Source organism: Phoca vitulina, unplaced genomic scaffold (genome assembly GCF_004348235.1).
Source record: "Phoca vitulina isolate PV1807 unplaced genomic scaffold, GSC_HSeal_1.0 scaffold2, whole genome shotgun sequence".
NCBI classification, from domain to species: domain Eukaryota; kingdom Metazoa; phylum Chordata; class Mammalia; order Carnivora; family Phocidae; genus Phoca; species Phoca vitulina.
In genome coordinates, this window is record NW_022589705.1 from 4,671,123 (window position 1) to 4,742,336 (window position 71,214).

The window sequence follows — 71,214 nt, forward strand, 5'->3', positions numbered from 1 at the left end:
CCAAACGTCCAGGAAAAGTGCTGGAAGAGCGGGAGGAACGAAAATAAGCCTGGTTTTTAAAACGCAAGCCACTTTGAAGGAAGAGCTTCGCAGAGCGGACGGGAGGCGGCGGAACGGCTCTGGGGACGTGCCGGCAGAGGAAGCAGCCGCGGCCAGGACACCATGAGGGGCGGGGCCGGGGGCGGGGCCGGGGCGGGGCCGGCCCCGGGGTCGGGAGAACCACGGGAAGCTGCTCGAGAACTTACTAGTACTCCCCTGCGCAGTCCGGCCCTAGAGGCCCGCCGGACGCGCCATGACCGCCGGGGTAGCCTGGGGCTGGGCCGCGGGGGTCCTCGGCGTGGTCTGCCTGGTGCTCCAGTTCGGTGAGTGGAGGCCTTCCCCGGGCCCTGGCGGGGACTGGGCAGCGCTGGGGGTGTCGGTGGCTTCAGGGCTCCGGGGCTGGGTGGACGGGCGGGGCTCGAGGTGGCCACAACTGGGTTGGGCAGAAGAAACGCAGCCAGCCGGACCTTGTCCGGCCGAGTTGTCACTTCAACAAGTCTCCCGTGGGTAGTCAGGAGGCAACCTTGACTTTAGGCACCGGAATCCGCGTTTGGAATGGGGACGGGACTCCGGCTCGCTCACTTCTCCAGTGGTTTCTTCTCTTAAGAATCCTTAACCCCGAACTCCCCCAAGGCCTTTCACCTCTCCACCACCCCACGCCTCCGGAAGGGTGTGCCTCTGCTGAGGTTCCAGTGACTGCTGAGCCACTTGTCGCCCCCACCACCCCCGCGGGGTACGGTCGCCGAGCGCTTGGACGGCCCTTTCACTGCTTCCGCAGCCGGTGAGCTCTCCCAGGACGGCTCCCGGCAGCGGGTTCCACCTACCCAAAGAACGCGGCTTATCCGCGGCGCCCCGCGTGGGGCGCAGGAGCCGCGACAGCCGATTGGTTCCCCCGCCCCCTCTTCCGACGCCGCGCCGCGTTTGAGTTGCGCTCCTGCCGGGAGGGTACCGGGCTTGGGACAGGGACCGGCCAAGAGAAATGTCTGAATCGCCCCAGGATTCCGAAGCAGGGCGGCTGGTGCTCCTTTCCCCTCCCTTGAAAATGTCAAAGAACTCTGTGCGTCTAGAACTGCTTTCATCCCTTTCCCACTTCTCAGCCAAATTAACAGCCCCACGAAATAAGTATGTCTCCATTTTTATCTCCCCACCTTTATAAACCCCTACACACACAGTCATAGCCAACCCCCTGGAGCGTAGTAACAAACGCTTAACAAGTTCTTCTTTCCTTGAGGGTTTCCCGTTGGGGGCCCCTTTGCACATACTACAGATCAATCTTCCAGTCCTCATTCTGCACTCAGCTTCCACGGAGTGCCTATGGGGTATGTGTCTGTGGAGGCCCGCCTAGCAGGGAGGGGTTGAGAGATCTCAAAGGTCCTACGGTCTAAGGCACAGAAGTAAATGTCGTTAAGACCGGCTGAGCATAAAGTGCTATGGCCGTGCACAGGGAAGGGAGCGAAGAACGTATTTTGTGAATCAAGTATCTCTTGTGACGCAAAAACGTCCTGGAAGGGGAGGGTTTTTGAACCTGGCCTCCAAGGCTAGACGGTATGTGGATGAGCCATGACGTGGGAGAAGATTCCAAGAGGTGAAAAAGACGGGAGCACAGTGTGCAGGGTGAACCTGGCAGTTGAGAGTCATTCAGTGTCCCTGGAGCGTAAGTGTGCTGGTGGGAGCTGGAGGCCCCACGGCAGAGAGCCCTGCACATCCCGGATGGGAGTTTGGAGAATTCTTTCTGGGCCTCACAGAATCAGAACCATGCGTTTAGGAGGAATAATCTGGCAGCAGTATGGAGGAGGGGTTGCAGCTGGGAGTCATCGGAGGTGGGAATGCCATCGCAGGGCGGATGCCATCACAGGACCCCCTGAGACTGTGGACAACGGGGAGATGCAGGTACGGGCGGAGCCTGACTCAATGAGAAGCAGCCCACCCGTGATAAAGAGCATCAGCTCTCCAGTCAGTGCTTGGCTTCCCACCCTGGCCCTGCTCCTTATATGGAATTGTAATTTCCGTTAGTTACCTAACTTCTGTGAGCCTCACTATCTTTGCCTTGGGAGAGAGAGAGAGAGCACCCCTCACTGGTGAGGGAGGGTAATGATAACATGTACTTCTGAGACTGTGAACATGAGTCACTGAATACAGTTTTACTGGGGGTCCACTATGTGTTGGGCACTGTACAAGGGACCGGGGTTACAACAAGAAACAGACTTCCCTGCCTCTTCGAAGCTTACATTATAGTCGGGGAGAGAGACAGAAAGTGAATAAATGAGTAAATATCTAGATGTTGGGTGGTGGTAAAGTAAACGCTTACTAATACAGAGATTAGTAATGCAGAGGAAAGGGGAGTGGGCATGGTTAATATTTCTTTTTATTTCTTTAAAACTTTGGGACATTGGAAATCTTTAGAATAGTTGCAAAAGATAGTATGCTGAACACGTACACACTTTTCTCCTGGAATCCCCAGTTATTAACATTTTGACACATTTGGTTTACTTCTATTTACACACACAATTTTTTTTTTGTCTAAACATTTGAGAGTTGTAGATCTTATGATACCTTACCCGTAAATATTTCATCATATGTCTTCTAAGAACAGTATGTCACCAGGAATCCATGAAACCATGATCAAAGTCAGGAAATACACCATCAATATAATACTGTTTTCTGATAGAGTCCAGAAGCTGATCCTGGATCACACACTGCATTTGGTAGTCCTGCCTCTTTAATCCCCTTTAATCTAAAACTTGCCAACTCTTTTTTTTTTTTTTTTTTTTTTTTGGTACTTTATGACATCACCATTTTTGAAAGGTCTGGACCAGTTTTATAGAATGTCCCTAGATTTGGATGGTCTGTTTCCTTATGATTAGATCCTGGTTAAAACTTTCAGGAATGTTCCATAGGTGTGTCGTGTCCTTCTTTGTGCATCTCATTAGAGAGCACATGCAGTCCATTTGTCCCATTATTGGAGACCTTAACTTTGGTTATTTGGTTAAGGTGATCCACCAGATTTCTCCATCACAGAGGCACCTGTTCCCCTTTGTATTAATACATGACTTATCAAGTGACACTTCGAGATTGTGTGACTCCCCTGTTCCGCAACAATCTTTCATCCAATGTTTTAGCTGTTTTAGCATCCAGTGGTGATTCTTTCCCAAGTCCACTAAAATATTTGTAGACGGCAGTTCTCTATCCCCATTTTTCTTTATACATCATTGACATTCTTCAGTAATGAAGAACTTTTGCACCTCCTTTTTAATTTTATTTTTTTAGTATAAGTATGGACCCATGGGTATTTCTTAAAATGGCATTTTTGTCATCTATTTTGATGCTCGGTAATCCAGATTTTGGCAAATGGGAACCCCTCTGTGCTTCCGTGTTCTTTGCCATGTTTCCATCAGTGTTTGAGAACTTCCTACTTTCTGGCACAGAAGGATGTCTTGGACTCCTTTGTACCTTTTCTGCCTCAGCCTGTAATCATTAGATTCTCTCATTCCTTTTAGTGGGAGATGGGACTTAGAAATCAATATCTGGGTGCTAGGTGTGCTCAAGGCTACTGGAGTCATGGTTTCTAGGCTGTCAGTTCTCAGAGCTGGGAAATAGAGTGTTCACAAAGTCATAAGTTTATCCTGTTACCGCTAAGCCTAATCTAACAATTTGGTTCATCTTTCTCTTCCTCCATTCCCTATTAGTATCTCCCTTTGCCACAGTGAGAGCTCTATTCCTCATAGAATCAGTATGTTTTCCTAATATACATTAAACACAAAATAGTTTCATAATTGCTATACCAAGAACACTACCAAGCACAAACTTTACTAAATACAGTTCAAAGTTTCTTCACAGTTTTTTTTATTCTTCCATATATCCTGTTGTATATGTACAGAATACTGTCTTTTAAAATTACTTGGATTAATTTTTTTTCTTCTGAGTGGTTATGCTATCAACTCAATATATACTTGCATTAATTTGTTTTGTTTCTATTCAGTTTTAGGGTTTCCCCCCTTGATTTAATTTTTAAATATGTAAAATATTAATATAGTGCCAGTCAAACCATATAGAGATATGCTCAGAGAAATCCTATTCCTACCCTCTCCCTCTGTCATAATAGGTACTGCTTGTTTCTGTTTTATCTTTGTTTCTTTTTGTAGATATAAATAGATAATGCAACAACAGTAACAATAGTAACATACTCTATGTACTCTTTTGTACCTCGTTTTTGTCTCTTAACCATATGTCTGGTTAATCATTCCATATCAGTTCATAGAGATCATCCTCATTCCTTTTTTATAGCGACATAGTCCTCCATGGGCTGAATGTATGACGTTGCATACAGGTTAGGGTTCTATACTCTTCAGGTTAGGGTTCTATACTGTGTAGTCAGGGGAGGGGTCTCTTTAAAAGGATGACAGTTGAGTGTAGACTTGAGTGGGCCAGGCAGCTATCTGGGGGAGTAGTATTCCGGGCAGGGGTCTAGCAGCAAAAACCCTAAGCCAAGCTTCTGGCATTTAAGGGATTTCAAGTAGACCATTGTACCAGAAAGTAGTAGGAAATGAAGTTGTAAACACAGTCAGGGCTAGGACTTAGAGAGAAAGTTTTGTGGGCCCCTTTAAAGACTGCGACTTTTTTACTCCCAGTGAAATGGGATGTTTTGGAGGATTTTGAACAGGAGTGAAATTACAATGACTGGAACGTGTAAATGAATTATTCCGGCGGCTTTGTGAACACTCTGTAGAGTGGGCAAAGGAGAAGCAGGGGGACCAGCTGGGGAGGCCATAGGAACAATGCAGATAAGAAATGACTGCAAGAGAGGGGCATTGAATGGGAGGTAGGGGGATGTGGTTGGAAGGTAGAGCCAGCAGGATTGGGTGCTGGGGTGCATCGTCAGGATACCCCATGGACAGGGCTGAGGTAGTGCCAGGCAGGTAGCAAAGCTCAATAAGAACTGTTGTATTAGCTCTTTTTAGCAGAGCCTGCCTTATTCTACTGCTGCTTTGTATAGTTCCTTTTTCTTGTCAGCTATCTCCACAGCTAGATTTTTCCTTCCTTGTATGCAGAAACAAAGCCATATACTACTTCTTAAAAAGTTCCTTTCACTGATGTGTTTTCATGGTGGTTTTTTTTTTAACAATACAGCGCGTTAAATCTGGACATTAGATGAGACAGTTTTTGTCTAGCATTTCTCCTTTTTAAGTTATTATCTCATATTATTGTGTGAGACCTGTTCATGTTTTTTTTGTTTGTTTTTTGTTTTTTGGGGTTTTTTTTTTTTTTTGCTGCAATCAAGATTCAGAGTCTGTGTGTTTTTATTTAGGAAAAAGATACTCTAAGTCAAAATAGTGTGGTGTATTCCTATGAGAAAACTAGACCCATTGTTATAATAATAATAGCTGTCATGAATTGAGTACATGCTCTGTGCCAGGTTCTATGCTTAGTATTTTGGATTTTTGTTTTCATTTAATTGTCACACCAGTTTTTTTAGATAGAGACTATTAAGGAGGAGAACAAAGGTTAGGTTAAGTACCTTGTCCAAGTTCACACAGGAAGGAAGTGAAAACGTGACAGAAGTCATCGGACTCAAAATCCATGCGTTCCCAACCCAAGATTAGATAAGCAAATTTTATGAAGATATGAAGAGCTATCGTGACCTCTCTCTCTTTTTTTAGGTTTATTTACTTTTTTAGTAATCTCTACACCCAACATGGGGCTCAAACTCACAATCCTAAGGTCAAGAGTCACACGCTCTTCTGGCTGAGCCAGCCAGGAGCCCCCATGGGTGATCTCTTATATGTGACATGTATGCATTGTCCAGTGTAATTTTGCTAAGACATGTGAAGTTATATAGGACAGGACAGTTACCAGTCACGTAAGATTGCTTTCAGTATCATCATCTGCAGAAGAGGGTTGGGGAAACCTGACTTGGGCTGTAGAATTCAGGATGGGGATTTATTTACGTATTTATGAACATTTTGTTATAGTTACACTCTCTCTATACATCCATACTTTACTCCCTAGTACTTTTGCATAATCCTGATAACATTATATTTATGAAAATTAACAGTAATCTCATCATATCACCTAACTTCTACCCCTATTCAGATTTTCCCAGTTGTCACAAGAATGCCTTTTTTAAAACACCAGGATCTAATCGAGTATCCCGCATTGCATTTGTGACTAGGTTTTTGGTTTAATTTCGATGGGTATCTTTAAAAAATTTTTAAAGAGACTTAAGAACCACCTTTTGAGAACTCAATCTAAGAATTTGTTTTATTGCCCTTTTGAGCACTGTAAGGTTTCTTGAATGAAAACAGGCTTTCAGGGTAGGTATTGGTTCCTCTGTTGAAAAGCAGAAAGTTTGCCTGCATACATGAGGCATGAGTGTTTGTTTGCAGAAGTTTTCTGTCTTTTGATTTCCTCTTAAATTTCTTCTCAAGCGCAGAAGGCTTTTTAAAGTAGTATATGGCTTTGTTTCTGCATACAAGGAAAGAAAATCTAGCTGTGGAGATAGCTGGCAAGAAAAAGGAACTATACAAAGCAGCAGTAGAATAAGGCAGGCTCTGCTAAAAAGAGCTAATACACAATCCTTATCGAGCTTTGCTACCACACAGCCCCTTAGACTCTGCAGTCGCAAATCAAACCTTCTGTCTCAGGATTGAAAGTGAAACCATGATACTACCTTTTCCATTTGTTCCCCCAAGTTGAGGTCTGAATAGGAAGTGTAAAATACTGAGACTGTGCCCAGGAAAGTGCTAGAAAACATCTTAGCATTTCTTTGGAGATAGCTTTCAGTGTCTGTCCACCAGCGTCAAAAGAAAATGTCTTCCATTTACTTTATAGACACAGGATCTTCTCCTTTGACCTTTTTTCCTTTTTTTCTTTTTCTTTTTAAAAATCTTCTTGCCCTTGTGCCCTTTGGTCTTTCTTTCCCTTCTCAGCTGCTGACGCCTATGCCAGCGACCTCTTAGCCCAAGGACTCTGGGGCTCCAGTGGAAACCAGTGGAAGTAAGGAGACCTCTTGCCCAGAATCCCTGCAGTAAGTTCATGTCTGCTCTGTGCCCCCAACCGGGAACCCCTAGTTCATAGGTCTACCCTTTGTGATTTTGACCAAGTATCTATCTGAGGGAAACCAATTATTTTGATAGGCTTGTTCTCAAGACCCGTTTCAGGTCCTAGTGGACTTCACTTCCTTTTCATAATATTCCCCAAAATGTCTGTTGTGATTAGTGTCTGAATTTCCACCAGGCTCACTGCTGTGTAGTTTCTTGAACATTTTTCCCCTGTAACAGTTAAAAACTAGAAAAAAAAATATGCCATTTTATATACACATTCAGAAAATAATAAACTCAGATTCATAGGAAACTAATAAGGCTGTTGTCATCATAAATTAGTTTCTCAACTATGAGCCGAATAACCTGAAAATAGGAGGGATTATAAAGAAATTCTTAATGGAATGATCAATAGTGTATAGAAATACCTTGAATCAGAATTTGGAGAATAGATTTTAAAAGACTCACAGAGTCTTAAATAGCTCTAGTAAAGACCCAATTCCCCAAAGCGTGCTGTAGATCTCAGATATATCCTCCAACAAGAACATGTGGCTTTTGAGCCTAATGAGCTCACAAACGGGGCTTTTGACCAAGATGGTATGTGGGTATCTTGAAAGGACAGGCTGCAGGAGTGCTGACAATTAGAAACAATATGAAACCAGCAAAAATGATTTTGATAATCTATTTTACTTAACCTAATAGAGCCACAATATTTTCATCTCAACATGTAGTTGATATAGAAAATATTAATGAGGGATTTTACATTCCCTTTTTCATATTCAGTCTTCAGTGTCCGAACATATCTCCATCCGGACAGACCACATTTCATGTCTCACGAGTCATGTGTGGGTAGTGGTTGCTGAGGCTCACTGCACAGATTGAGAGGGAAAGGAAAAGGACTTTTAAGTGTCAGCCCAAGGAGTAATGCTTTGGGGAAGCTTTTTAGCTTTGGGGAATGTTTTAGCCTGACAGAAGACAGAAAAGCTCAAAAGGAAATTGATTTAGTCAGTTCCAATATCTCCATTCCAGATGAGCTCATCCAGGAGGCAAGGAGTAGCTTGACAACTGAGAGCACTTGTGGGGCAAGTTCTGGGGGGTTTCTGGGACTGGGTGGCCAGGGGGCTTACAACTTGCTGAGATTCAGGTAGCTGCCATTCCAGGCTGAAGTCAAAGAGACAGGGAAGCAGTGGTGGCGTAGCTGAGAGCAGGAGATTCCTGTTTTTAGCAATCATGGCAGCACAAGTACTTGACTCGGTCTGGACAAGGATGGCATGGACAAGGGAAGACCAAGGCCTCTCACTTCCTAGCTAAGAGTGCAGACTCCGGAGCTGGCTGCCTGTGTCCAGACACCAGCTCTGTGTCTTCTGCGTGACCTCGGTCAGCTTCTGAACCTTTGTAACCTGGTGGCTCCCATTCTTTGGAATGTTCTTCCCCATATTCTCAGGCCCCACGCCCTTACTTTTGCTGGGCTGAGTTGGCCTAGGGCTCATTTGGAGTGGATTTATGAAGACTAGGTTAAAGAAACAAGCTGCATTGTACTTCCTTGAGTAAAAAGACTCCATTTCCTCCTTATTATCTACATACCTGGGGAGCAGATTTCCTACCCCAAAACTGGGTCATGGGGCCTGACTAATCTGAGAATATCTATGAACCTAATAGGACAGATTATCTGATAACAGACATTTTAGGAGAGTGGCCACTTCTCTGTGTTGTAAATGTGTGTATGTGTGTAGAGAGAGACTTTGTCTCCCAAAATGCCACCACTTTCACACTCCAGGTAGATGTCACCTGAGGGTATGCCATGATACAGAGGAGAAAGGTTGTGGTCACAACCCCGTCTGGAGAAGAGACTCATCTGCTCACTTGGGTTCAGAATGCCCCCACATCCTGCTGTCTTCATGCTTGAAGGAGTCTTTAACTGAAACACCGTTAGAATATTGAACATAGGGGGGAAATACCAAGATTTATATATTCAGGTACTGAAACTTTTAGGGGATTTTTTTTTCATCAAATGAACTTTGATCTTAACTGCTAAGATCTGCAGGCCATCCTTAAAAGATATTTTAGGGAGAGAAAAAGACTTCAAAATCACATTGTTCATTTCTAAGAAATGACATCTATAAACAAATTGCATCTCCTCAGACCTGACACGGGCTATTATAACCTTTGATTCAGAGCTGACATCCTGCATGGGTCCAGGCTTACCTGGTGCAGGTAGTAGGTGCAGCCTAGTTAAACCTGAAGGGGAAGCAGGAGACAAGGGGAGCGTCTTGAAAGGAACAGCAGTGGGGGAGACATGGGAGTGGGAATCCAGCAGCCCCTCCAGTCTGGCTGTGGCGCTGGTGGCCGGCGTTGGGGGAAGGGGACCGTTTCGCCTGCACACCGGCGGGCAGGGGGTCCCCAGGCCACTTATTCTTTGGTGCCAGTTGAACATTTCCACCTCCCCTCGCTGAGTGATGATGATTCATCACCCAATTTCCACAGCAGCTTAGGACCTTGCAAAGCTCAGGGTCTGGAGGAATTGCCAAATTCTGTGGTTCTGTAAGGAAGCCCTGCCTTTCAGACTATAGTCCAGCTGTATTAAGGTTACTTAATTCACTCAAATATTTATCGAGTGCCCTTCTGTGCCAGGCAGCGGGAATACAGCAGAGACCAAGCACCACCCTGTCTTTGCCCTCATGGGGTTAGCCTGGCCGGGCGGCGGGCGGGGCCTGAACTCAGATTGGAATCAGTTGCCGCCTTTTAAGAATGAGAAGTTTTCACAGAAAATTTGAACTTCCAGCATTTCCTGGAAAATCAGAAGTTCTGCAGATTGCATGCGCTCACGCGGGTGGGAGGGGAGGAGCGCGGCTCCGGAGGAGCGCATGCGCGCCAGTGCCCGCGCGCCTCGGCTCCCAGGCCCGCCCAGTACCTCTGCCGGCTGTGCGGCGGGTCTCTGTTCGCGCTTCGTCTCCCCGTTCTCTCGGGCTTCGCAGTGGCTCCTGTGGTTTGGTTTCCCTTGTCACTTCTTCATTTGTTCCTTGCTTTCTTTCCCTTTTCTTTCTTATTTTGGCTCCAGCTTTTCTTCGTCCCCGCATTCAAGCCTCTCTTGTCCCTTTTCCGCATCTCGCATGGTACCTGCCGTTACCCACGAGGAGTGCAGACTCTTAGGCCCTCCCTTCAACTTCGTTTCTCATGGCCTCTAATTATGAAGCCCTGCCCCAGGTCCTTTTGTCACATCAGAAGTCGTCTGCAAACTGCAACACTACCATCACAAAACTCAGGTTGTCACATCTTGGGGATCTGGGTTTATCACTTTCTTGCTCGATCAAACCTCAATTTCCTCATGTATGAAGTCGGGGACACGAGGGCCACAGACTCTTGCTCTCTTAGGACCTCTCAGGCCCTGACATTCAGTGATTTGGGGACCACTGAGCTTGGTACATCACCTGCAGGTTTCAGAGGCATGCTTGAGTCTCAACTAGAGTATTCCCAATACATTCTGGAAACCGCATTTGTAGAAATCTTGGATCATGTCACATCTTTAATAGCCATATGCCGCATAGCAGGCCAAATAAGAAATAGTGGTTATGAGCATTCTGGAGTCAGACCGTCTAGGTTCAAATCCAGTTTTACCACTTCACTAGCAAGTTGCTTAATCTTTGTGCGCCTCAGTTTCCTCATCTGCAAAAAATAGGGTCAAAAATAACGCCTGCCTGTGTGGCTTTTAAGAGGATTCACTGGGTGCATATTTGTAGAACTCCCGTTGGTGCCTCGCAGGTAGTAAGTACTATACAAGTGTTTCATTACTAAAAATAGCAGCCCATGTCAATCCCAGGATCCAGCTGAAAACACGCAGAGGAATTTGTGGCTGGGAGTGGGAATTCCTCCTCCTTAACTCAGTAGTTATGGTGACCATATTTTCTAAGTCAAAAAATCAGGACACTTCATCTGCAAAATATGTGAGTTCCAATTCTGACTTCAAACCATAGAAGAAGAATTATCAAAATTGGGTGTGATGAAAATGTTTTGCAAGGATACTGCAACAAAATATTTGGAGTTGGAGCTGTTTTTAGATATATGATTTCTCTATTGGTATTAGGCACCCTCCTATCTTCAAAAGATCATTCAGTATTCTTCAAAACAATTTTAAAAATGCTGGCTAGCATGGGATGTCTGTTTAGGCAATCACTAATTCATTTTTTCTTTCCCTCTCTCTGTTTGTAAATGATGCAAGCTCACACCACACTCAGTGGTCACAGAGCCAGGATCACATACAACCAAGGTGTTGATGTGGCCTGACTCACTGCAAGAAAAAGAGGGAAAGCCCTGTTGAAAGCCAACTTCATTTTAGCCATTGTGTAAAGACTCTCAGTCTTATTCAAACCTCAAAACAATCGTTTGTGGTGGGCGTTAATGATTTACATTTTACAGCTGAGGGAGCCTTGTGTGGGAGGCTTTTGAGAGTTCCACTGGGCCCATCTGCCTGAGAATCTGGGCACTTACCCTTCTGCCCCCTAGCATGGGAAGTTGGCATCCTCTCTGACCACTCCGATACCAGCAAAGCAACCAGCTCACTGCTGACTCCTTTCCTTTGCTGCTGTTTGTGTGCAAATTCATTCATTCATTCACTCATTCATTCATTCGTTCATGGTTTGTGACTTTTGAGAAACCAATCACTCCCCTTTCTCCTGTTCTTCTTTTTCATTGGCAATTATCCTATCAGCAGCTTACTTCAGGGTTAGTCTTGGAAGTGCAATGGAAAAGACTTTACTGTGGGAAGGGAATGCTAGACAGTAGCCACTACAAATGTGATGATCCCCAAGTCTGGATCCTCTCCTGTGAGCCCCGGACCTGTGTACCCAGCAGCCTACTGAATATCTCCACTTGGGAGTCTTACAGACCCCACACAGTGTCCAAAACTGAAAGTATGATCTTCCAGCCCCAGCCTGGCTCTCCTCCACGTCCCCTGTCTTAGGGAACGACACCAACCACCCACCTTGGAGAAAAATTATAATATAGATAACAAAAATTTCTATAACATACAAGGAACTCATATTTGATGAGAAAAAAACAAGCAACCCAATAGAAAAAAAGGCAAAGGATACAAAAGGACAGTTCTCAGAAAAGGAGATCCAAATTACCAACAAACAAAAGATTTTTAAATTTCTAGAGGTCAGGAAAATGCAAATTCAGATAACAATGAGATGTGCAAGGAAAAGATAACTCAGATGTTAACTGATGGAAATGTAAATTGCAAATGCAAGCAGCGTGGCAGCTTCTATTAAAAAATCTGGGGCGCCAGGGTGGCTCACTTGGTTAAGCATCTGCCTTCGCCTCAGGTCTTGATCCTGGGGTCCTGGGATCAAGTCCTGCATCAGGCTCCCTCTGCCTCTGCTGCTCCCCCTGCTTGTGCTCTCCGTCTCTCTGTGTCAAATAAATAAGTAGATAAAATCTTTAAAAAAAAAAAGGAATTTTAAAATAAAAGATCTGTTTGCCCTTTAATTCAGCCCCACTCCAGGAACACTGTCCCACAGACACGAAACTGTAAATACACAAGAACCTGGACACAGGTATAGTTATAACAGTTATTGCAGTAGAAGAAGCTAGGGACTAAAGGGGTGTTCAGCAGTGGTGGATGGCTAATTAATTATGGGTCATTCGTACCCTGGAATAATATGTAACTGTTAAAAAGAATGAAGTCTTGCCATACTGGTGGATTTGGTATGACTTTTATGAGGTATTCTTGATGGGAAAGGCAAGATGCAAAGAAATATGCATAAGACCATTTTTGTTAAATCATGACAAAGCATATAATTTTATATATATATATTTATGCATTATGTGTGATATATCTTTGTTTCTATTTGATGATCTGATCAGGGAGAAAAAAGCAAAGGGTATATTCTGAGTTGTTAATGGAGATTACCAGACTGAGGGTGGTTATAGGGCTTGGGGGCTGGGGTAAGGCATCCAAGCCACACACGCACACACACACACACACACACACACACACAGGCCAGAGAAGGAAACTGTGCTAAATGTCTATATCACCATTCTGCATCTATATAAAATTATATCTATGTGTCTATGTATATTTTGTTTTTAAACACATTTTTAAAAGTAAGAGTTCATATTATTTGTCACCATCCTGTCTGAAACTCTTTGGTAGCATTCTGATCTCAACATACAGGGCAGAATTTTGTCTGTGGCCTTGCACGGCCTGGCCCCTGCCTGTGTGTGTAGCCCCTGGGTACCTCCTGTCTTACGGCATTGCCCTCCTGCCTTCAGGAGCTGTGTTCCCTGAACATGGGCCTGCCTCCCCCTTCCGCTTGGTGGGGCTCACTGCTCCTCATTCTTCACAAGCCGTCTCTAACCCCTCGTCGGTTCCCCGAGTGGGTGCTCTGTAGTGATACCCTGTGGTTCTGCTTGCTGGCCCTGAGCATGGTTGCAGCGGGGTGTTGGTCCAATTATTTGTTTTAATTAATTAATTTGATAGCGCACATAAGCAGGGGGAGCAGGCAGAGGGAGAGGGAGAAGCAGGCTCCCCGCTGAGCAAGGAGCCCGATGTGGGGCTGGATCCCAGGACCCTGGGAATCATGACCTGAGCTGAGGGCAGATGCTTAACTAACTGAGCCACCCAGGCGCCCCTGGTCCAATTATTTGGATCAAGTCTGACTTCCCTAACAAAAAGTAAGCTCTGGGAGGCAGGGACTGTGTCGTGTTCTGGGGTTGGGGCAGTCCCCACATCGTAGACCTGCCCAGTGAGTATTTCCAGAGTGAGTACCAGGACCAGGCTGCTGTGAAGGGCGGGGGTGGGGCTGCACAGAGTCAGGAAATCTGCGTTCTGGTCCTGATGCTGCCGTAAGCCTGCCGAGGGACTCTGTGTGACGTGGTGGGCGCCACTACTGCAGTGTGTGTGACGCGCGCTAAAAAGGGGCACGAGGGTGCGTGAATACACTGCTGGCAGCGAGGAGGCATGCGCTGACCTTGCCCTTCAGTTTTCTTGGTGCCCTGTCACTTCACCTGTGAAATGGGGGGTTGTTCGACTAAATGGTTTTGAGAATTTCTTCCAGCTTGAAACGGAATTTTTTGGAACTGGTCTCCCCCTTCCCCTCCCGTGCTTCTTACCAGCACTAGCTCCATTCCCGACTTCTTTCGTCCTCCTGTTCTCAAGCCCAGGAAACATCACCTCTCCCTGGAAGATGGCAGCCATCCATCTTTATGCAGCCAAGGTTCACCTCCTACTGCTTCTCTTCCCCCACCACTCTACCCACTCCCATTCATGCATGCATTCACTCATTCATTCACTCGCAAGACATTTCGAGCCTCCACTAGTGGCTGTGGATAGACCCTCACTCCTCAAATCCTGCCCCCTCTCACGTGCTGTGGCCAAGTGTGAGAGAAGAGAGGGCGTGATCAGCACCACAAGGAGGGCTGCTGCTGTATTCCTGTGGGCAGTCTCCCTTAATTAAGGGAGATGGGTTCTAGAAATCCTCGCAATAGACAAATGGGACATATTTACTTCTTATTTGAAATTACTGAACACAGTTGCCTACAATTGGTCTATTTAATAGTCTTGATTTTTCCCATGCTCTTTCAATTACCCCGATTGCTACTAGGCAAAAACTTCCATCAAGTTTTAATTTATCTTTAATGTCTTTCCCTTAACAGCTGCTCTTCTCTCTTAACAAGAAAGTCAAGTCTGGAACCAGATGCATTTAAACCCATATTGGGGGTATCGAGACTATCCCAGTCTAGGGGTGGTAGTAAATATTTAACAACCGGATTGGTGCAGAGTAGGCAGGAGTCTCTGTCTGAAGCATTAGTTCCTTTGCTGTAAATACTCCCACCATGTGGGTTTCAGGTGATCAGCCAGGCTTGGCTGAATGGGGTCCAGGTGAGATGCTAACGGTTGACTCACGAGGGGGGACGATTGGAGCCAGCTCCCCTACGCTCCCCACGCCACTGAACCTAGTCCCGTGCCCTTAGTCTGTGTCTCACCCCACCTGGCTTGCTTCCCAGTCATTGTTTCTGATCTCAGCTAATAGCCTCTGTCAGTCAGCCAAGAAGGATGCCTGACCGACACCGTGAACTACCCCTCTCCCTCACCCGCCACCTGCAGTCACTAAACCCCGTTGCTTTCTCTCCCAGGCTGCTCTCCAAGTCTGCCCTTTTGTCTGTCCCCTCCACCCACACCCCGCTCTGGTCGGCCCAGTCTGCCACCCTCTCGTTGCTGGTTTCCCTGCCTGCATGCCTGTCCCCAGCCACCGCTGTCCACGCTTAAATGACGTCATGCCGGTCTTGTTTTGAAAGCCGTCCTGTGGCTTTGCCTTGCCATTAGGATCCATCCCAAACCCTTAGCATGTCTTACCTGACACCCCCAGGTACACTCACATACACTCACATATGCTATGATCTGGCCCCACCTGCCCCTCCAGCCTCACCCCCCACCTGTGACCTGCTTGCTCGCTTTCCTCTAGCCATGGGGAGCTGCTTTTATTATTTCCTCAAACACACCCAGCTCCTTCTCAACTCAGGGCTTCCTTTTTTTTTTGGGAGGCTCCGCTTCCTCTATCAATACAGTTACCTCTCCTCCCCCACTCCCCCAGCCCTTGGGTGATGGCTTCTGTGGCGTGTCAGCGTGACTTCCTGGGGAAGGCCCTCGAGGAGGTGGCTCCCCGGGCCTGCTTTGTCTTCCCTACACAGTGGGGCTTCTTGAGGGCCTGGAGTGACACCTGTCTGGTTGGCTGTCATGTTGGCAGCCGTGCCCACAGCCCCTAGCAGGGACTTGGTGCTCCATCGAAGTTGAATCCGCTTCTTGCATTTATGTGGGCCCTAGTGCCCCCATTAGAGAGTAAACTCCACATGGTCAAACATGTCCTGCTTGCTGTGTTTGCCGTCAGCAGTTTATCTGCTTAGTGCGAAAAGTAGCCAATGAATCATTTCTACTGCTAAATTTAACTTTTTTTCCCCCCCCAAAGAGCATCTTGGAGGATGGTTTTCTATTTTCAGTAAAGTCGTGTTGGTTTTCCTAACCAATTTCTTTTTCCCTCCTAGACTCCATCAGCTGTGATCCCCAGAGGATGTTTGGAATTGTGAACGAGAACATAACTTTCTATGTACCAAGGTCCGTATCCTTTACAGAGATCATGTGGACAAAAAATAAGGATAAAGTCATCGAATGGGAAACAGGCTCTCGCATCCACGTTTTCCCACCTTTTGTAGATAGAGTTCATTTAGACACCATGTCAGGAAGCCTTACCATCTTCAATCTGACATCATCGGATGAAGCTGAGTATAGAATCGAATCTCCGAGCTTTAGTGACATCTTGTTCACTCTGACTGTGATTGGTGAGTATCCCATAAATTGGTTTGTTTAAAATGGCAACTTTCCAACTATTTTAAGAGACGAACACAAATGAACGGTTTCTGAGAAATGAGAGAATTCGGTCTCGTAGGCTGTCAGGCACACAGGAGGAGCAAATGTCTGTCCCCTCATCATCCTCTGAGTGAGGAGAGGATGTGACCGAGGTGGAGGGAGCGACCCCAGCTGGGCGGAGCTGCTGCCAGCAGCATCACTTGTCTTGTTAGGAATATTCTGGAAAGGGATGTAGTGGAGCAGTGAACTCAGAACTCTTTGAGCTCCACTGAGAGATGATGCTCTAGAAATTAGAGTGCCTGCTTGCACCTGCACCGCACCCCAGGAGGTGGGTTTTTTTCTCTCCTGTATCACTTTACACGGGAACTGGAGATAGAGTCCAGGTTCCTCCACACTTCCCATCGATGCTTCCAGGTCATTCTCCTTGTCATCTATAGGCCCGTGGATACATCCCAACATTTCTGGATCACTGGAATGCCTGGCTAACTTTTGCTGTTTCTGATGTTCCTGCTGTCATAATTCTTAGTGGTTATAATATTTAAATATATAATTCTAATATCCTGGCTTCTGTGTCCCTGATCTCTCGTGATGGTCTTGTCTTCCATCCACCCCCCCCCCCCCTTTCCCCATGGATAGGACCTAGAAGTTGTCATTACCACTCATTCTGTTTATTTATTTATTTTTTAAATTTTATTTTATCATGTTATGTTAGTCACCATACATTACATGATTAGTTTTTGATGTAGTGTTCCATGATTCATTGTTTTTGTATAACACCCAGTGATCCATGCAGTATGTGCCCTCCTTAATACCCATCACCAGGCTAACCCATCCCCCCACCGCCCTCCCCTCTGGAACCCTCAGTTTGTTTTTCAGAGTCCATAGTCTCTCATGGTTCGTCTCCCACTCCGATTTCCCCCCCTTCATTTTTCCCTTCCTACTATCTTCTTTTTTTTTTTTAAACATATAATGTATTACTTGTTTCATAGGTACATGTCTATTACCACTCATTCTAAGCCCTCCCTATGTCATGCCAGATGTCCCCTGCTCTGCCAAATCTGCCACCCCTTCACCTTGCATCACTCCCTGTCCTCCTTAGGCAGCCCCGAATGTGCTCACTCACTGGGCTCACACATTGGAAGACTTGCTTAGTTTCCTTGCTCCTTTTAATTTTTTTAATTTAATTTTTTAAATTACTTTTTAACGATTTTATTTATTTATGTGAGAGAAAGAGCGAGAGAGAGAGAGCACAAGCAGGGGCAGAGGGAGAGGGAGAAGCAGGCTCCCTGCTCAGTGCTGAGCAGGGAGCCTGACATGGGGCTCGATCCCAGGGCCCCAGGATCATGACCTGAGCCACCCAGGTGCCCCATCCTTGCTCCTTTTTAAGTGGGCCATACTCCTCTGGCCTGTGCAACCAGGTCCAGCCGATGTGCTGCATGTTCCGTGCTCACACACTGTGGCTGCCGAGAAACTCATCGCCCCCTCCACCCTTCCAGCTACCACCCACTTTGCCATCTTGAGTCTGTAGAAAATCTCCCTGAAGGGTTGTCCATGTTTGCTTTCTAACTCCTTTTCTCTGTTTACTTTTAACCCACCCCAAACAGGCTTTCATCCCATCACTGTACCAGAACTCTTGATCTCCTCATTAATGAAGCCAGTGATCCATTCATGTTCTCTCCACCACATCTTTCTTGGCCACTCAGCAGCATCTGACATAGTTGATCACTCTCTCCTCTGAAACACAACCTTCTCTTGGCATCCAGGACACCACCGTATTCCGGTTTTCTTTTAGCTCACTAACTGTTCCTTCTCAGCTTCCTTGGCTGGTTCCCTCATCTTGCCAACCTGCAAGCATTGGAGACATGAAGGCTTGAGCCACCCTCCTCTGCCTGCATTCACAGCCAGCTGGGTGAGCTCGTTCTGGGTTCAGGGGTTTTAAATGTTATTTTGAGGCTGATAATGCACAGATTGAGAGCTCTCACCTGGAGCCCCACTGAGCTCCTTATGTGTGTTTCTGACCACTTCTTTGTATTTCACTCGGATATCTATCTGATGGGCCTCTCAAATCACAGGTCCCAAAGTGAGCTCATCAACTCTCCCTTAAATCCTGTTCCTCCCCAAATCTTTCCCCCAGCTTGGTTAACAGCAGTGCCTTCTTTTTGGTTGCTCAGGCTAAAACCTTGATGTCATCCTGACACCATGTTTCTCTTCCTCTTTCTCTTGAACACTGTGTTTATCCCACCAGGAAATTTTGCTGGTTTTACAGCATCTGACCACTTCTCACCACTTCCTCTGGGGCTGATCCAAGGCTCCTTCATCCTCATCTGGAGGACTACAGCAGCCGCCTGATTGGGCACCCAGCTTCTACCATTGCCCCTTACAGGAGACATTTTGTGTTATTTACAAATTTAATTACATTTCATTTTTTTCCAGTTTTATTGAGGCATAATTGACCTGTATCACTGTATAAGTTTGAGGTGTACAGCGTAATGGTTTGACTTACATATATTATGACCACAGTTTATTTTTAAACAGAAGCAGCCAGAGTGATCTTAAAACAGAGGTTGGAGCATGTCATCAGCTTAGAACCTTCTAGTGGCCCCGTCTCACTCTGAGTTAAAGCTAAGATCGATAGTGTAAGGCTGTATGAGAGCTGGCATCCATGATCACCTCTTTCTGTTCTCAGGCATCCTAGTGTTGCCCTTGACTTTGTCTGCCTTTTCTGTGCTACCCAGCAGCATTCCCAGCTGAACCTGGACCCATGTCACACCTCTGTGGGGTCCCAGGTTCACTTGTTTTCTCCTACAAGAGGGTGTCATTCTAGCCCTCCCTACTCTATGCCAGAGGTGTTCTAGAAAGATCCACCTGGTAGCAAAGTGTGTACGATAGTTTGCAGGGAATGGAGAAGAGGCAGGAAGCCCAGTGTAGAAGTTCAAATCTGAGCTCTAAGTCCCATTTGAGGCAGTCTCAGTGGAACAAGATGGAGTGAGGAGCTGGATGAATAGCTGTTATTCACCAGTTCACCTGCCTGGTCTGCTGGAGACATTGGAAGGAAGAGGGAATTTCTCTCTTGTTCATCATTGTAGCCCCAGAGCCCAGCAAGGGACTTCAGTAGGTACTAGGCATTCAATAAATATTTATTATAGCAATGAAAGGAATCAAACCAGGTGACTGGGAGGTCAGAGGTGCAGTTGACAGAAATGGGGGCTCTCAGACTGGGTGGCTGGTTTGTCCAGAAGATGATCAGCTCCATTTAGAAGAGTGAGGCTTGTTAAGGTGTGCAGGCATCCCATTAGAAGAACCAGTGGATGCCTTTGGAGAAGCAGAATTTTTAAAACGCGCAGGTTGGGGATCTGGCTGTTTATAGAGCCAGCAACTAAAAAGATTGATTTCAAATTTAGATAACAATGGAATGCATTTTAAGAGCCCTTTTATAGAGTTTGTAAAACTGAATTCAAACTTTTGAATACGTTTATCTTTTTAAACTTGATGAAATGTTTAAGAATAATTTGATTTTTAAAATTTCATGGTCACTCAACTAAGGTGCTTGATTTCAGGAGTCAGACCAACTGAATAGCCTAGTTAGCAAAGACCCGCCAAGCAGCAGAGTCCAGAGGAGGTGAGTTTTGATCAGGAGGCACTGATCTGGGCAGCATTGAATGTGGGACCTCAAGTCCTGGCTTGAGAGTCTGGATTTTAGTCTGTGACAGTGGGGAGCCACTGGATCTGATACTGGAGCAAAGAAGTGACTTGATGAACTCTATTTTCAGATGATTAATCAGATGGTAGGTAGTGATGGTGGATTAGACAGAGGGGACACTAGGTTGGAAGCTACTGTGATCTTCTAGGGAGACAGGTGTTGCTAGTAGATGTTGGGAAAGGAAAGAGAGAAGATACTTCTAAGAAAGAGTCAAGCGATTTAGATTTTGGTTATAAAAAGACATAAGATGACTCAGGATTTCACACTTGAATGACAAAATGATTGGTCATACTTTTTTTTTTTTTTTTTTTTTGAAATGAGGAAGGCCTACTTCCTTCAGGGTATGTTAATACCTAAGTGACTTGGTGATCTTCCGGAGACCCCAGGCCTAATGGGAGATTTTCAGAAAAGTATTTTAGGCAGGGGGATTTCCTGGCACCCCCTCAATTTACGCCATCTACTTCCTTCTGTGTGTAAATTGGTATTTGGTTTCCTTCTTCCCTCAAAATCCCCTTCAAATTTCCACCATCAATGTTTTTTAGTTCTTTCTCTTGTTAGTTGCATTGAAGATGGTGATGTTCATATAAGTAGAATTAACTATTCTATCCTTAAATGATCTGAAGTGGTATGACTTTTTATTAAAGTTAAGAGAAATACACAAATATCGTCAGATCTGTATTAGCAGTTCTCAATCTTACAGAGTAGTGCTGCTGAATTCATTCATTGTAAATTGACTAAGTTGTCTTAAGGATAAAGTAAATACATTTCCTGCCAGTTTCATGCTGCTTAAGGTAGAGATGTAACTAATATTTGTTACATCGCTGTGGGAAGTCCCATGGGCAGTGAGAGAATATGAGGATTCTAGACACAAAGATCTGAGTTGTAGAAGCTCTGAGCCAGATGCTGCAGGAAGGTTTGCATACTTTCCTGTGAGCGGGATAGGCTCTTCCAGATTGGCTATCTGGCAACTGTGCTGTAGTGAGACCCCCAGAAAGAGCTTCTGGATAGTTAAATGAGCTCTAAAAACACGGAAAATCATACTAGCTCTTCCACGTAGGCCCTTTCAAATTATGTTCATACTCCACTAGACCTTTCCAATCTTGTAGAGTATTACATTCCATTTGACAGATGAAAACGAGACAGATTTAGCAATGGGTCTCTCCATCTGTAGAACAAGAGGCCTGGGCTGGATGATTTCTTAATCTACCACAAGAGCTGTGGGCCAAGGTTACATAGAGCGGAAGCCCACTCTGGTTGTGTAACGCACACTTGTGGGGGCCTTGCCTTCTCGCCATGTGCTCTATTACAGCTGACGTGACCATGCCAGGCAGTGCGTGTTAATCCCTGTGTCCGTTAGTACCTGCATCACCTCATTTCAGCCTCACCTGCACCGTGGAGGGGAGGCACTGTTGGTTTCCCTGTTGTACCGGAGAGGACCCCTAGCCACAGGGGGATTCAGTAGCTTGGCCGAGGGCAAGTGGCTCTTCCTGGTAAGGCTGCGGTGTGAACCCAGGCAGTCAGGCTCCTGAGTCCAGGCTCTTGGCCGCCTCACCCTTCCTTTTCAGAGGGGAGCCGATTGAAGAGTTTACCTTTTATACAGTGGAGAGAGTAATTTGAAACCGTCTCCCTGAATTTATCCGTCTGTCCACCCATCCCTCCCTCTGTCCCACATACATTCTCCTTACTCAGGAACCACCTGTGCACCTTGTGCTGGGTCAGGCACCGTGGGGAAGAGGTGAGGAGTACCTAGTCTTTACCCTCCAAAGGTGTGCAGTCTGAGGGGTCTTATGAGGCACCTCTGTTGAGTTCAGAAAGTGTTGAACGAAATGCTAGACGTTGGCCAAACTAGATCACTAAACTAGAATCTGTGACAGAACACATGGCGCATCCATATCAGAATCATCTGGGGTGGTGGGGCCCAGGAATCTGTATTTTTAACACACACCCCTGGTGATTTCTCGTGCCCATTGATATTTGAGAAATGCTTCTGTGGAACATCTCCAAGGAACTAGAAAGCTCGGTTTCAGGCCCCTGAGAAATGCCCAGCTTAGTTGCAGAGGCAGGCATAGGTACAAGCAGAATCTAGAACCATCCATTCCATTTCTCAAGTGCACGGAGAAACTCGGGGCTGCTGGGAGGTGCTTCCTGGGGCTGCTGTGGGTGTGTGGTAGGCAGGATGGACCCGAGGAGGCTTAGAGAGGAGGGTTCCGGGCTTGCCAGCTTTGAGTCAACGAGAGCAACTCTTCACTCTTTTGAAAGCTATTGGTCTGTTGCTTACAATTTAATTTGGAGAAAGGTTTCCATTGCTCGCTTTCAGGCAACACGTAACAAGTTATGTGAATTTGATTAAACCTAACAGCTGAAGAAGTCCCAAGCAGAAAGGGAAGTCATGGGTGACTCAGGTCTCTAACCAGGTGTGTTACTTAACTGAGTGCGAAGGAAGTCTAGAGAAGATGGGGGGAAAGAGTTGAATATTTTCAGTTTTTAGATTATTTTAGATTAATGATTAGATTATAAACATTCCTTTGCCTTAGAAAATATTGTTTTAAATAGCAGCATAGTATTATAGCATCTCGATGAGCGTTACTTTCCTTTAATTTGCTTTTTTGTAGATGTTCATAAAGCATTGAAATTTTATTATCCAAATGCTACCATGTCCATTTTCTGGAGAGTCCATATATTTGTACATGTTTTCTCGAATTTCTTATGGTTAGTTGTTGAGGCAAAGTAGAGATGCAAGAAGGCATATGAATGAACAAATGCACGAATGTCTAACGGGATAAACTAGCATTGTGGTTCTTAACCCATCCTTGCAGGTTCAGGCTGCTGTAGCCAATAGGGGGCACTTGCTAGAGAAAGATTGGGCCTGAGGCCTCTAGACTGACAGGTCTGTGACAGGTGCCATCCCCTACTCTGCCTATTAGCAGAACCCGCTCTCAGCACGGCTCTACCGCATGCTTTGCAAATATTGTAAGTCAGATATCTTTTGGAATTAAACATTTTTAGATTTTAGAAAGGTAGTATAAACTATTTCCTCTACATATGTTAAGAAGCAGCCCACTTAGTTTTGAGGACCACCTTATACTCAAACACAAGAATATTTTCAGTACAACAGGATAATGAATATTTGAAGTAAGTGAGAAAAGTACGGAGCACCTGGCTGGCTCAGTCAGTAGAGCATGCAACTCTTGATCATGAGTTCAAGCCCCACGTTGGGTGTAGAGCTTACTTAAAAAATAAAGAAATAAAAATGAAGTGAGAAAAATAAAAACTTTTAAATCCTCATGTCAACTCAGATGAGGATTTGGAGCTAAGTGACTTTGCTGCTATCCTGTGGAAACTCTTGGCTTTCTGAATTGAGGATAAGGGATTTGGTGCCTGCGTATATTCTGAATTTGAGCAGGTAGATCTGACCCAGAAGAAGAGAGTTCTCTCCCCTGGGTACTCAAGGAGGTGGTTGTCTTTTCCAGCTCATAAGGAAGTTGGGAGCTCTTCATACCTTTGTAGACGATGAGCCTAAATGTTACTCTTTCCTGTACTAAATACTACCTTTCTTTTATCCAGATCCTCTTCCATCTCCAACACTAAATTGCACCTCGACTGCTGAAGACATTACAGTCCGTTGCAGGATCCCGGAATCTTACAACCACGCAGAATTTTTAAACTACTCATGGAATTGCTTTTCAGCACTGTGTGAAAATAGCTCCAATCCATCTGAAGTGTTGATTAAGAAGAAAAATGATCTCTCACAGGAAATACAGTGTACTGTTAGCAACCCATTGTCCAAACAGACATCATCGCTTGCTTTAGCAACCTGTGTCCCAAACGGTGAGTAAACGACCCAGTGTGTCATGGCGGGGATACTCTCTACAGGTGGGGTCCAGGGACCGTGGGTGGTTCCGGAGTTTCAAACCAGAGATGCTGACTTGCATTTCACAAGTCTGAAATGTAAAATGAGGTATGGTTTTCACAGACACTGCATTACAGATACACAGATGCCATTTCTTAGCCTTTTCTGTGTCAAGCACCGTTCTCATACATTTGTTAAGTAATTCAGTCTTCCCCCAACTGTATGAGTTGGGTACTAGTCACTATGATCCTTATTTTATGGGCAGAAACCCGGACACAGGGAGTTTAGTGTGATTGATTGCCTCAGGTCAACGGATAGTAAGGGGCAGAGCCTGGTTTTGAAGTCAGGCCATCGGGCTCCAGAGCCCATGCTCCTAACTATTCACAACAGTACTTTGTAATGTTCTTAATAACCATTGTGTTCTTAAAGGCTGCACTTGTGCTCCAAGAATGTGCACTAGGTACATTTGTCTATACGCGACTCCATAAATAGCATGACAATCTGTCTTGGCTGTGGTCTTTTTATTTTGTTTAACTATCATGTACCTTTGTAATTTGCAATTTTTATTATCGGGGTTTTTTTTACATTAGATTCCCAGTTTACAGACAAAAGGATTGGTAATTTGAAAGTGGATCATTAGAACATAAAAGAAGAGATGACAATTGTGAACACATATAGTGCAGAACAGTATCCTAATTGTAAATAGTGAACCAGATCCAAGGGCAAACACAGACTCTTTGAGTCTCTTTGGGCAGCGATTGGGTGATTCTGTGAATCAATTTTTTCTGAACAAGCAACTGAAACAGAAAAAGGCAATTAGTCAATATAATGAATATAGAAAACCTTGAATTATATTTGATTAGTGAGCCCTTCTCCCTGAGTCTTCGATGTACTGTCCTTTTTTGAAAATTTTCTTTCCTCTCTCCCCTCTTTCTTTTCTCCTCTCTCCTTTTTCCTCTTTCCTCTCTCCTTTTCTTAGTAGGTTCCATGCCCAGGGTGGAGCCCAACATGGGGTTTGAACTCACCACCCTGAGATCAAGACCTGAGCTGAGATCAAGAGTCAGACGCTTAACCAACTGAGCCACCCAGGCACCCTGAAAATTTTCAGATAATGACATGGAGGCCTTAAGTTCATTTTATCATTTTCAGACTAAGCAGTGTGATTTCCTGGGTAAAACAAATACTTCCAGATGAAGTGCAAAATGAGTTCCAGTTCTTAACTGATGGTTTTGGTCCCTAAAGGCAGAAAAAAGACCAAACCCACAGAGGTACCACTCAGGGAGGCACCCTTCATGCAAGTCACACAATTATCCAGAAGATTTGAAAGCCAGCTGCAAAGTCAATGACAATTGTTATGCTTGGAGCAAACACTTCTTTCTTAATTCCACTTAGTGGGTGTTGCATAATAGCCAAGGTGTATACCATATCCAAGGTGTGGAAATGCAGTTTGCATGCTAGCAGATAGTTGTCTTATCATGGGAACAAGAAACAAAAGCAGTGTGCTATTTTGGCTTTGGCCTGTGTGTGATTCACATAACCAACAAGAAAAAGAAGGTATTGTGTGCAGAATGAACGAGCAAGTTGAAATCTTGAAAAGCTTCTTGTGTCCCAAGAGTCAAATGCTTGAAGGAAATAATTTCTGAAGAAGATCCTCTATAGATTTATATGGAATATTTTAAGAGATTTTCCAGCATTTTGCCCTTACATAGGTTTTCATTTAACCTTTACCATTGGAATTGAATGTCCAAATAAGATGCCCTTCCCTGTAGATACCTTGAGAAAAGATTGTCTTGATCACATCCCTCTCATTGATGATAAGAGATTGTTAATTTGCAAACAAACTCTCTTTTTTATGCAATAATGGTGATTCATCTTTCTTTTACATTTCCCCCCACCCAAACTAATAGTTCAGATTGCATTATAGATTTTGTGAAAGTTTGAGAAACATTGCTAGGTAGTTCTTAGGTCATCTAAATCCTGGAGTGGTGCTGGGGCAACTGGGTGGCTCAGTCTAACTTCATCTCAGGTCATGATCCCGGGGTCCTGGGATCGAGCCCCACATCGGGCTCCCCACTCAGCGGGGAGCCTGTTTCTCCCTCTGCCTCTGCCCACCGCTCCGCCTACCTGTGTGCGCTCTCTCTGTCAGATAAATAAATAAAATCTTTAAAAATAAATAAATAAATCCCAGAGTCGTGCTGACATAGGAGACCTATATCTGGGGTCCTGCATCGGGCTCCCTGCTCAGCGGGAAGCCTGCTTCTCCCTCTCCCACTCCCCCTGCTTGTGTTCCCTCTCTTGCTGTGTCTTTCTCTGTCAAATAAATAAATAAAATCTTAAAAAAAAAAAATTGTGCTCTCTGGAGTCAAACAGGGGTTCATATCTCTATTTGCCTCAAAGCAAGTGGGAAGAGAGAGGAGAGAGCACAGTCCTTCCCTTTAAAGATCCACCCAGTGCGGCATGCATCACTTCCAGTGCCAGCAGCTTGGCCAGACTGAGTTCACGGCCACAGCTGCTGGGGGAGGCTGGGAAATGTCCTCCTTAGCTGGCCGGCCATGCACCCACTTAAAACACAGGGGTTCTATTACCAAAGGAAAATGGGGAGATTGGGTATGGGGACCACTAGAGGCTTCTACCACAATGAATATAACTTGTACCATTTTATTTTATTTTTAAAGATTTATTTATTTATTTGAGAGAGAGAGAGAGAGAACATGTGCAAGTTGGGAGAGGGGCAGAGGGAGAAGGAGAGAGGACATCTCAAGCAGACTCCCTACTGAGTGCAGAGCCCAATGCGGGGCTCGATCTCACGATCCATGAGATGATGACCTGAGCCAAAACCAAGAGTTGGACGCTTAATTGACTGAGCCACCCAGGTGCCCGCCCCTAACTTGTACCATTTTAAAACATAGAGGAAATCGGAAAAACTTAAAGACTGATATAAGTAGCAAATGTAAGTAGAGATTCTTGCTTTTTTGCACCTCACTGGTCATTTCGTGTACTCTCTGGGGTTTATGCACCCAATTTAGAAACTCTGGGTCTCAGCCAGAGGTTATGGTGTCTCAGAAGACCGTGATAGCAGCAGAGATTGGGAGAAGTGGTTCAGGTTAGGGTACATGTTGAAAATACAGCCCCAAGAATTCCTAATGATTTGAGTGGGGGAGAAGGGTCCCTAATAAGAAATGTGCAAATGACCCCCAGATTTCTGGCTCAAGCCACTGGATGAACAGTGTCACCATTTACTGAGACTAGAAAGCAGAGAAGCAGGTGTGTGGAGGATATAAGAAGTTTGGTTTGGGGCATGTTTGAGATGCCCGTTAGATTTCAAATGGAGACGTCAGGTAAGGCACTTTGATTTACGAGTCTAGGTCTGGTGAGTCGTTCGCACGGGAGGAGTAACTGTGGGCAGAATCAGCATATAGTCGGCATTTAAAGCCATGGGACTAGGTGAGACCACCTAGTGAGCAGAAGGGACAGGGACCGAGTCTCGGGAACTCCAGCATTTAGAGGCTGTTGAGAGGATGAGCGTCCAGCAGAGGAGAAGACTGAGAAGGACCTCCAGGGAGGCAGGAAGAAAACTCCAGCATGGTGGCATCTCAGGAGCCAGGGGAAGAGAAAAGGAGCAGACTGAAGAACTTCTTTTACTGTCAGTGTCATCTCCCCTGAGTATCTGCCCTCCCAGAGTGGTGGCAGCATCTGGCATCATCCCTGGGACAAAGGTTTTTGGAAGGGACTGGATCAAGTACTGTTAGATTCAGCTGTTTAAAAAAAAAAAATTTTTTTTTTTTTAAATATCGGTGGCGTAAAAATGTAGATGACTTCTTTCACATTAACTATATATCTATATATCTCCCAGGTAGGCAGCGCTGGGCATACTGCTGCTTGATGAAGTTGTCAGAGACCCAGCAGCAGCCTGGTTCCTCCTGCCTTCCCCACTATTTCAGGCAGGAGGATCCAGAAAAGGGAGACTTTGGAGAAATCCCACACAACCCTTCCTTCAGCTCAGTGTCCAACACTTAGTCACGTGGTCAAACCTAGCTGCAAGAAAGGCTGAGGAATTAATGTTTGAGTGGAGTGATAGTATGCCCAGCTGAAAATCTGGACTCTGTTCCTAAAGAGAGGCGAATGGAGAGGGGGCGTTACAGGGAGCTAACTAGCAGTTTCTGGCCAGGGGCTTCTCACATCATACAGGTGGGATCAAACTTCCTGTTTGTCCTAACCCACCTGTGTTCCCAATAAGAGGAAAGGGTGTGTGTTCACATTCTCATTCTCATTTGTTCATTCACTTTCTCCCTCCCCTCCCCAGCCTCTCCCTTTTTCTTTTAACCCTCAGTGTTTGCCGTTGGTGACCCCATCCTTCCCTTAGCAGGGCATTGTGATTGTTTTGCCATATGCTTAAGTATTCTGCCTTTGTATTTTTAGTAGCTGGATGGAGTCCACCTTATAAACATGTCTTCCTTTTCCGTTGAGGACACGTAGGTTGTTTTAGCTTTTTGATACTGTCAGGAAAGCTGCGGTAAATATCTTTGTGCCTTTTTTGGAGGGAGGGGAAGGGCACATCCCTGATGGTTTCTGTAGGTTAACATCTTAGAAATGGACTTGTGGGGTCAAAGGATGTTAGTAGAGATACCAGTGGGCAGCTCCCCAGTAGCTTGATGGTGATAGCTAATAGCTGTCCTCAAGGGTGTTAACTCAGCTGATGCTCACGACTGCCCTGTGAGATAGGCATATTTATCAATCCCATTTACAGTTACCCCTTGAGGAAGCCGAGGCACCAAGAGGTTAAAGCACTCTCTGAGTGTTGTAATGGTTCAGTGAGACTATGGGCGTGTCATCCAGCACAGCGTCTGGCTGCTTTATGGCAGACGTTTTTACTGAGCACTTGTAACGCTACTGCCAAATTGCCCTACCAGACACACGCTGCTAAGTTCAGCTTCCACAGGTAGTGTGGGCTAGCTGAGAACAACACTTCTAGTGTAATATTTGCATCTTTTAATAAATAACACTGGGCTTGCTATGTATCAACCTTGTGCGGGTAAGTTTATTTATAAATACAGTCGGTTCTCTTGATTTGTGGTAGTCGTGTGTCATAAAGTCACCGTGAATACGGAATTAGTGAATACTGAATGTTGCTCCTGGGACATGCAGGGTTAGGTTCCTGCAAGCTTCTGGTCACATTTTTGGCAAAAAATCAATAAATAACCTTGTTTTGTGTGTGTTTCTATGTAAAGACTCCTTATTATATATGTATTGTTGATTCATGAACATTGGACTCCCGGCCAACAGCACCATGACTTACGCCTAGATGAAGCGTATCTAACACACACATTTTCTCTGAAAGGCACATCCCAGCCTTCTTGCAATTAGGAACGCTACACAGCACTTTGGCACTGTGTTTGGGGCTATTTTAGACAATGAAATAGCCAACAAAAAGCGACAAAAGTGTGGCAGTACACAGACCAGGAATAGGACATTTGCTTACATTAGAGGAGAGGACTCAAGAACAAGAGCGTTGCCTTGTTTGGCCTCAGCTGGGGACGTGCGCACCTAGCAATCAGTTTTTTTTTTTTTTTTAATTTTATTTTGTTATGTTAGTCACCATACAGTACATCATTAGTTTTTGATGTGGTGATCCATGATCCATTGTTTTCGTATAACACCCAGTGCTCCATGCAGTACGTGCCCTCCTTAATACCCATCAGCGGGCTAACCAATCCCCCCTCTCCCCTCCCCTCTAAAACCCTGTTTGTTTCTCAGAGTCCATAGTCTCTCATGGTTCATCTCTGCCTCCGATTTCCCTCCCTTCATTTTTCCCTTCCTTCTCCTAATGTCCTCCATGCTATTCCACAAATGTTCCACAAATAAGTGAAACCATATGATAATTGACTTTCTGTGTTCCACAAATAAGTGAAACCATATGATAATTGACTTTCTGTGTTTGACTTATTTCACTTAGCATAATCTCCTCCAGTCCCATCCATGTTGATGTAAAAGTTGGGTATTCATCCTTTCTGATGGCTGAGTAATATTCCATTGTATATATGGACCCCATCTTCTTTATCCATTCATCTGTTGAAGGGCATCTCAGCTCTTTCCACAGTTTGGCTATTGCGGACATTGCTGCTATGAACACTGGGGTGCATATGGCCCTTCTTTTCACTACATCTGTGTCTTTGGGGTAAATACCCAGGAGTGCAATTGCTGGGTCATAGGGTAGCTCTATTTTTAAATTTTTGAGGCACCTCCACACTGTTTTCCAAAGTGGCTGTACCAACTTGCATTCCCACCAACAGTGTAAGAGGGTTCCCCTTTCTCCACAACCTCTCCAACATTTGTTGTTTCTTTCCCTGTCCATTTTTGCCATTCTAACTGGTGTAAGGTGGTATCTCAATGTGGTTTTGATTCGAATTTCCCTGATGGCTAATGATGATGAACATTTTTTTCATGTGTCTGTTAGCCATTTGTATGTCTTCTTCAGAGAAGTGTCTTTTCATATCTTCTGCCCATTTTTTGACTTGATTATTTGTTTTTTGGGTGTTGAGTTTGAGAAGTTCTTTATAGATCTTGGATACCAGCCCTTTATCTGTAGTGTCATTTGCAAATATCTTCTCCCATTCTGTGGGTTGCCTCTTTGTTTTGTTGACTGTTTCCTTTGCTGTGCAGAAGCTTTTTATCTTGATGAAGTCCCAAAAGTTCATTTTTGCTTTTGTTTCACTAGCTTTCGGAGATGTATCTTGAAAGAAGTTGCTGTGGGCGATGTCAAAGAGGTTACTGCCTATGTTCTCCTCTAGGATTTTGTTGGATTCCTGTCTCACATTGAGGTCTTTCATCCACTTTGAGTTTATCTTTGTGAACGGTGTTAGAGAATGGTCGAGTTTCATTCTTCTGCATGTGGCTGTCCAATTTTCCCAGCACCATTTATTGAAGAGACTGTCTTTTTTCCATTGCATGTTTTTTCCTGCTTTGTCAAAGATTTTTTGACCATAGAGTTGAGGGCCCATTATCTGGGTTCTCTATTCTGTTCCATTGGTCTGTATGTCTGTTTTTGTGCCAGTACCATGCTGTCTTGGTGATCACTGATTTGTAGTATAGCTTGAAATTGGGCAACATGATGCCCCCAACTTTGTTTTTCTTTTTCAACATTTCCTTGGCGATTCGGGGTCTTTTCTGTTTCCATACAAATTTTAGGATTGTCTGTTCCAGCACTTTGAAAAATGTCATTGGAATTTTGATGGGGATGGCATTGAAGGTATAGATTGCTCTGGGTAGCATAGACATTTTAACAATGTTTATTCTTCCGATCCATGAGCATGGAATATTTTTCCATCTTTTTGTGTCTTCTTCAATTTCTTTCATGAGTGTTCTGTAGTTCCTAGAGTATAGATCCTTTACCTCTTTGGTTAGGTTTATTCTGAGGTATCTTATGGTTTTTGGTGCTATTGTAAATGGAATCGTTTCTCTAATTTCTCTTTCTACAGTTGCGTTGTTAGTGTATAAGAAAGCAACTGATTTCTGTGCATTGATTTTGAATCCTGCCACATTACTGAATTGCTGGATGAGTTCTAGTAATTTGGGGGTGGAGTCTTTTGGGTTTTCCACATAAAGTATCATGTCGTCTGTGAAAAGAGAGAGTTTGACTTCTTCTTTGCCAATTTGAATACCTTTTATTTCTTTTTGTGTCTGATTGCTGTTGCCAGGACTTCTAGTACTATGTTGAACAATAGTGGTGAGAGTGGGCATCCTTGACGTCTTCCTGATCTTAAGGGAAAGGCTCTCAGCTTTTCCCCATTGAGGAGGATATTCGCTGTGGGTTTTTCATAGATGGATTTTACGAACTTGAGGAATGTTCCCTCTATCCCTATACTCTGAAGAGTTTTAATCAGGAAAGGATGTTGTATTTTGTCAAATGCTTTTTCTGCATCGAGAGGACCATATGGTTCTTCTCCCTCCTCTTATTAATGTGTTCTATCACATTGATTGATTTGCGAATGTGGAACCACCCTTGCATCCCGGGGATAAATCCCACCTGGTCATGGTGGATGAACCTTTTAATGTATTGTTGGATCCTATTAGCTAGGATTTTGTTGAGCATTTTGGAATCCATATTCATCGGGGATATCGGTCTGAAATTCTCCTTTTTGATGGGGTCTTGCCTGGTTTGGGGATTAAGGTAATGCTGGCCTCATAGAATGAGTCTGGAAATTTTCCTTCTGTTTGTATTTTTTGAAACAGCTTCAGTAGAATAGGTGTTATTTCTTTTTTGAATGTTTGGTAGAATTCCCCAGGGAATCCATCAGGCCCTGGACTCTTGTTTTTTGGGAGGTTTTTGATCACTAGCAATCAGATTTTTCACCATCCTGCTGCACGTGTCCTCTAGGGACCGTGAACATGCTGTGAGCATTGACGTGGGGAGGACACATATATTTTAGCAAGTAGGTAGATTGCAGATATGGAATCTGCAAATAAGGAGAGTCACCTGGATCTCTGTTTTGATCAGTCTGGCTGTTTCTTTCTTTCTCACTGGCTTCCTTTTTTTTCTTTTTTTTTTTTTTTTACAGGGCAGTCAAGGCACAATTTTGTGATTTTACCAGCAGTAGTCCTCGTAGCAGGAGTGGCATTTTTTTTGCTGTTTAGAAAAGGTATGTATACTTTCTTTCAACAAAATAAGTTTTCAAACTCGAATTGGGTTTTCAAAGGCCAGAAAATTGATAGTTTAGAGACTAAAGCAAAGTTCGGAATTTTAAGCGTTTGGAAGAAAACCAAGCCTTTTGTTTCGTTTTGTGTTCCTTGTTGTCCGAGGTTGCTGGGTCTGCCAGGTTTGCCAAGATTTTGCATGATCTTAAGGGCGGAAGGAATCCTCAGGCCATAGGGGGCTTTACAGACGTGGAAACACAGACGGATGTTCCCCGGCCTCCTTCTACTTGTGGTCTGCTTCAGCAGATATTATATCTCTGGTCTCCAAGCTGGATTTTGCAAAAGACCACTTGCTCTTGGCTGCCAGGGCCGTACTTTCCACATCTTCTAGCCCAAAAGGAGGTCCCGGGGAAAAGGCAGCTGTTGTTGGGGTTTGGTGACTTGGAGTGGGTCATAATGACCTGGTATTACCTGCACTGCCTTCCTGAGCCATCCTTGCTTCCTTAGAGATGTGGGCCAGCCTGGAAGGCAGCCCATGTGCCCTGGAGAATGAGTAACCTGCCTCCCATCCTGTTCTTTCCTGGGACAAGAAGCCCCTCCTCAAGCCCCAGGGGACACAGACCAGGATCCAGGCTGTAAATGTGAAGACCAGATGTTCTTGCAGCCCCGACACTTTCCATATCCGCTTTCTCCAGAAGGCTCTTTGCAAGACTGATTTGTCACTGCCACAGGGAATGCGGAAGAGTCAGCTTTCAGCCACGTGATGGTGTGTAGGACCCATGTCATTTCACATTCACGTCTTGGACCAACTTAGATTTCAGGTTCCCTAGACCTGCACTGCTCAGTACCGTAGGCAGTGGCCACGTGGAGTGGTTTAAATATAAAATCAAATTCATTAAATTTAATTTAAAATTTCTTTCTTCATTTGAACTATCCACATATGAAGTGCTCGGTAGCCACAGAGAGCCAGCGGCTACCGTAATGGGACGGACCAGACCAGATAGAGAAGAATTCCATCATCGCAGAAAGTTCTGTCCGTCATTGCTGTCCTAGACTACTGTTTGCACATTGCCACTAGAATATGGCGTCTCAGGGATACTGTGTCCGTATTATAGGTTGCAAATACCACAAAGATCCCTAGGTAGTAGATTACAAGTCGGTTGACTCCTCTAAATAAGATAGAAAAATCAGCTGAAGAAAGTTTTGAGGCTTCATTACCAATGAGTAAAATATTGGGGCAACTCAGATGTTCTTGTAAAAAATTATTTTTAATCCCCAAATAGCAGCATCATTGTTAATCGTCTCCATAACAGATTGGTCCCCAGAAACCAAAATCATTTTCCACTCAGAGTTCTTGTGGGCCTGTCACCAGAATACCTGAACCAAAAAAAGGTGGTACTGAGTGCCCAGGTAATTCCAAAACAGTCGGTTGATTTAGCTTTTAAAAAAAAGTTCACTCAGTGGAGAGAAGGTTACTCCCATGGGCAGTACTGGTAGCTCTGTATAACTTGAAGAAAAAAATTGTCTTGAAAAGAATGACTTCAGCCAGCTTCACAATCGTAAAGCCATAACTTGGGAAAGGGTGAGGCATTTGGCACGGAGCCTTCTGAGGGGGACAGGGGAAAGCAGCTGCCGCGGTGAGTTGTAGTTGACAGACACCGGGGTGGGTTCAGTCGAGCCTGTGGACTAGGCTGCTGGACCGCTAGTCTGGCTCCAGACGAGGGCTGATGCCTTTTACGGGAGGACACTGATGGGTATGTGTGTGGAAGCCATATCTTAATGTCCAAAACGGCGCTGTCCAAAATGGTAGCCATGAGCCACCTGCGGCCGTTGAACCCTTGAAACGTGGGGGTCCAAACAGATGTGCTGAAATAGAAATTACACACTGGATTTTTAAGACTTAATACTTGAAAAGGGCTGCAAAATATCTCATTAGTAATGTTTATTTTGATTGCATGTTAAAATGATAATATTTTTGACACGTTGGGCTTAATAAAGTATGTTGAAAATTATTAAAGTGTCAAAATTAAACATTAAAATTAATTTCAAAATTAAAACATTTTGAAAATGAATTTCACCCAGTTCTTTTTCCTTTGTAAGGTGACTGCTAAAATTGTTAAATTACCCCTGTGGCTCACATATTCCTGGGCAGTGCTGGCCCACGCCGTCCGAGCCTGCCCTACATCTTTAGCCTTATGCATGAGCCGCTGTAGAAATAGCCATTGTTGTTCAGTGTTTGGTTTTCTTTTTCTGTCATCTGATGAGCAGTTTTGGAACACCTCTTTGGACCCCCTCTGTAGTTAGTTTAACTTAAGCATTTGGAAGAGCAGGAAGACCAACTTGACAGGTGTGGTTTAGAGTGTTCCAGATTCAGGTCTCCCATCAGGCAGGCTGTAACTGCAGATTTCAGCTTTGCTTTTCAGTCCTTTAACTGAGTTGAAAATTCCTTCGTTTGTAGGTTGTCTGAAATGTGGCAGAAACACAGAGAGAACCGAGTAAGTACCCTGTAGACTGTACGGTGGGTAAGTTACGTATCATGTAGCAGAACCAGGACAGCCCTGATGTAGAGCGCCTCTTCCTTGGGGACCATCTGTCTATCTGTCACTTGTCTTGAATGGGAATATGTAGCATCAGCGCTGGGCTCGGCACTTTCCGTGTAGCACCTCCTCACACCCTCACGATGGGCCTCGCACAGGGGTGTCATTACCACTTCCTTAGAGACAGCGACTATGAGAAGTGAGGTCCCATTGCTAAGAAGCAGTCGAGCTGGGATTCAAATCAGGGTCTTCAGACTCCGAGGGTTATACTGTTAGCCTCCATCTCCCATCCCGGGAGAACTGGACCAAGGATTGGGTTCACTTCGGGAGCCAGGGTCAGAGCTGGGCCTGTATCACAAACAAAAGCTAGGATCCAGACACTGTTAGGAGCAGCAGTGCTGACTAAGGAGGCTATGGAGGCTCCAGAAGGATCCCTGTCCCCCACCACGTCCCTGGCAGTCAGGAGGCAAGGGCCCAGGAGCTGGGCTTTAGGGGGTGATGGGAAGAGTAAAGGCTCAGGGCTGTAAAGGGCGGGATAGGGAGTGAAGAGTCATCCTCTTTGGGGCAGCAGATATCGGTGAATAGAGGGAGCTGGGGCTGAACTGGCAGGCTCGGCCATGCCAAGATACTGAGAGAGAGTTGCCAAGAGGCTTGTGTCATTTTTTTCTGGGAAACCACTGAGGATTTCTGAGCAGAGCTCTGCGTTAGACAAAGCATATGGGGAATTAACAGACAAGAGGCTGGAGAAGGGGACACTGGTTGGTGAACAATGAAACAGTGCAACCAAGCAGAGAGGTCCTGAATCGTGGTGGTTGTGGCAGAGTGGCCGTGAGGGCTAGGTGCGGGAGGAAGTGTGGTGGTCATATTAACGAACATTCCAGCTGAGAGGGCGGGCTCCCTGCAGTGGGGGCGGGGGGAGGGTGGGGGTTCCCTGCCAGCTCATCTCTCACGGGCCTCGGATGAGTCACTTCAACTCTCTGTGCCTCAGTTGTCTTCTGTGGAGAATGGGCATAACAAGAGTAGAGAAATAATAGTGTAGGTAATAATAGCATAGAAATAGCAACATGTATAAACAGGTTAATAAAAATAAAATGCTTTGAACAGTGACTGGCTCAGAATGGGGCTTAATAAATGTTACTGTGCTATTATGGTTATGAATATTATTATTATCCAGGAAAGTGGCCAGAAGTGGCAGGAATTCCGACGCTTGGTGCCTGGAAGATGGTGGCCCCACCAGGCATACGGAGGAGTCGGGCGCGGCTCTGGCTTGGGAAGCTGGGTCTATGCTGTGACGGGCTGAGTGTGGGGTGGGCGCATTACTTGGGTCCTAGGTCCGGCGCATAACTGCAGAAGTGGCTTTAGGGGCTGTGGCTGGAGCTACAGCATCTTCATCAGGACAGTAACTGATGCTCTGAGCATCTGAGGTCACCAAGAAAGCCAAGCCCAAGGCCCTCGGGTGATGGGCAGAGTGGAGGAGCCGGGGTGGGACAAGTCCAGGAGGAGAGCCAGGGTGGCCCCCTGCTAGAGACCCTCAGGGAGGTGGCTGCGTACTAAAGGGGAGGAGAGGCTAAGGAGGAGGGCGGGTGGTCAAGACCTTTGGCTTTGTTGAGTGAGTTGCTGATTTTCAAGAAAGCCATGGGGTCAGCGGTTGGGGTGGGAATGAGGACGGGCCTCTGCGCAGCAGGGAGCAGCTGCGTGCCACGGGGCCCGGGGACTCAGAGGGTCCCTTTCTCCCCAGCTGCTGGCCGGGACACGCCCAGGTTACCAGGGAGGCCGGCGGTGGCAGGAGGCCATGCGGAGGGGGCTGGAGAGGGGGTGAGCAACGGTAGGTGAGGTGAGGAACAGGTGTGCCAGCAGGGAAGTGGGAGAGAAAGATGACACGGTGGCTATTACAGATTGGCGGCAGTAAGCATGAGTGCCAGGGCAGGGCGAGATTCCCGGTGGGCCTCTGCTGAGACCCAGCTGGTGACAGCGGAGGAGTGCCATCAGAAGCATGACTGCCGACGTCATGCAAGGCAGGCTGTGAGCCAGAGGTGATGGAGCATCCCAGAGCTCATGCCCTCGCCGGCTGCTCGCTTTCACAGAGGCTACTGCAGTGAGGTCAGGCACTGTGTTAGCTGATGGCTTGAGATCATGTTCCCAGGGAGGCCTGACATTGTGTGGGATTCAGAGAAGGGATACGTTAGGGCTCCCACCCTGGAGCAGCTTGTGGGCACACTGGAGAGAGAGGACGAGAACATAAACAGTTAGAAGGGCGGAGGCACGGGGTAATGGGCCAGAATGTGTGGTGGGGATGGTCAGGGCTGGGCAGCCAGCCGAGGGGAGGTGAAGAGGCCAGAATCATCATGAAGACTCTGAGCGGGGGAGGATGGGAGCTGGATCTTCAGAGCAGGGGTGGAGTGGAAAAGGCATTCCAGCCAGGAGAAGCAGCAGAGGCAAAGACATGGAGGGGAGCTAAACCCTCGTGGTTTATTTGACGGAGAGATTGGCCTACGTAGCATCAAGGTGAGCAAGTGGCAGAAGAGTGAAGTCAGGGGCATGAAGATGGAATGATATGGGAATAGGGAGCCATTGCAGGCTCTTGAGCAGGAGAGTTCCAAAAAGCATGAAAAGCACTGCTTTGGGATAATGAGTCTAGGAAGGTAAAAATGACATCTGAGGGTGACATCCTGGGGAGAAACCTAGGTAGCTTGGGGCTGGGTGTGGGAGCTCACATTTCTTGGTGTATTTTTGTTTACTCTTCAGATTTTGTACTTTGTGTATTTACTACCTATTTAATAATAATTTTTAAATTTAAAGAGCCCACTGTGGCTGCAGTGGGACTTCCTTAAACTCAATTATTAAAAGAGTTTACATATATGGTGGAGGGGGGAAGGGTTGGAAGAGCAGTGGGGGAGGGGACACGCATAACCAGGAACAAAGGCCAAATTGTCACATTTCTGTGAGGACAGTGTCTGAAAGAGCTAGACCCAATCAGAAAATATCCAAGGACAGCCAGTAGATTTCAGATAGCTGAGAGAAAAATGGACATGACATCACACCTTTCACCCACACAGGCCAATGTCGACAATTTCCGGGAGTGCTGGTAGTCTCTGTTTTTGTGTAAATGCCTAGAAAACAGGTCACAAAGTCACCCAGGTTAAAAAGGGAGCAGAGAACCCTGTTTCCGTGGGAAGAAAGATCTGCAGTCTGTAGGCCGTGTCTCAGCCTGAAGGGGAGCTGGAGAGGCAGGCCCCATTCATTGGCAGGAGGTGCAACATGTGTGGGTGTGGGGGAGGAGAGCCCCCTGCGGGGGGGCGGGGGGGTGGGGGGAGCAGCAGGGCACCGAGCCCTGCACCTGCAGAGCTGCTCTAAGGAGTCCTGTGCCTGCTGGGACACGTTTGGGAAGCAGCGCCCACTTCATCCCCCTCAAAAATTCACTGCACCCATTTTCACGTTCTGTTAGATTATTTTTTTTAAGGTTTAATTTATTTATTTGAGAGAGAGCACAAGCAGAGGGGAGAGGCAGAGGGAGAGGGAGAAGCAGACTCCCCTCTGCAGGGAGCCCGATGTGGGACTTGATCCCGGGACCCCGGGACCAAGACCTGAGCCAAAGGCAGACACCCAACTGGCTGAGCCACCCAGGCGCCTATTAGATTCTTAATAAGGAAAGCTCATAATTTGCTCCCTTTTACCTAACCCCTGTGACTCCAGCGCTCACTGTTTATGATCTCTGGTCACTAACGGGGTACAGATATTTGGGGAGCCCTGGTGTGGTCTGGGCTGCGCCTGGCAGATCTGGTCTGACCTCTGAAGTACAGACCGTAGGGAAGGCACTAGGCAAGAACGGGAACCTCAGTTTGAAGGGGTGTGTCCAGGCAGTTCTGCAGCTTTGTGCCTGGGCTCATTTCCTCTGAGCTAACCCGGGCTGGTCCTGTCGCCACCGCAGAGATGACTCATCAGGAAGAGAGGCTGAGGGAGGGCCAGTAACTCCCCAGGAGACTCATGTGGCAAGGAGCGGATAACTGCCACAAAGAGAAGCAGCTCACGTAAGGGTCCTTAAGGTCTCAGCTTTGTTCTTTGGAGAGTTCGATGACACTCAAAGACTGAGTTGGTTTGAGGAAACGGGCTGTTAACGAGTGCCTCGCACTGAAGGTGGTACTTCCTGTGGGCCTCCAGCTGCCATCCCAGGAGGGCCCAAGACCAGTCTCCCTCCATCTCTGCTCCCCGGAGCCCTTGGCTTTGATGGCTTTATTGTAAAAGGGCTACTCGCATTAGACTAGGAGGGTGATTTGGTCTGCATTTTACAAGTTACTAACATGAGATCTTTTTTTTTTTAATAGCCCCAGTTGACCGGTACTACAAGATGAAATCAAATGTATAGCGACTAAGTTATTTAAATAATGGAACAAAAAGCCATCTGATTTGCCATTCAAGTTTATGTCATCTTCGAGGACATTTTGGAATTCTAATCTGAAGTGGCCCTCCACCAGAAGGTTCTTTCCTGGAAGAAATATCAACTAACAACCAGCACCAGTATCTACCCTATCCCTGCTGTGATCTATGACTAGATACTGTAGATGACTTTTGCCTCTCAATTTTTTACTATGAATTTTCTATCAGATATAAATTTGTAAATATGTAAATATATACATAAGTGGTAGATGGTTTGGCTTTTTTTTTTTTTCCCTCTTAGGTCAGAAAAATATTCTGAGTCACATACCTCAGGAGGTGAAGGTTTTTTCCTAAAATCTATCCTCCGCTTCTCTTTTGTTTTAGAGGGAAAAGAATTCATTGCAGGATTGGTAGTAGAGTGAGGGAGGAGATGGACAAAGTACGTTCCGCGTGCTGGGTCCGTTGCTCTTGACAGGAGGCGAGGACACACGGGTCTTTCGTTTATTTTGCTAAGACCAGATCGCCGCCATCCACACGCAGGGAGACTTGTCTCATGAAGGTCTCTTAACTCACTCGGTGTCTGATGTTAGCTGTCACATGGGCAGGGAAACAGCAGAGAACTCTTAAAAACTGTAAAGTCCTGGGGCACCTGGGTGGCTCAGTCGTTAAGCGTCTGCCTTCGGCTCAGGTCGTGATCCCAGGGTCCTGGGATCGAGCCCCGCATCGGGCTCCTTGCTCCGCGGGAAGCCTGCTTCTCCCTCTCCCGCTCCCCCTGCTTGTTTCCCTCTCGCTGTCTCTGTCTCTGTCAAATAAATAAATAAAATCTTTAAAAACAAAAACAAACTGTAAAGTCCTATACAAATGCAGAACAGAAGCGTCTCCTGAATGAGGAAGCAGACGGCCCTGGCTGTCCCTCAGGTGGCCGTCATATATACGAACATCCCAAGCCCTTAGCTCCTGAACCCACACTACCCCTGGAGCTCCTGCCACATGAGAGTCTTCAGCCTCAAAGAGGAAATACTGCTTTTTCACACCAAGACAAAGTGTGCTGAAAGCCCCGTGAGGCAGCTCTCTCAGGGCCCCTCCCAGGTTATCAGCAAGAATGAGGCGGGGTCCTGGGCGCCCTGAGTACTGCTGGGAAGACCCACCCCTACTTCTCCCTGGTCCTCCCACCTCTGGGCAGCAAAGCTTCCTATCAAAATGTGTGTCTGGCTCATCCTGTGAAACCCTTTATTCCAGGCCCTGTGGGGAGCCTGGGACTCCCAGAACATCCTTCGCCTTCCAGACCGTTGTCTCTAGATGCTCCGTAAGGCCCTTTCTGACCCCTCCATCAACGGCAAAATTCCTCGTATTCTCTGCTATGAATGTTCCCTCCACCTTTCTGTTCTCACCGGAACCTGACTCTCCCCGAGGGATGCTGCTTCCTGAGGCCCTCTCAAGGGCTGGTTCCTTCCTCTCCTGTGCTCCTTGGACCCTGGGCAAGAGGGAGGGCCGGTGTCCTCCTGGCTCCTGTCTGCTTCCAGCCCACGCCTCCTTCCTCAGTTCCGATGGGCAAACCAGCAGATCACCACCACCACACGCCCCTTTTCTGGTTATCTTTGTTGTTCCTCAACCTGTGAAAATTTTAGCGCTAGGTCCAGATCACTCTTTCCTAACGCTCCTCCCTTCAGAATCTGAGTGTGCTTTCAGAACCCCCAGGTCCAGTGCCCTGGCATGGTCTGCCCCAAGCATCTTGCCTCCCTCCCTTCCCAGCAGCCACCGTCCTGGTCTTGCCCCTGACCTTCCACCACCAATGCCCGCAGCCCCTCACAGTCCCTGTTAAAAGCGTCCCTGCTCCACTCTCCGTCTTACACGTCCCTCCCTGGGCGCCCCACTCCACAGACCCTGCAGCCCCACCAGGTCCTCCAAGCCAGTGACCCCACGGCCCCCCACTGGCCTGCAGCCGCTGCGACTTCTCGTTCCCTGAGCCGTGCTGGGTCTCCATGTTCATCATGAGAGCAACCTGCTACCTTCACTCTTTTACCCTGCGGTTCATCCTCCTCATTTGGCCAAATCCCAACCCTGGGCAGAGTCACCTCTGCTGATTCCCTCCCTGCACCTGAGCTGCTAAGGACCCCTGCAGGCAAAGACAGCCCTAGGCTGAGGAGTGTCATCTTAGTGACTGCAGACCCCCAGGGGGCTCCCAGTGGCTCTCAGCCTTGCTGCATTGCCCTGGTCTGCTCACTGTTTCCTCCCCTCTCTTCCTAGACCTGCAGCCCTGCCTGTGTCCTCATGCTCTGCTGCTCGCCTCACTTCCTCTGTCACTGAAACAAAAGCATCCAGAAGAACCTCCCGCCACATGTCTACACACCCAACTGCATTGGCAGCCATGTCCTTTGCCTCCCCTCCTGTGACTGCACGTGAACCCTCCTTGCTCCTCCTGAAACCTCCATTCTCCCCCCTTGTCTTATTCTGCTGGGGCCGCCATGACAAAATACCAGTGGCTTAAAAAACAAATTAGACTGGGTGACTTAAAAAAACAAATTTATTTTCTCACAGTTCTAGAGGCTGGAAAGTCCAAGATCAAGGTGCTGGCTGGTTTGGCTCCTGGGGAGGGCTCTCTTCCTGGTTTGCAGGCGGCTGCCTTCTCGCTGTGTCCTCTCATGGCTGGGAAGAGCCCTGGTGTCTCTCCTCTTCTTCTGAGGACACCAGCTCTACCAGAGTAGGTTTCTACCCTCAAGGCCTCATGTAACCTTTGTCACCTCCTCATGGTCCTGTCTCCAAATAGAGTCACATGGGCGTTAGGGTCTCAACATGTGAGTCTTAGGACAAAAATATTCCATCTATGACACTGCTTCTGTGTGGGATCCCAGCTGCCCTCATCTACTTAAGGAGATCACTCCTTGTCTACCTCTCTCCTGCATCATCAGCATTTACCACTCTGCTACGTCATACAAACAGACTGTCATTTCCCATATCTTCAAAAAAACAAAATACTCTTTATTCACTTCCCCATCTAGCTCTTGTCTCATTTTTCCACTATCTTTAATGGAAAAGTTTCTCAAAAGAAATGATCTGTACTTCCTTTTTTCTGACTCCTCTCCTCCTTTCTTGAACCCACTTCAATCAGGCTTGTCAAGGTTACCAGGGACCCCCCTCCCCCAGCTGTGGGATCTGGTGGGTAGCTCTCCAGCCTCATCTTGCCATGTCTGTAAGCAGCATTTGGCTCAGTGGAGTAGTTCTCATGTACTTAGTGCTTTGTAGATGCTAGGTTCTGTGGGGTCTGCGACAGGAAAGCTTGCAATGGGATAGGGCAAACAGATCTGTGAGCACTTGTGATGAGTGTACTAAGTCCTAAAACGGAAGTATAGACAAAGAACGAAGGAATTACAACCATATGATCCAGCTGTTCCACTCCTTGGTGTATGCCCAAGAGAAATAAAAACATGTCCACACATATGAATGTTCATAGATCATTACTCATAATAGCCAAATGGAACAATCCATATGTCCGTCAACTGATGAAAAGATAAATGTGGTACATTCAGACAATGGGATAGTAGTCAGTGTAGAAAGTAATGAGGATCTGAGGGCGCCCGGGAGGCTCAGTCGGTTAAGCAAGTGTCTGACTCTTGATTTCGGCTCAGGTCATGAGTTCAATCCCCACGTTGGGCTCCCCGCTGGGTGTGGAGCCTCCTTAAAAAAAAAAAAGAGGGTCTGATATGTGCTACCACATGGGTGAGCCTTGAAAACGTGCTCAGTGAAAGAAGCCAATCCAAAGAGACCACACACTATATAAGTTCATCCATACAAAATAGAATAGGCACATCTATAGAGCTAAAAAGTGGATTCCTAGTGGCCCAGGGCTGGGAGGAGGATGTTGGGTCAGGGGAAGGAGTGACTGCTAATGAGGGCATGGTTTCTTTTTGGGGTGATGACAATGTCCTAATATTGTAGTAATTGTATAACTGTCAGACTAAAACCATCAAATTGTACACTTCAAATGAGTGGTTGTACTCTGTGTGAATTATGTCCTAATAAAACCGTTATTATAACAAAAAGAACTAAGCAATTAGAGGAGGGCTGGCCCTGGGAAAGGGAGTCCCCCCACCCCCCCACCCCCGGAGCTGGCCTTCCCCGTTGGCTGCTTCAGCCCTGGCTCAGCCCTGGAGGCTAATGGACTATGTGGGCGACTTCCCTAATCTCAGGACCCCAACTACAGTTTTCCCCACTCTGCCTGGGGCTGAAAATTACCAGAGGATAAAGCGACCTTCTATTTGGAAGTCAGAGCCAAGAACAATCATCTAGCCTCAAACACCAGCCAGTGAGTCTATGAAAGTGTCATGAACCAGAGTTCAACTTAGAATCTCAAGACAGGGGCGCCTGGGTGGCTCAGTCGTTAAGCGTCTGCCTTCGGCTCAGGTCATGATCCCAGGGTCCTGGGATTGAGCCCCACATCGGGCTCCCTGCTCAGCGGGAAGCCTGCTTCTCCCTCTCCCTCTGCCCACGCCCCCCCCCCCCACTCGTGCTCACTCTTTATCTCAAATAAATAAATAAAATCTTAAAAAAAAAAGATTCTTGAGACCGATCGTCCCACTGTGTCTCCTCCCGGCCACCCTTAGCCATGCTCTGCCCCGCATCCACATCCCCTGCTCATCCATCTTCTGCATTCCCATTCCCTGCCCAGCCCCTCCTTCCGGGGTGCTTCCCCTGCAGAGCCAGTGGAACCTCCCTCCATGGTCAGCACTGGACCCTCCACCCCCCTTCCCCACCCTCGGCCTGTCTCTGCATCCCTGTGCTCCTCCCCGAGGCCTCTGGCTCCATCAGCAGCCCCCCCCCAAGGGACAGGCAGGTGCTACTGCTCTCTCTGATTCATGCATGAGGAAAGCCACAGGCACCTGTCCAAGGTCAGCCGGTCACAAGCGAAAGAATCAGGACTCCAACCGGGCAGTGCAGCCCCAGAGGGCTCTTCACCACCAAGCTACACTAAGAGAAGTTAGAGGCATGTGGCCACTCTTCCACGGAGAGTGGGGAGACCTCTGAAACCCTCAGATTTATGCCCCCCACCCTCAACTAAAAGGTCAGCTGTGTGTGTCCACCAGCCAGAGGAAGCCCAGCCCTGGCCACTGGGCCATGTAGTGAGAGGCCTAGTAGCAGCCCAGGGCCTGTGTGGTCCGAGCGGGAGTGGCCGGGGATGGCAGAAGTGAGAGCGAAGTGAGCAGATGTGTGGGTTCCCTGGGCAGCCTGGGGAGTTAGAGTCCTTCCTCTCTCTCCAGCCCTTTCCTCTTCTTGATCTCTTTTTCTTCTTTAAGATTTATTTTTCAAGAGTCTTTCATGCAAAACGAAACAAAACTATTGATTAAAGTAGTAGGCCTCCGATCAGGGAAATACAAATCAAAAGCACAATGAGATGCCGCCTCACACCGGTCAGAATGGCTAAAATGAACAGTCAGGAAACAACAGGTGTTGGCCAGGATGCGGACAAAGGGGGGGCCCTCCTGCACTGTTGGTGGGGATGCAAACTGGTGCAACCACTCTGGAAAACAGTATGGAGGTTCCTCAAAAAGTTAAAAATAGAACTGCCCTACGACCCAGTGTTTGCACTACTAGGTATTTACCCAAAGGATGCAAACACAGTGATCTGAAGGGGCACATGCACCCCAATGTTTATAGCAGCAATGTCCACAATAGCCAAATATGGAAAGAGCCCAGATGTCCATCGACGGATGAATGGATAAAGAAGATGTATATATATATATATCTTGCCATTTGCAACCATGTGGATGGAACTAGAGGTTACTATGCTAAGTGAAATAAGTCAGTCAGAGAAAGACAAATAGCACATGATTTCACTCATATGTGGAATTTAAGAAACAAAACAGATGAACATAGGGCAAGGGAAGGAAAAATAAAGTAAGATGAAAATTGAGAGGGAGGCAAACCATAAGAGACTCTTAATCATAGGAAACAAACTGAGGGTTGTTGGAGGGGAGGGGGGTGGGTGGCTGGGGTAACCGGGTGATGGACCTTAAGGAGGACATGTGATGTAGTGAGCAGTGGGTGTTATATGCAATGGTTGAATCACTGAATTCTACCTCTGAAACTAATAATACGCTATATGCTAACTAAATTGAATTTAAATAAAGAGTTGTTTTAAAAAAAGAAAGAAAAAAAACAAGAAACAAAACAAAACAAAAATAAAGTAGTAGACCTATGTGTGTTGATTTGGGAATCATTGAAAAGCACCCCAGTCAAGACCGCCTCCCTCACCAGCCTCCTGAAATCCGCCCCCCTTCACTCCTTCAGATGCAAGCAGTTCAGGCCAGAGCAGTTAGAGACCTGTTTAAAAATGACTCATGAAACCACTTAATAAACACACCTCTGGCCAATCATTTGGAGACTGGAGCAAAAGAAAAAAAATGCATGCCCCTGTATACACATCTGTATGTATTTTTAATGAGCAAGACTATTCTAGAACATTACAATAACAAAAAAAAATTGAAAAATTGAGAAGTAGGTATATTAGAACTCAACAGTATTTTAAGTTTAAATATTTTATTTATACCCTAAAATAGTGTTTATTAGAATAGTACTTTCCCGGCTTTAATGAAAAACTCAGTAAGATTTCAAAGTCTACTTCTTTGCGTATCTTATTTTCGGTGGATAACATTGCCATGTTTAAGAATTTCTCTTGACCAGGTGGGCTGATGACGACTACTGAGGCCTGACCAAGGGGCTGGCTGTGTCCCCTGGTACTATGCAGCCCCGGCCAGGCTTTGGAGGCCAACACCAGCCTGGCCCAAGCACCCAGGTTTACCTCACCCACAGGAATTAAAAACGTTATCACCCCTGCTGTTCCCCGGGGCGGGTCGGAGGGGAAGAATTTCTCTTGACCAGGTGATGATCTTAATTTTCCAACTGACTTTAGCTCACTGTAAAGCCCTTCAGATCACGTGTTTATTTAAAATGTTGAGATTTCGCTCTTCACAGATTTTTTTTTTTGCTAATTTTGCATCTTAAGTGTATTGCATTAAGTATTATTTATCTTGATTACTGAGTTCTTTTGGTGCCCCCTTAAATTTTGCACCCTAGCTGAGGGTCCCCTCACCCTAGTCCCAGCCCAGCTGAGAATCTTCTGATAGCAGAAGTATCATAGGAGAAGAAAGAAAACCAATTCATTCATTCAACAATGAAGTCATTTGTCCATCCATCCATCCATCCATCCATCCATCCATCCGTCCATCCATCCAACATGTTAACTGAGTGCCTACTATGCGCCAGGCACAGTTCTGGACACTTGGGATGTAACAGTGAACAAGACAGACAAAAGTCTGCGTTCATGGGCCTGCATTCTAGTGGGGAAGACAGACATGTAACCAGATAAATAAGGGAAGTACAGTATTAAGGGCTAAGAGAAGAATAAAACAGGGAACCAGGGGGAGCGTCAGTAGGGGTGAGGTAGAGCTCTAAGAGAGTGAGGGCCCACTGTGTCCAGAGTGGGAAAGAGTCAGCCCATAGGTGTGTTTTGTGTAGCCTTCACAGTGTTAATTTTTTTTTTTTTTTAATTTGGATGTCTTTAGATGCACACCACTCTCTGTTTCACCATTGACTCTATGCTTCCCTATTGTCTTGCATCCATTTTTTTTCTTGGCTCTGTGCCCCAAGCCATGGAGACAATTGTGTGCTCTAAATATGCCCTAGAAGCAGTAGAGAACAACAGGACAGATGGACAGGGCAAAGGACAGTCAGCCCCAGCCTGTGTGGCTGGGAAATCGGGGGCAAGTACCTTCCACCCCCACATCTTTACAATGAGAAGTCACAGTCCACAATGCCACAGTGGGGGCATTCCCCGAAAAGGGCTGGGGTTTAAGTTTTCCACCAACAAAGAGAAATGAGAGCTCAGAGTCAGAAATAAGTTGAGTTATGGACATTAGAGGACATTCCATTTCCTTCGTGTCTTAGTTTGTGGACTAAGAATCACGTCCACAAGAATAGCATCTATTGAGCCTCTCCTGTGTACCAGACGCCTTTGGACTCAGAAGCTCTATGTGATCCTCACCATAGCGGCTCAAGTGAAGTGTGATTTTCCCATTCTTGTCCTCTGTTTCCCAGGTGACAGGCAGATGCTCAGAGAGATGAAGCAACTTGCCCAAAGACGAGCAGCAAGCTCCTGCCAAAAGTGTACCCGACCCTGTCCCTCTGGCCCAAGAGCAAGTTCTTTGCCGTAAACCTTGCTGCTCATTGAAGGGATGGAATTCCTCCTCCCATCCTGTTGCTACAGATGTTATGTAAGGTGTGCACACCTGAAAACCACCTGGCCGGTCCTCTCACGGTGGTAAGTACTTCTATGAAGACACATCTCATTTGAACCTCAGGAAAACTGTGAGTGAGACAGTGTTGCCCCATTTTGCAGAGAGGGGAACAGGTGTAGTGACCTAAAATGATATGTCCAAAGTTACCTAGCAAGTTGGGAGACGTGAAGCTGGGCCAGAGTCCTGTCCTGACGCTACATCACCCATCCCAAGACAGGATTGCAAACCCTTGGACGGCCCGCCCCCAGTCAAGCCACTTACCCCACACTTCTTGCCATAGCAGCGAAATGCTACCCAATGTATGGTGAAAGGGTTGGGCTCCTCCATGTCCGCTGACCCCCACACTCACTCCCAACCCCAGATATTTCAATCACAGAATAACTGACTGAGTCACATAGAGAGCTGGATATGACCCAACAGGGCAGCTCCCCACTCTCCCATGGACAGCACGTGGACTTCTGCCTCTCGTGACTGACTCGCCAGGCTGGGTGATCCCGTGCGTTCTCCCCATGAAACGCTGGCTGCCCTTCCCTCCCGGCGGGCACACTGAATGCACGGGCTACGGGGTACTGTGGCTTCCCTGTTGACCTGAATGTCACTTGCAGTGACATGTGTTTGCTCCCAAGCCTGTTCCATGCTGGAGCACTTCAATGAATGTCACATAAACTGGGGAAATGTGGGTGTGAAAGAAAGAGTTATTGTTTCTGTCAGAACCAAGTTGACAGTTTGCAGAGACTTAATAAAGGAGAGATCCTAAAATAAGGTTATTGTTGAATTGGATGGAGGCAAGACAATGGGAAGGATCGGAGGCAAAGCATCGTATCTAAAAGGTTCCTGTACTCAACTTGTTTTCAGGTGTCTAAGTTCACGCTCTGCTCTGTGGAAACCGAAATTAGAAATTGTAGACAATGCATCCAGGGTGTGATTTTTGTACAAAAGCACAGTAGGACAGAACTCCAAAAAAATAGACATATTCTCAACGCAAAGGCCTTGACTCTATGTCAAACTACTGGTGAAGGAATGTACATGTGTATGTTTTGGGTTAACAAAAATGTTCAAGATATGTATATGTAATTTAAATTTTCTTCTCACATATACCCACACACATGCTTTTACATTAATAGAGAAATGGGATTATGTTACATATATTGTTTTAATTTTGATGCAGTCCTTTTTTTTTTTTTTCCTTTTCTTCTGATGGGGTCCTCCCTCACTTTCTCCCATCCGCCTTCAAAACCAGGATGACAGCTGGGTCTGGCTTCCGCCATGTTTCCTCCATGCTCCTGCGTGTTGGCTCTCATACACAATGGGGCCAGAAGGTAAAGAAGGGTGGCATATTTCTTCTTAGGAGTGGGATAATTTTATGTATAATTTCCTGCACTTCACTTTTTCTCACCAATTACTCATGGTAATCCCTATGAATCACCAGACCTAGGTCCAACTGTTCTTTTTAATGGCTGCAGAATATTTCTTCACATGTCCTAATATATTCACCCTCCCCACCTCTGAAGGACATTTGCTTTGTTTCTAGGTTTTGTTTTCCACCATAAGCAACAATTTATTATACATCCTTGTGCATATAGTCGTACATTCTGGCAGTTGACCCTTGAACAACATAGGGATTGGGGCGCTGACCCCCACACCGTCCAAAATCCATGTATAACTTTTGACTCTCCAAAAATTTTACTAAGTAGGCTACTGTTGACCGGAAACCTTGCCGATAACATAAACAGTCAGTTAACACACTCTTTGTATGTCCTATTTATTATATAGTGTGTTCTTACGATGAAGGGAGCCAGAGAAAAGAAAATGTTATTAAGGAAATCATAAGGAAGAGAAAATACATTTACAGTGCTGTACTGTGTTTATGGGGAAAAATCTGCATATATGTGGACCCATGCAGTTCAAACCCGTGTTGTTCCAGGGTCAACTGTCTTTTTATTTCTGTGGGGTCGATTTCCAGAAGTGGAACGGATATATGTATTTTTAATTTTCATTTTTAGTAGATGTTGCCAGATTGCTTTCCAAAGATTGCTGTGCCACCCAAGAGCGATGATTAAAGTAACTTTTTCCCCGCATTCCCACCAGCAAGAGGAATCATCAGTCTTAAAATGTAGGTCATTCTGATAGAGGCAAAGAAGTATCTCATTGCTACTTAAATTTACATTCCCTGATTGCTAGAGTCTGAAAGCTTTTTATGTTTTTTGATCATCTGGACTTGCTCTTCTGTGAATTGCCTATTTGCATCCTTCGTAAGTTTTCCTTCCTTTTTTTAAAAAAATAATTAATTGCTTCAATTAATTCTGCAGCTAGTCCACCAGCTTCCACTCCCTGTCCCATTAGATAGGACTGAAAATGTTGTAAATGTTGATATGTTGCTATTGTAAACCATTTGAAATGAGCAGGAGAAATGAAAGCCACAAAGGGCTAGGAAATGGGTGTGGGAAAAGAGGTTAGGAGGCCATAAAGCATGAGGAAGGACGAAATAAGAAACCAGGATTCTTGAGAAAGTAGAAATGATGTAGCCCCGTGGTGCTCGAATTGGTAGATGGCGAAAGAATACAGTGAAGGAGTCAAGACTCGGGAGGGATATACACATTCACGTGCGTGTGCTCGCACACACGTGCACACATGTTCACACACACACATCATTCATTGAACCTTTGCCACGTGCCAGTCACTGTGCTAAGTGCATTGCCTGCTGCATCTCACCCTTCACTAGAAGGTAGATGGTAGTATTATTCCCATTATACAGATGGAAAAACAGAGACTCACAGAAGTGTAGTAACATAGTTAAGCCTGCATTGCTCATAAAGGGGTAGAACCGGGACTGGGACCTAGGTCTGCCTGCCCTAAGCGCTTAGCTGGGAGGTGATTGGCCCCCAGAGAGGTGTGGACAAAGCTGCCATCAGGGGGCTTGGGCCTAGACCAGGGTTCCAAGCTGGGCCCGAGAAGGGGTTACAGACGAAGCGGAGACAAGTTAGAAACGCTGCAGCCTAGACTGGGTGGTCGGTTTCCTGAGAAACCTGTGTGGTCAGAGGGGCCTGTGGGGAGCAGGTTTCGGCTCTATAGATGATCGGGGGCCCTGAGCCGCGGCAAGGGGTGCTGGGGGGTACAAGAGAGCACATCCCAGATGTAAGCCCCCAGTGGATGAAGTGACTCACAGACCCTGATGTCACACCACATCCTTGGCTGCAATCACCGTGAAGGGAATGACACAACCAGTTGGAGGAAGTGCATTTTTTTTTTAAAGATTTTATTTATTTATTTGAGAGAGAGAGAGAAAGAGAGAGAGAGAGAGAGCATGAGAGGGGAGAGGTCAGAGGGAGAAGCAGACTCCCTGCTGAGCAGGGAGCCCAATGCGGGACTCGATCCGGGGACTCCAGGATCATGACCTGAGCTGAAGGTAGTCGCTTAACCAACTGAGCCACCCAGGCGTCCCAGGAAGTGCATATTTAAGGAGCTTACTGTCTCAGTCCCTGGAGAGAATGAACAGCCTTGTTACTCCTGAGTTTCCAGGTGCTTTGCCGCTCAGCCCTCCCCACGCCTCAGCCTCTGGGTGACAAGAACCCCTGGGACAAATGGCTGAGTGGCTGGAGGAGTCACGCTGGTGAGAGCCCCCCAGGGGTGTGCAGCAGCAGGTGCAACGAACGCAGGGCCCGGAGCCCCTGTGCCTCCCTCCGCCCGCGAGTCAGGAAGTTCCCCAGCCCTGTTCCCAGCTGCAACATCAGGGCAAAAATACTCCCCTCCTACCTTACAGGGGGTGAGCGAACTCCTTGGAAAGCACTGAGGCACAGTATAAATAGCAACGTTTGCCATGCGTTGGGTGGTAATGCTAGAAACGCCTGGACCGACCCAAAGAAGCAGCCGAGAGATCCCCTTGTCCCAGGTGGCTGGGGAGGCTGGTTCCATTCGAGCCAGAATGAAGGGTGTTCCGAGAACAAGGGGAGGTTAAACGTGCCTGTGAAAACAGTGGGGCTTCCGCGAGCAACCCCCAAGCTGAATCCCTTCCCGGCAGATTGCTCCACCAGGGAATCTGGGAAAAGACGATTTGGGGTTGGATCCAGCAGATGGGGGTTCAGATCTCAGTTCATCCACTTAAGAGGGGAGCCACCGTCTAGGCTTCTGTTCTCCGTCTGCAGAGTTTCCGAGCCGCGCCTGTGCATGAAAGACGAAGGCGCGTGTTTGGTGCTGGAAAAGTACCGGATGGATTTCAATTCTCAGCTAACTCCATCCTGCACTTTTGTCGTTCCCATCTGCAGTGGGAGGACGGATGATTTGCAGGAGTCCTGCCAGGATCTGTGTCTGTGTTCTCTCTGCGGAAACTCCTCGAACCCCGTGAGGTGTGCACTGTGATCCTTCTTCTAGAAATGAGGCATCAGGTACTCAGAGGGGGTGAGCTGCCTACTTGAGGTCTTACCCTTTGAACCCTTGCCTGGCATCAAAATCTGTGCCCTTTATCTGAGACAACATGCAGAGTCGACTCAAATCTACATTTTTCTTATAGATGTTAAGAAAATCTCAAGGTACAAAATCCATGCGGATGAGGTCAGGTTCAAACACAGTCTCATACTGTCAATGAGTCTGCTGCTAAATCACCTCTTGGGTGACTCCTGAGCACCACGGTCCTTTTTCTTGTCTCGCACTGCTCGCACCCCCAGGTCCAAGTTGGAAAAGCATCAAACCGTAAGTGCAAGAAGCATTCAAGGCCATTCAATTCTGCCTTTCCCTCTGGAGGGGGGAGAATGAATCGGGAACATCAAGTGCCCAAAGTTGCCCAGGAGAGGCCTGGGCTGCTGAGTGCCAGCCGTGCCCCTTCGAGAGCCCCCTCTCTCAGTGGGAAGCTCAATGCCGCCCCTCCCCCCTTCGTGCCCCTTTCTCAGAAGCAAGCATCTGAGACACACCATCAAGGACAGGGTCGTTTCCCTGCATTTTCCTTTGGACTAGATGACTGGTCCACTGGATTGCATTTTCTTCTTCCAGATCTAGGACCGTTGAATGAATGTTTCCATATAAGGTGGAAGTAAAAATTCCTTTTGCTAAAAATAGCAGGGAGGAAGGAAGGGTGTGGCCTGGGGAAACAGGACAATACTTTGAGCTCTACCCACATGATGGAGGCCTCCTCCGCCCAGGCCCCTCTCCTTCTCCACTCTTCTGCCAGAGCCCTGCTGCATTCTGCACTCTTCTTCTTCTTCTTTTTTTAAAGATTTTATTTATTTATTTGAGAGAGAAAGAGAGTGAGGGAGTACAAGTGGGGGGAGGGGCAGAGGGCCAAGCAGACGCCGGCTGAGCAGGGAGCCCAACGACGCAGCCCCATCCCAGGACCCTGAGATCATGACCTGAGCTGAAATCAGATGCTCAGCCTACTGCGCCAGCCAGGCGCCCTGCATTCCGCACGTCTACGCACCAGCCAGTTCTTCCTCCTTGGGTCCCGGGCTCTCCTGCTCCCAGGACCAGCAACCCCCTCCTGAGCCTTCCACTACGAGGGCTCACTCCGGCCCCCTCTGGCTCTCTCCTTATTCTTCTTATATTGAGTCCTTATATCCTGTACTTCCATGAAGTCTTGAGCATTCTCCTCTTTATCTGAGGCCATGCTACATCGTGGTGTAAGAATTTCCTCAGAAACCTGACACATCGGGTTTAAAAACCCATTCTTCCCCTGGCTACCTGTGTGATTCTTGTCCAGCTCAGTCTCTGGTCCTGTTTCATCAGCTGCAAATGGGGAGAATAATATGTTTCCGGCAGGTCTCGCGTCAGAATCAACCAAATAGTGTCCCTAAAGCATTTTGCCCATTGTAAGGGCACAGTAGATGGTCCCTTTTCTTCTAGGGATTAGCCTGGGTCTCACGCTCCTGCTACGACCACGCCTAGTGCCCCAGGGGCCCTCCTGGGTGGTGCCAAGTGGGAGATGACTTTCTGTGCCCCAGAGCTCTGTCCTGGCGCTTGCAGCCCCTGCACATGGCAAACGGACCCTCCCACAGGCTGATTCTACTGCACCATCTGTGTCGGGAGCCAGACCGGGCAGGCCTCCAAAACCATCATAATTTCCAGGGCGCGATTATTCAGCACAGCCCCAAGAGGCCCGCAGAAGCCCCAGAGGCAAGAACGACAGAGTGCAAAGGAAATGTGTCTTGGGAACTGGGGTCTAACTTTCGGCTGCCTCCTTGGGCAAGTCTTTTAGGTTCTCACTAAATTTACTCATTTTAGATTCAACTAAAATTCCAACAAGAAATTCCTCCATTTCCTCCTCCCCCCGGCCACAAACAAATTCAACAAATACGAGTTGGACATGGAGGTACTGGGGACACAGGCAGAGTCCCGCCATGAGGGCATCATGGCACCCATCAGCTGATGAGGGCACAGATGTGTTCATCAAATAAACATGGAATTCTACCCCTGAGGAGGGGTTCAGGGTGCTGGAGTCTGACCGTGACCTAGTCAGAGAGGTCAGGGAATGCTTTTTGATGAAGCTGTGACTGAACACAGATTGAAGCGCAAGGAGGCAGTCACTGGCCACCACGGGGTGGAAAAGATTTCCGGGCAGAGGATGAGGTCAGTTGTAAAGACCCAGTAGCTGGAGGGGACAGAGGTGTGGGAGACATTGGAAGGCCAGGGGGAACGCTGGGTGGGGAGGATGGCTGGAGTGCTAAGAATTTGGGCTTCAGTCTCCTATGAGCCCTGAGATAGTTTTAAAAGGAGGGGATGGATATTTCACAGGTGGATGTTGGAAGAATGAATGAGTCTATCAGCACCTCATCTCCCCAGTCATTTCTCAGATTAACTTAACAGTCACTTAGCAAGAGCTTGAAAATTTGGAACATGGCAGAAGATGTTTTGATGGAGGATATTTTGACATACAAAAGGGACTGGAAAATCTGGAAAGTGAGGTGATATCTCAGAGTTTAGGCCCAGACGCCGTGTCACAGCGGGGAGCTTGGCGCTGGGCTCATGGCATCAGAAGGGGGTGAAGACTTGGGGTCCTGAGGAAGGAAAGGAGAGTATTCCAGTGTCTTCCACACCAAAGACCAAAGATATCTTGGCCACTTCATAATCAGGATCAAGGCTAGCCATTCCTGAATTCGTTATGGGTAGAAAAAGAGAAAAACCTAGGGATTGTTTGGAGCCTTTACTGAGCCATCGCTGCCCTCTAAACCAATGGGAGGAGCCTGGTATCTGACAAGGAAAAATGCGTATGTCCATAACTAAAACTCAACTCAAGTATGTGGCTCATAAAGACATTTTCTGTCTATGCAAACTTTCTACTATCTCAGGGAATTAAATCCAGATCTACCTGCCTGCCTGGTCACAGCAGTTAATTGCATGGGGTAAATACTTGCTGTCTGACCACAGGGAGAGTGCTTAGGGATGGTCAATCTGTTTCTGCATTATGAGTTGGGAATAATGATACCTACTCCACTGGGTTAGACGAGAGAATGTATGTACCACGTGCAGCATGGTGTCTGGTCCCGTGGTAGCCGCTAATATGGCAATTATTCTGATGGGGGATGTAGCTGTGAAGCTTCTCTCGGGACCGGGAAGGCAGTGTAATCAACAGCACAGCAGGCGGTAAGGGACAATAGGGGATGGTGGGGACTGTGTCAAACTGAGAACGCTTGCCTCTCCAAAGGGGGAAGCAGCTCCTCAGCTTTAGCCACTGGATGCTGCCCAAGAGCTCAGAACAAATGTGGTCAGACTTTTCCAGAAAGGCTGGGAATCCTAGTTTATGATTTTGGTGTTCAATTCAAATAAAAAAACCCCGCAAACAAGAGCAACAAGCAAAACTAACAATATCATGGCACACGCAGAACAGGTCCTGGAGCAAAGCTGGACTGGAGGAAGCTAAAACAAAGCTTCACAAAGGCCAGCTGTCCTCAAGAGGCAGATGTGCCCCACAGATAAGACTGAAAGCGCAGGAAGGGCCATCAAGGCAGCACAAAGGAAGTGCCCCTAACACGGGTGGGGAAAGGGCAGCGTTGTTAAACAGGCATACTGTCCCAACGTCCCTCAGGGAGGATTTCGAGGAGGACAACTCTCCTTTACCTGCCTGTACTGGGGCTCAATGACAATACCCGCGTTTTAGACTCCCAGCCCAAGTAGTGAACTGGGAGCAAGAGGTGGGTACGGGAGGTGCTCTGGGAGGCTGCAATACCACCAATGTCCACTGGGGGTCTCTCTCCCACAACTGATGGCATCACCATCCCAGACAGTTGCCGGGGGGCGCGGAATGGCTGCCCTGGGTGGCAGCGGGTCCCAAGGCCAGTCCCAGCACCCCGTGGAAGGATTGCCGCGCCCTTCACGGGGATGTGACTACCTGTTAAACATTTAAAACTTGGATTTTAAAGGGCAGCTCTCCTGCCAGCTGGGCAGTCTGTCAAAAGAGTCTTTTCCTGTGTGCAGAAAGCCCTTGGAGATACTCTCTGCACACTAGGATCTCAGGACAATCCTGAGAGTTTGTTAAGGTCAGCTGGGTGGCTTCCCCTGCCCAGGCTGTCTCAGACGCTGACTCCAAGGGACCTGCTGCCTCCTTCCCACTGGAGCCGAATGAGAAGTATAATCCCAGGCTTCAGAGATTGCCCTGTTGGGAGTAGCTTTATCTGGTCAAAAATCCCCAGTTGAGAGGCCAGAGATCTGGGTTTGGGTTCTGGTTCTGCCACTTATCAGCCATATGTCCTGAGTGTCCTTGTCTGTGAAATGGGCCTAATAGCAATCTCAAAAAATTGTTTCCAGTATTAAAAAGGAGCGCATGTGAAACATTTTAAAAACGGAAAGAGGTATGAGTCATCCACATTGTTACTGGAGGGCAGGACTTGGCAAATGTTTCCTGTAAAAGGGCCACAGAGTAAGTATTTCAGGCTTTGCTGGCTTTATAGTCTCTGTTGTAGCTACTCAGTCCTGCTAGTGCAGCCGAAGAGCAGCCGCACATAATTCATAAACAAACGAGCACGGCTGAGCTTCAATAAAACTTCATTTTTGTGAAAACAGGCAGGGGGCTGGATTTGGCCTATGGGCTGTACTTTACCCACCCTTACAGCCTGTTTTTGGAAAGCCTGTGAGCTAAGAATGGTTTTTATATTTCGAAAGGGTCCCAAGAAACCAACAAAGAAGAGGTGACAGAGGCCAGACGGTTTGTGGCTCACAAAGACTACGGTATTCGCCATCCGGCTGGCTCTTTCTAGAAGTTGGCTGACCCCTGCTCTTGAGCACATGGGGCGCGTCTTGGCCCAGGAGACAGCAGCTGGTCCCTGGGTGTGGGGTGACCTGGCTGGTCATGACGGCGCAGGCAGGAACCAGATGGCCCCTGGGGCCCCTGTCATGCTCATGAGGCTGCAGGACAGTGGGGCCATGTGGCTTCCGAGTTCTCTTTTCAGATGCCTATTTTGGATGGGCCCTTTGAAAGAGGATCAGAAAGCATTCCATCCGAAAAGGAACCAATAATCAAGGGCAAAGGGCTTTCATTTCCTGAGCTGTTTCTAGGGTACAAGGTGGTTTCGAACACGGGCCCTGAGTCATGGGGGAGCCCAGAACTCCCACCCACCTAGGGAGCCAGGGGCTCGGATGCAGAGACGGGAGAAGGGGCGCTGTCAGGCCAGAGACCGGCCCTGGAACCAAGACGCTTCTTCTTTGTTCTGGATTCAGTCACACAGATGAGCAGAGGCAGCTCAGAGAAACAGTCTGCATAGAAAAGGGGAGAAAACCTGGCTGAGGAAAGCACGTTGTGCCCGTGAAATCATGGCGCCCAGCCACTGCGCCTCCTATGGGAAGGCCCGGAAGCCTGGACCTAGGCGGGAGCTGTGTTGGCGCGTCGGGCAGGGAGAGCGGGGGACGTGGCTCAGTTGTTATGGGTCTGTTTTACTCCTCTCCCCCGCCCCCCCACTTTCCTCTCACTGACCCCAAGATGCTGTTAGGTAAACAGGCTGCTTGGCCCCCACTGAATCCTCTTGTCTACCATCGGGAACCCGGTGGCTCTTCCCAGTATTGTTATGGCTCCGAGGAGCTCAGGACGGACCTGGTGCCACTCAGACCTGGGGTTGGGCAGGTGGGGAGGCTTAAGTCATTTTGACTAAGGAAAGGGTTAAGGTATAGGCAGGGAAAGATGGGGGCCCCTGGCTGGGCTCTGAGACTATTCCTGGCAAGCAGAAGCATTAAGCCAGAGTGAACAAGAGATAAGGAAACAGACCACCTGGCCTGGGATGTTAGGGAGTATTTTTCTTTGGCGGCTACAATGTATCATAGAAAATGGCCAAACCTCAAAGAATTAAGTCATTAAGGATGTTGACAATAGTCCGTGCTCAAACCAAGATGGCACCAGAAACTCAAGGCCACAAGCTTCCCAGTCAGTTCTCCAGGGAAGATTGCCCCTCGAAGCCCTCAGTGGCAACCCATTCGGGACCCCTCTCCCTCTAGAGAGCTGCTTCTTTGCTTTCTGCTCTCACCTTCACTTAATCAACTTTCACTTCACTTCACCCTGTTGTGTCCGCGAGGTTCATTCTTCAACTCCGTGTGACAAGAACCCTGCGATCCTGTGACAATTTCATGGCAGCTCTCAGTCCGCCCAAAGAATGGGCCTGGAAGAAAGCCTTTTGTCTTTTTGTATTGCTTTTTCTGACTAAATATCATAGTTACTGCAGAACATTTGGAAAATATAGACATGTATAAAAAAGAAATGTACAGCGTGATTTTAGACTGAAAAGCACCCAATTCATTCAGGAAACAGTCACTTAATTGAGCACCTAGTCCCTGCCAGGTGCTGGTCTTGGTGCTGGAGATATTACAGGAACAAGCAGAGTCCCCACCCTCTCGGAGCTTCTATTGTAGTCAATAGAGCAGGGAAAGGGGCTAGAAGCTGATGGAACAGGGTACCATTTTTGATAGGGGGCCAGGAAATGGGGAAGCAACTCGGTGGGTATCTGGGGAAGAGTGTTTCAGGCAGAAGGGGCAGAAATGTGGCGGGAGCCTGCCAGGTGTGGTCAGGGGGGTGAAGGAGGCCAGCATGGCTGGAGGCGGGTACGGAAGGAGAGGAGGAAGGGCAGCGGGCCGAGGACATGTGGGGATTTGTCGACCATGGGGAGGGCCTCAGATTATTAGCAGGTGAAACAGAAATCCCACATAGGCTCTTGAGCAGCAGAGCAACCTGACCAGCCTTAGGTTTTGAAATACTCACTCTGGATGCTGGATGGAAAGAAGACAGGGGCTGGGGCCCGGGGGCTGGCATGGGTGGGAGCTGGGAAACAGGTTAGGTTACTGCAATCGTGCAGGGGAGAACGTTTTCCTGACCCTCCTGGAGTCCCTGGCTGGGGCTGAAAATTAAACTCACAAAGGCAGATGGACAGTAGAAAAGCACGCATGTTTTACTGACTTTTTACAGGGGCATGAAAGCCTTCACAGGAGAACGAGGACCCAACGTAGTGACCAGAGCAGGAAGCTCTGATACCCTTTCGACAAAGAAACAGTACATTTTTGAAGAATTGAGAAGATAAAGGGTTTGGGCCGCAGGTAGTAAGTGGGGGAAGAGGCAACAAGGTTTGTTTATATGGCCTTCTTGGCTCCAAATTCCCTGTCACTGGTGCTAAGGATGTTTTCCTTCCTTTGGGTGCCTTTCACATGGGAGATTTACCTCCTGCTTTCAGGAGACCAAAAGGCGTCAAGGTGTCTTTCTTGCATCAACTGTTTCTTAGGTGCCTTTAATTAAAGTAATATGCTGAGGTGGCATATCTGGGGGCAATGTATTCTGTTCCTCTTTGATAATAATATAGCTCTGGATGTAGAGGGAGCTGCCCTGGTGGAGGCCGGAAGCCCCTCCCCTTGGGCTTCTGCTCCTCCCTCTCAGTGGTCTCTAAGGTTCCCCTCTGGAACCCCAGGGTGCCTCGGAGCACAGTTTGAAAACCACTGGACTGGAGGGTCTCTGAGGGCCCTTCCGGGTCTGCACTTCTGTGCTCTTGTGACCCTGCTTGCCGGGCTGTTTGAGGGCCGGACCTGATTCTGTGAGAGCCTACCTGGTTTCCATGATCCGGGCCTCCAAAAATGCCAACTTGAAAACTGGGCAGTTTTCAGGGTCCAGAAAGGGGAGAGATTTTGAAAATGAACTCAACTCCCACGTACAGACCATGGCCAGCCCCCTGTAAGGATGGTAAAGATGAGTAAAACAAAGTATCTGCCCCAAGGGACTCGCCGGCTGGGAGGGGAGAAAAGAAGTCACACAAATGACCAAAGAACACCGGGGTCAGGGTCTATGACTTGCCCTGACTTTCTTCCCTGTGCCCAGGGGCTGGCCTGAGGGCATCTGGAGAGCTTTAGGCCACACCGGCTCCCGGGGGCTCCTCCACAGACCCTAACTCAGTGGGCCCCAGGCTCCTCAGCCACCCAGCCCATGCTTGGGTTAACTCCTGAGTGTCTCAGAATCTCTCTGCTGGGCGGAGCTCTGTGACCCGCTTAGTGCCCTGAGATATTAGCCCCAGAACACAACCAACCTGGAGGGGAGTGTCCTTACAGAGCCCCACAGATCCCACAGAGAGCCTCCCATGAGAAACAAGGATGAGGTGAGGATTGCTGAACAGGTGCGACCCTAAACCGCTCCAGGACCTGAAGACAATCAGACATTTCCAGAGAAAGAGAAACACGGGGGCGGGGGGGGGGGGGGAGGGGGGGGTCCCGGGGAGAGGAGGAGAGAATGAAGCGTCTGGGAGTGAATGGTACTTTTCTCACATTTACCAGGAAGGAACAAAAAAATATCAACAAAACCAGACCGAGAGCCGCCAACTAAAAAGATTTCTCTGAGTCAGACTGCTTTCCTGGAAGCTGTGAACTTTATCCTCCGGCAACCATTAATCTAATATTAAGGCCCTTAACCTTCTTAATTGTTCTCTTTCAGCATCGGCTGGTTTCACATTAACCTTCCAGGCTTTCCCATAATTCAGTTACCTGCACCTCCAGCCAGACCCGGGCCAGGAGCGCCCGCTCTCCCAGTGCCTCCCCCGCTCCCGGAGCTGCAGGACCCCGTCCCTACTCCCCTGCAGCCTGCCGCTCTTTCTGGTTCCCGGGCCGGGAAGCAGCCTGGCAGACACAGTGTGCGCACAGTGTGCAGGCCGGCCTGGGCCCGCTCCTCTGTTCCCGCAGACGGAGCCAGTGAGCGGGAGAACACGGCTACCGGCCGTCAGGGCTCATCAGCCTCGGGGGGCTTGTGGCTTGCTATTTGAGCTTTGTTTTCCTTCTCTCTCTTTTTTTTTTTTAAGATTTTATTTATTTATTTGACAGAGAGACACAGCGAGAGCGGGAACACAAGCAGGGGGAGTGGGAGAGGGAGAAGCAGGCCTCCTGCTGAGCAGGGAGCCCAATGCGGGGCTCGATCCCAGGACCCTGGGATCATGACCTGAGCTGAAGGCAGACGCCCAACGACTGAGCCACCCAGGCGCCCCTTGTTTTCCTTCTCTCCTGCGAAGAAGAACTCCTTGCAATTGTTTCTTGGGGAAAGACAAAGCCTCTCACCCAGATGCTGAAGGCACACTCGGAAGCTGCCTGTGTGCCTACCTCGGATGCCCCACTGTGCCCCGCGAGGGGTGAGGGCGGCTGGAGGGCTGCCTCCCGAAGGGCCAACTCAGCGGTGCCCCTCGTGGGACCGGCCACCCGGCCCGAGCATGAGTTCTGGCCTCTCCTCAGAGCGGTGTGTCCGTGTGGGGGAGGGCCCTTGAGTCCTTGGGTAATTGCTGAGGGCTGGGGGAGAGGGTCTTTGCATCCCCCCCCCCCAGGAGAGCCCACTGGGGCACTTTCTCTTAACCTTCACATCCACTTTTCAAACCCTTATTTCATGGGGAACGGACGCCCTGCCTTGACGTGGGGCTGCAGAGTTCAGTCGGAAGCAGGAGGGGCGAGGCCCGGCGAGAGGGCTCCCACCAGCCTCACCCCGCCCACTCCGGGCAGGGCAGGGGCACGCAAGATCGTCTTCCCCACACAGCACTGCGGTGGCAAGGCCGGGGCGAAGGGGCGGTGGGAGCAGCTTCGTCAAAGCCCGTCCCCGCCAGAGGCCCTTCTCCCAGTTAGTGTGGACTCTTCTCCAGCCCTCCTGTCTGGGGGCCTCCAGGTCTGATGTCTGTTGGGGGCTTCGGCCTGGTGAGGACACCCCACCAGCACCTCCTCAGGCCTCAGCGTGTGAGAAAGGCAAGCCCCCCCCCCCCCCCCCCCCCCCCCGGGCCCGGCGCCCCCCACCGCCCCCCCCCCCCCCCCCCCGGCTCTTCTGACTGGGCACGTGCACCCAGACAGCTCACATCCTGTCCCCAGGCCAGGGCTGCCTCTCTGCGTCGTCGTGCTTTCCAGGCACAGCGCCCTTGGCACGAGTGGACAGAGCCCTGGGCTCAGTGTTGGGGGAGCTGACCCCTCTGCCCTGGGCCCCTCAGGGGACTAGAGGACAGATCCTACAGAAAGGACATTGGGGCACCAACGCAACATGGTCTCCTTCACCGCGTGGCCCAGCGCAGCTCTGTTTGCCGACCACCACACACGGCAAGCGGGGTGTCCCCCAGCTCTGCACTCCCGGACTCCCGGTAGAGGGAAGGCCCCACACCCACACCTCGTTTGTGAGCTTAACCTTGGCCTAAAAGGTAGTCTGGAAGAGATCCAAGTTCTCCCAGCCACGTGTAGATGCCATTAGGTTGGGCAGTCATGCACGGCCCTTCACGTGAAAATACAGAAGAGGGTCTCTGGCCATGTGAACCTAAGGGGGTCACAGGCCCTGGACGTGGACATTTCCCTGGAAACATAAACATAAACATCATTTAATAACTACAAAAATTAAACAGTTCTAAATAACAAAGCACTCTTTTTATTCTTCTGTATTTTATACAATGGAAGCTTTAGAGTTTTTTTCCTTTTATTAGATTGCCAAAATGATATCCAGAGCTGTCCAATTTGCCTGTCACTCCAGCTTACTAATCTCAAAAAGTAAGACTGAGTAATTTTACTTTTCATTTAATTGGACAGGCTTGGGTCTGAGCCGGGCGTCTCTTGGAGTCAGGGAGCAGCATTCACCAAGGGCCTGTGGTCAGCAGAGCCCCGCCTGGGATCTGTGCGAAGCTACAACCAACCAGCCCAGACGTGCTCTCATGGGGCCTGGATACTGTTGGGAAGATAAAGTACATGAGCCTGATAGGAAAAAAAAAAGTCACAAGGTGAGGAACAAAGCATGTGATTCCACTCAAAGGAATTAAGTGCAAACTCACCAGGAGTGCGAGGGTTTTGGTTGCAGAAGGGATTAGCCAGGTGTGGTTAGCCCTGGATCGAGGAGGCAAGCTCTACCCTGGATTTGGAGGCAGAAGAGAGAAAGTAGGGGAAGGTCTCCATATTTGGGTGGAGTGGTTGGTGGTGGGGGGCGGGGGTAAGTGAGGAGGAAGAGCAGAGGAGCCAAGCTGCAGAAATCAGTCAGCGGTCTAAAAAGTCACACTCGCGATATTGCAACACCTCCTCCTGCCCCCACCCCATGCGTCCAGCACCCCTGCCTCTCTCGAGTGCAGGCCCGCTGCCTGGGGTGCCACAGTCATTGCCATAGCAACCAATCGTTCTGTCACAGAGTCATGACTCCAACTCCAGGTGGGGCATGAACAGAAGGCACACGGCAAACTGCTAAGTGACAGAGATCGAGTTTTCCAGCAAGTGCCCCTGCTAATAAAGAAGAGAAAACGTACACACCGAAAGATAAATGGAACAGGGATGGGCAAAGGCTACTTTTTGCATGAGGCACCAGCTCTTTGCCGAAAACAACAAGAGCAGTCCCACAGGTTCAACGGGAATGATGTGGGCAAGGGCAGCCCCGTCCGCCTGCCGTCTGAGGGGCAGGGCCGGGCATGCGCAATGCCAGGCTTGTGGGACAGAAAGGGGATGCCTTCAACGTGTCCTCTCCATCTTGCACATATTCCTGATGCTTTCCCTGGGGACAGCCGCTCTGCAGCCCCTCACAGGACCCTAGCTTTTCCTGGGTGCGTGTGAATTCTCTTAAGGACTCATCCATGCTATTTAGGACTTAGGAGCCCAAGCACAAAGCTTACTAATTAGAAAGAACTGGGGGAAAAGTGAGTCTGAGTTCCCAGGTATCTTAGGAGCAGAGCCTATCACCGCTCTGAAGGCCCGACTGACGCAGTGCCTTTGTCGGGTCAGCCCGAGTCTGCTCTTCACACTGCAGGACTGAGGGCAAGCCACTTGCCTGTCCTGGTGCCCATCTTGCAGAGGGGGGCGACTGGGCTCCATGAGCTCCAGATGCAATGCTTGCGCTCACCCTTGTTTTCCAGCTCTGTCTAGTGCAGAGGCGGGCTCGGAGGGACGCGACTGTAAATGTCAGGTTGATTTCACGTGCGGAGTGTATTCATCAAGCTGAATCAAGACCACGTGCTCATCTGCAGTTCCGTTCTGCCTTCGATTAACATTGATTGACCCCGTACTATGTGGCCGTCTCAGGGCCAGGCCTCCGTAATCGAGGTGAGAAGTGATGGTGCCTTGGGGAGACAAGCAGGTACATGCTCAAGCCCACGGGGTACAGGTTGGCACCCACACATGGAAAGGCACACCCAGGCGTGGGGAAGGGTGGCTCTGGATGCCCCCGCAGAGCTTTCTCCACACCCCGGGCATGGCGGGAGGCAGCTTTAGGGAGGAAAGCAAGCTGCACGGGGTGGGGGGGGAGGGGTTGCGGTGCTGGGAAGACCCCCAAATGACCGGGGAACCTCAGAGCGGCAGGAGGGGTGAAAGTGGGAGCAAACATGCCATGCCAATGCTGGTGCTCTGACATCTTTGCTCTTCTCAAAGAGCTAGAAAGAAACAGACCACTCCGAGAGGAAAGGCTGTAAGCTAAGGGAAAAGAAAACCGGCAGAATTCCAGAAGGGAAGAGGATGCGATCTGGGGTTTGCACAGGCGGAGTGTCCCCCCAGGAGATTCCAGGTGTTGTTGGTGGTTAGGCCATCATCACTAAGGCTCTGGGAAGGTGCGGGGCGTGGGCACCCAGACTTGGGGAAAGATGAGGGATCAGGGAGGGCTGCCAGAAAGCCTCCTGGACACAGCAGGCAGGCAGGGTGTTCTCTCCCTCCCCACCAGCACTGGCAGATGGCCGGAGGCATGGGTTTAGTGCAGGGCAATGGCGGTCTCCCAGGCAACCCACAGAAAGACAGGGAGAACGTTCTAGACTGAGGTACAATGGTGAGTCTTGACCAGGGAGATAGAGATAGCAATCAGCTGTCTGAGAGTTCCATGCTTCTCCACTTAAAGGAATCAGAGACTCGCTTAGGCTCTCCCTAAAGATCCATTGGTTAATCCTTCAGTACATGCTTACCAGCACCTACTTGGTATTATGTTATGCTAAGCATTCCTGGGGCTCGAGGCTTTCTCCATGCCATCGAGTTACAGAGCAGCGGGAAGTTTACAGGGGCACGTGCACGTTTGTGTGAGCGGAGCTAAGCAAGGGGCACAGAGTTGCAAGAAAGAGCAATCTCCTGGAATTGCCTGCTTGGGAAATCTTCACAGGGAAGTGGAGTTTGCGAGGGTGTTGCAGTGCATGCAGGTGGAGAGAATGAAGGGAGAACAAAAGATGTGTCTGGGAGGCAGGGGAGAGACCAAGCTTGCAGAGGCGTCCTGCCAGTAGCTGCCGCCAGAGGGCGCATGTCCCAGAGGCCGGCTGGGCACCAGCCGGGGAAAGGTAACAATTTCTGACATTGGCCCTGCACTTCAAGTTGGAATCCTAGGTCTGCCATTGAATAGCTGGCGGGGCCTGGCCCAACTCCTTAACTTCCATGTGCCTAAATTTCCTCGCCTGTAAAGTGGGAAAGGGAATAATGCTGCTCTCCAAGTTGGGAGACCAGAACCAACAGTGACAATGGGCAAAACCCCCAGCACTTAGCAGGCCTCCAGGAATGCTGGTCCCTTCCCTTCCTGGCCTGTTGAGAAGGCTGTGTTTGAGACTGAAGGGAGTAAGTATTCCAGAAGCCCTCTGACTGCCCTTGTGGGGGTAAATACACAGACTGATCAGTGGGAAAAAATGTTCTCTTCCAGCCTGTGGGGTGAGTTGACCATGCACGCTTGTCTCCGGATGTCGGACTTCCTGAATCTTCCCCGAACAATGCCATCTCTGTCTTGGCACCGCTGGCAAGCAGTCCCATGAGAGCCAGGTTCTTGTCACATGCCCTTTTCCTGGAGTGAGTCGCTAGAGAATTGGGCTGTAGTTATAACCTTCACCAGCTCGGGGAGGTGAAAGTGGATTGGAATGAACACAAACACCGTACGACTTGGTGCTTAATGTTCCTTTCCATCAGCATTTTGCCCCAGGCCTTAACCTTGCCACTCAAAAAAGTAGGGTGGCATAATGAATGAGATAAACTGAGTGACCCCTTGTAATCCACAAACAAAGGGCCTTTCAAGCCCGAGGTCCAAAGTCTTATCTACTGCAATAAAACCTAGCCGGTGACAAACTGGAGGCAGAGTGGGTGATCCTAGAGAGACTCCTTAGCCCCAACAGACAATCGGAAAAGGCTCTTGGTCCTTCCGCAAGGGAAAAGGGTGACCATGAACAGAGAAGGGGAAAATCGAAGTAACTGACGGAATGCCATATGGAATGAAACTTTGAAATCGAATGCATGCCTTCCTTCTTTGGTTGTATAAACATAAAATCATTTTATGATGGCAAGCATAAAAGTAAACACACAAATCTCAAATACCTTGTATTTCCCAAAACTTGATGTAAGCTTGGGAGTGATGACATGTTTAACCTGGGCTGGGAATGGGGACAGTCTATGTGGCACCCTCCACTCTGGCCATGTGACCTTGGGCAGACCCCCTTGATTCTCTGGGATTGAGGTTCCTCAACTGAAAAATGAATGGTTTGTCCAGATAATTGACAGTTTCCTTTAACACCCCTCCCCCAGACAGAGGGCTTTGATTTTCATGGCTACTCATACTTTGAGCTTAAAAAAAAAAAAGGAAGGGGATGACATCAGTCCTTGCCAGTCCTGTGCATCACCCCTGAAGCCCCTCAAACACACGCCCAGAAGGGCAGAAGGGGCTCCTCTTTTGTGGAAACTGTGAACCTACATTTGTGTATTCCAACGGAGCCCAAATGTTTGCTCCCAGAGGGGTGTAAATGGTCACCCAGCTTTCCGACTGGCTGCCAGCTCACGGGTCATCCCAGGAGTTGTTCACATTCACACCTGGTTCCCGTGGAACACTGGCTCAGCTCTGCAAGTCAGTCTAGAAAGCTCTGTGTCCCTGCCGCAGTAGGCGTTAACGCGAGCTTCTGTCAGGGGAACAAGGATGAGCGAGGAAGCACGGCCCCAGCCCTGTGGGAGCTGACATTCTAGCAGGGAGTGCAGAAGTGCTTGCAGACCAAGCCTAACAGAAGCACAAAGCACTGTGACAACACTTGGGAGGGTGAGAGCAATCCCAGCTTGGGAAGGCTTCCTGGAGGAGGAAAACGTGGACCTGTACAAGAAGGGCAGGACGGAGCCGGGCTGAGGCTGGAGGAGCATGCCCGCGGATGAAGTGCAGGAGTAAACACAGTGGCGAGGAGCACAATTCATGCTCAGGAGTGGCAAGCTGCTCTTTCTCGCTGGAGCTTCAAGTGTGCAAGGGACACGAGCCTAGACACGCAGGCAAAGGTTGATTAATAGAAAGTCTTCGGAACTCCAAGGAATATGGATTTGGGGGCAGGACCTGGGATGTCATGGCAGTCTTTTTTTTTTTTTTTTTAAGATTTTCCTTATTCATTCGACAGAGTAAGAAAGCACAAGCAGGGGGAGCAGCAGAAGGAGAGGGAGAAGCAGGCTCCCCCCTGAGCAGGAGCCCGATGATGGACTCGATCTCAGGATCCCGGGATCACCACCTGAGCTGAAGGCAGACACTTAACCAGCTGAGCCCCCCAGGCGCCCCTGTCATGGGCAATCTTGAGTAGCCTTGGTAAGCCTTGTACCTGGACGAGGAATCTGCCAGCAGGATGGGTTTTAGGGGAGCCAGATGCGGGCAGAAGGAACAATGAGGGGATTATTTCAATAACCCAGACTGGTGATTGTAGAGGTCTGAGCTGCAGTGGGGAGAGCAGGGTTGGAAAGGAGGGAAATTCTGGAAAGGTGCTGTAGACGCAACAGAGTGGGCTCCGTGCCTCGTGGGATGTGGAGGCCAAAGTCACACCAAGGCAGGATGTTGCCGAGGAAATTCAGTCACCTGCCCCACCTGGACTCACAGGACAGCTTATCCCGGGGGGTGTGGAGGGTGGTCCAGAGGTGCCCTGAAGCCAAGAAGTGAATAGGCTTAAGGAAACCCACTGCTGTAGTGACTGTGGGTTCTCCCCTCATTTTTAGCCTCCTACCCCCACTCTGAATAAAGACGCTTTCTACCTTTCTTGAGTCTAGCAATCGGTCGGGTCACGTGATCACATGACATCATCTGGCCAGTCGATTTGTAACTAGAAGTGTCAGGTTTTTGGGGAATAGGGTTTTCCTGCTGGTTAGAAGGCAATACGACTTGGGAGGATTTAAGTTTTGTAGTTACAATCAGATTTGAGTCCTGCCTTTTCTGAACTTGCATCCTGGATGTTGCGTGTGTGTGTGAGTGTGTGTGTGTGTGTGTGACTTATTTATTTTATAACTGGAAGCTCATACCTCTTAATCCCCATACTCAGATGTGGGAGTAATCCACATACTGGACATCTTAACTAGCCAGGAACTCATTTACAGAAAATCTTTGGGGTCGCTTCTGCGACCACTGTTTACAACCTTAATGCCTTTACATTCAGGGAGTTACAGGATCACGTTGTGTTCTAGGAGATACTTTGTTCTGGATGCCGACAACAGGGGACAAGCACAGATGAGTAGCCCAAAGGAAGCTGATGCCAAGGTTTAGCTGCTGGGGAGGACAGAGGAACCGATCCCCACCTCCCAGCCCTGGGAAGGACACCCAGAGATGAAACTGGGTTTAGGAGGAAGATGGCAAGATCAGCTTCCTGCCTGCTGAGGTTGTGGTTCTAATCGATAACTGGTAGTAGTTAACATATATTGAGCACTTTGTGCCTGGCAATATTCTAAGATTTCAATGCCTCACCTCACAAGCCCATTCAAGATAGCTGCTACTATTACCCCCACTTGCAGACAGGGAACCCAGGAACGAGGAGGTGAGGCTCATTGTCATCCAGTTAGCAAGCTCGAGAGCTGTCACTCAAACCCAGGTGTCTCTGATGCAGGGCCCTTAACTATGACATTAGCTGTTCTAGGGGAGTTTAAAAAACATGTCTTCCCCACGAATTCCTTTTTACCCGAACGTCTCTCTCCTCAATGAAATTGATTCCATACTTGGTGGTTTATCTGAGACAATTCCTGCGAACAGGCTCCTTTCTCTCTCCCAGGTTACAGGGTTTGAAGTTAGACAGGACCTTTGCAGTGCTGTGCTGACAAATCCACTGGAGGGGGTGGGGTGGAGACACCTCTAATTTGTAGCATTTGCCAATTTTCATGGTGAAAATGCTCCCACCGTGACTGATTTGAAGTTGCCATTGCAGTTTGTAAAAATCCCTGAATATTTAACAGTTGGCTCTGGTCCAGCCTGCTCCAGCACACCACTGGGGCTAGGATCGCGTGATAGCTAAAAGGGTGCCCTTGCTAGCTGGGAATCTGAGAATCACATGGTGGGGCTGAGCGCAGGCACAGGGGAGCTTCCAGGGGTCTTCCAGATATGCCTTTGAGGGGTTCCCCAGGTGCTGCCCACTGGAGGTCTGGCCCAGGGCACTCTGGGAGACCAGGCTGTGGCCCCTGCTCAGCGGTACCCGGGCTCACCTGTCGCTGTCGGTCCTGAAGCCTCCGCTCACCGCCTGAAAACGGTTCCCTCGGCCAGCAGGTGGCAGCACACTCGCATTCAACTCTGCGCCCAAGCAAAATGAGGAGCCTTTGTTCTGAGCCAGAGGCGGTGTCACGAAGAGAAAGGCCCAGAGGGGCAAGCTAATCAGCCTGTCCTTAGCTGACCTAGGCCTCCAGAGCCAGGGGGCGAGCTCCCGCAGCTTGAGATAATGAAAGCAACCTTAGCAAATAAGAGACAGCGGTCCCAACTCCACCGCCTGCCTGCCCATCCTACGGGCTTGGGCTCGGCCTGGGGCGGCACCGTGGAAGCAGGCCCTGGGTCCTTTCAAGAACGGAGTTAGGTGCCAAGAATGTGTTTCCAGTTCTAAGGAGGGAGACTTTTTAATCCTACCTGCCACTACTACCCACGAGACACCTGGTGCTGCTCTTATATTGTTGACTGTTGATTCTACTGGATGGTCAACTCCTACTAGGGTGGTGGGAATCCCAGGTAGTTTGCCTGGGATCGTCCTGATTTTGGCACTGAGAGTCCCACGTCCTGGGAAGCCCCGATCCCTGGCAAATAGGACAATAAGCCACCACACTCCTAGTCAGAGGGCCCGCCGGGCACACAGTAGGCGCTTTCTGTGATGGTGGTGCTGAAGGAGGGAGCAAAGCCGAAGTCACGGGGGCTGACCAAATCCATCGGGCAGCATTTGGTTTCATTCATTTTTACAACCTGCTCCCTTTGCATAGTCAGAGGTGAGGGCCAGAATAGGCGAGGAGGAGACTCGGGGGCAGTCCTCCTGCCTGCTCACGTTCCATCTTTGACCTCCCTCCCGCTTTCCTTCCCTCACACCTCACCCCTGCCACCAGCCTGCGCAGCCCTGCGTGTAGTCCGGGGCGCTCCCAGAGCCTGCAACAGAGAACTCCATGTTCTGGGGCAGGGTGGGGCAGGGGGGCAGAGAGGCAGGCCAGAGGAGGGGTGAGGCAGATGGGAGGCAGCCACCAGCAGGATGAAAGGAGCCCTCCGCTTGATCCCCAACACCAAGCAGCAACATGCGTTCCTCTCTCCTGCTGTAGCTCAAGCCCCATTGTGATGTGGCTTGTCTGTTTCTGCCACGGTTGAATCCTCAAATGGTTCCTTCTAGGCCAAGGACTCAGCTCAGGAGAGTTGGGCTCAGCAAACACTAACCTGCAGAGTGGCTTGAATCAGGGCAGAAAGCTTTGCCTTAACTCAATGTAAGCAATGTACAAATTTCCCTCCCTGCTCTGGACGTTGGGATCAAGAGCAAACCTCTCACTGTGGCCCCTAAATTCTGCACCAGCGGGCTCTCATTGACTCCCCAACCTCATCCTGTGCTGTTGTTCCCGGCACTCACTATGGTGGTCCCCCTGGCTTTCTGCCAGCCCCTAGAGATGCCATGCTCTTTCTTGCCTCCGAGTCTCTGCTCGGCCACCCCCTCTGTGTGGGTGAGAATAGCAGCTGATAGATCTGGCTCAGATGGGCTGGCCCCAGGAGCCACGTGAGCGGGCCACATTGAAGCTTTGACTTGAAGGATGAGAAGGGATCAGATCATCCAATGGGGAGCAGGGATGGACGTAAGCATA

The 71,214-nt window shown here is 48.1% G+C and overlaps 1 protein-coding gene across 1 annotated transcript; it reads left to right on the forward strand.

Annotated features, from left to right (window-relative positions):
- The first annotated feature begins 206 nt into the window (after positions 1-206).
- Positions 207-40,228, forward strand: CD58 (CD58 molecule). Its single transcript, XM_032420777.1, has 6 exons — positions 207-362; positions 16,116-16,409; positions 23,702-23,965; positions 32,543-32,623; positions 35,077-35,113; positions 39,478-40,228. The coding sequence occupies exons 1-6, from the start codon at positions 293-295 to the stop codon at positions 39,485-39,487; spliced, it is 756 nt and encodes a 251-aa protein (XP_032276668.1). The 5' UTR covers positions 207-292; the 3' UTR covers positions 39,488-40,228.
- The last annotated feature ends 30,986 nt before the right edge of the window (positions 40,229-71,214 follow it).

What these genes read in the sequence shown, in the direction of transcription:
- CD58 (XM_032420777.1), top strand. Translation starts at nt 293, where the DNA reads ATGACCGCCGGGGTAGCCTGGGGCTGGGCCGCGGGGGTCCTCGGCGTG. An exon ending in CTGCCTGGTGCTCCAGTTCG is followed by an intron (nt 363 to 16,115) that starts GTGAGTGGAGGC and finishes TTTCCCTCCTAG; the next exon opens with ACTCCATCAGCTGTGATCCC. An exon ending in TTTTTTGCTGTTTAGAAAAG is followed by an intron (nt 32,624 to 35,076) that starts GTATGTATACTT and finishes CTTCGTTTGTAG; the next exon opens with GTTGTCTGAAATGTGGCAGA.